The sequence below is a fragment of the Heterocephalus glaber genome, unplaced genomic scaffold, assembly GCF_053883595.1.
Source record: "Heterocephalus glaber isolate CG9 unplaced genomic scaffold, H.glaber_assembly_v1.0 deba00000738, whole genome shotgun sequence".
NCBI lineage: Eukaryota > Metazoa > Chordata > Mammalia > Rodentia > Bathyergidae > Heterocephalus > Heterocephalus glaber.
This window is the reverse complement of record NW_028258161.1, coordinates 6,221,182-6,293,270: the sequence shown is the minus strand read 5'-3', so window position 1 is coordinate 6,293,270 and position 72,089 is coordinate 6,221,182. Positions and strand designations below refer to the sequence as shown.

Genomic DNA, 72,089 nt, shown 5'->3' with positions numbered 1-72,089 from the left:
CTCCTCCTTTACATTTAATTTCTTGTCAGGCCAGATGGGTTCATTCTGCTTTGCTTCCTGGGGTTGTGGATCCTCAATGTCTGTTCCTAGGATATTGTGTAAAATTCTTTGGAGTGCTGGTTTGGTATTCACGAAGTTCCTAAGGTGCTCTTTGTCATGAAAGTATCTTATTTCTCCATCCATTTTGAAAGATAGTTTTGCAGGGTACATCAATCTGGGTTGGAGGCTGTTTTCTTTTAGGGCTTGGAATATGTCACTCCAAGATCTTCTTGCCTTGATGGTTTGTGTTGAGAAGTCTGCTGTGATTCTGATGCACTTTCCTTTGTAGGGGATTTGTTTCGTTTCTCTGACTGTGTGTAGAACTTTGTTCTTCTGTTGTGTTTCTGGAATCTTAACAATTATATGCCTATGTGTAGATTTTTTTCATCAAGGCTATTTGGAGTCCTATATGCCTCACTTATCTGTATGTCAAGCTCTTTTCCCCTGCTTGGGAAGTTTCCTGCCATTATTTCTGTGAAGAGATTTTTTTATGTCATCCCCACTCTCTCCTGTTTCTTCATTGAGCCCAATCAGTCTTATGTTATTCTTTTTTGCATCATCTAGCAGCTGCTGGATTGATTTCTCATGTTCCCTTATAATTTTGAAGCAATTTTTCTTTTCCTGGTCACTAATAGCAATCTTATCTTCTATATCTTTAATTCTGTCCTCACATTGGCTCATTCTGCTGTGTAGACTTTCAATGGAGTTTTTCATGTCCTGGAAATCTATTTCCATCTGTTTTATGGATTCCATTTGTTTTTTACGTTGGGATTCCATCATGTTCCTGAGCTCCTCTCTAGATTTATTAATCATGTCTTGCACTAGGGGCACAATTTCTCCTGTTATCTGAGAAATTATTTCTGATTTCATTTTTTCCAGATCCCCTTTTGTTGCCAGTTCAGTGGGTCCAGGTGGTTGAATATCAGAGTGTTCCATCTCATTTCCCTTTGGGGTTGCTGTAGGTGATCTGGAAGTCTGGTTTTGAGACTTATCTACGTGTTTTCTCATTTTGACTGGGGCAGGGGGCTGTTAGCGCCTGCACGGATTACCTCCTCTGAGCTGGGAGAGGTGGGACAGGGGCCAGGAGCAGCCGTAGGGATGGTGGCCCAAAAGCTCTTTTCTGTGGGTTGGGAGCAGCGGGAGGGATGGTGGCCAGGAAGCCCCTTCCTCCAGACCAGGAGCAGTGGGCCAGCGGCTCAGAAGCCCCTACCTCCGGGCCAGGAGCAGCGGGACTCAGTAGCTTGGTCTGGTGGTCTGGTGTCCTCCACGTTCCCGCAGTGTGGAACCAGGTGGTTGCCTGTCTGCAGCGGGCTGGTTCAGTGTGTTCTGTGCCACTCGGGACCTCGGTAGGGCATGGGCCGACCTGCCTGTCTGCAGCGGGGTTGGTTTCTTATGCTATTGATCTCCAGTTGTATTGCACTATAGTCTGATAATATGCAGGGGATAACTTCAATTCTTTTACATTTACTTAGACATGTCCTATGAGCTAGCATGTGATCTATTTTGGAGAATGACCCATGTGCAGCTGAAAAGAATGTATATTCTGATTTTGTGGGGTGGAACACTCTGTAAACATCTATTAAGTCCATTTGTTCAATAGCTTGGTTCAGTTCTAAAATTCACTGTTAATTTTTTTCCTAGTTGATCTATTTATGATAGAGGGGTGTTGAGGTCTCCCACTACAATTGTATTAGTGCTTATGTGGTTTTTCATGTCCATTAATATTTTTGTTTTGTATAGTTGGGGGCATTTGTATTTGGTGCATATATATTTAGGATTGACATCTCTTCCTCTTGGATTGTTCCCTTCCTAAGGAAGTAGTGACCATCTTTGTCTCTCTTAATTAGTTTTGGTTTCGAATCTACTTTGTCTGCAAATAAGATTGCTATGCCTGCCTTTTTCTGGGTTCCTGCTGTGTGGAGAACTGTTTTCCATCCTTTTACTTTCAGTCTATGGATTTACTTTTGAGTTAAGTGTGTTTCTAGTGTACAGCATATTGCTAGGTTTTGCTTCTTAATCCACTGTGTCAGTCTATTTCTTTGGATTGGTGAATTCAGGCCATTAACATTGATAGTTATAATTGAGAGATATTGACTCATCAAATCTTCAGTAGCACGGGAGGTAGCACAAAGAATCAACAACTGGGATCTCATTGTATTGAAAAGCTTCTGCACTGCAAGAGAAACCACCAACAAAGCTAAGAGACAACCTGCAATGTGGGAAGAAACATTTAGCAGCTGTACCTCAGACAAAGGTTTACTATCAAGAATATATAAAGAACTGAAAAAAATCAAACCCCCCAAATTCAAAGACTCAATTCAAAAATGGGCATCCAAAATGAAGAGACATTTCTCAGACAAAGAAGTAAAAACAGCAAGTAAATATATGAAAAAAATGTTCAACATCACTGGTCATTCGAGAGATGCAGATGAAAACAACACTGAGATTCCACCTCACCCCAGAAAGAATGGCTGCTATCAAGAAATCAACCAGTAACAAATGCTAGTGGGGGTGTGGAGAGAAAGGAACCCTTCTCTGTTGTTGGTGGGAGTGCAGACTGGTGCAACCACTGTGGAAATCAGTGTGGAGATACCTCAGATAAGTAGGACTGCAGGACCCATTTGACCCAGCTATTGCCCTACTGGGAATCTTCCCCAAAGTATTAAAAGAATCATACCACAACAATATATGTGCACCTATGTTTATAGCGGCACAGTTTGTAATAGCTAAAGCTTGGAAGCCCATCGACTGGAAACTGGATAAAGAAGATGTGTTTTTTTTTTTAAATAAAATGGAGTACTACTCAGCCATAAAGAATGAGAATGCCATACAGTCATTATAGCTAAATGGATGCATATTGAGACCATACTCTTAAGTGAAATAAAAAGACACACATGTGTATATACAGAATAGTTTCTCTAGTGTGAGAAATTGAAAGTGTAAATAAGGATGAAAATGATTAAAATGAATAACTGATAATTTGAAATAAGAAAAGGTCCAAGGGTTTGGGGATGGTGGAAGGGGAAGGGGAAAGGGAAGAAGGGAAAGGGAAAATTACGAGAAAGAAAAATAATGTAATCAAACTCTGTGTAAATAGGGAAGGGTGTAGGGGGTGAAGGGTGCACAGGTAATGGGAGAAAAAATGAGAACTAAGATACATCATGTTCTGGTACAAACACCCAATGATAAATGTAAATGCATTTTTTACCTAAAATCTACCAATAAATATATATTTTTTTTTTAAAAAGAGAGCATCTCCACAGCTGCCTCCATTTTTAGACATTTTCTCGTGCCAGTCAAAGCAGATGTGTACCTTACCATGATGACTCCTCCTTCTTCACCTGCTTATTGCAAACTACAAGAATCCAGTTCCACTAGAAAACCTATTCTATTTTAACCAGGAAAAAAATGCTAAATTTTATTTTCAAATAAAGCTGCATCAGGATAATACATTTTTATGTTTCTCAATTATAAAAATATAATTGAATACATTTTATATTCTTGGTGTACTGTTGGGAAACATGCTTTTTTCAGGAAGGTTAAAGTTATCTGCTCTGTTTCCCTATTTTTGTAATTTTAAGTGAATGGCAGTACTCTTTTGCTTGAATCTTGGATACAATTTTGTTCCTAAATGTGAGTCAGAAACATGTACAGTTTACTTGCTTCAATGCATTTTCCCTTATTTAACACTCTGTATTCACCCCAGATTTTTGTGTGAGAATGGGATGTTAACATTATGAAGCTCAAATCCACTGTGTTTCAGAAACTCATGATTCATCTGTGGTCTGCAAACAAAAAATGATATCCTAAGCCAGGTGCAGTGGTGCACACTTATAATTCCAGCTACTGAGGAGGCTGAGACAGGAGGATTGCAAATTTGAGGCCAGCCCAGGCAATTTACCAAGATCCTGTCTCAAAGTAAAATAAAAGTGCCCTGGGATATAACTCAGTGGTTGAGTGCTTATCCACCATGCATTGAGGCCCTGGGTTCAGTTCCCAATGCAAAATAAACCTTAGAAGAAACAAAACTTTAGAATAAATAATCATTGAAAATAATATCTTCAAAGATGTGATATCTAATATCAATCAAGTATATTTTTCATGTCTATGATATCCTAGCACAGTGCCAGCCTCTGGGAGACCATGAGAGCAAGTGAAAACAGCTTCTCTCCTTAGGTATTTAAAATCATTTTATGTTGAAGTTTAAGATATCAGGTTAAAATGTTCCTTAGGAGAAATCTATTTTTATGAATGGTCCATTCCTTAAAGGCAGGCAGGATTTATGAATGTACTTTGTGGGATCACTCTCTAACTAAGAAATCTGAGGGGGACCCTCCAGAATATAGGGCCCTAAGGTATAGAGCCTGGGAAGGATGTCCTTGCCTACCTGGATCTAATGGCAGTACTAAAGGTAGGCATTCCTCTTTCTCCTCCATTCTCCAGTGCCCTACCCTCTTACTTTGTCAGATACACTAAATACCTACAGCATCCAACATACTAAACATAATGAGTAATGCTTTGGAAATAGGAAATTCTTCCTCCCTATGTAGAGTCTGATATGCCATTGTTGAATTTCCAGACAGCTGTTATTAATGACAGAAGTCTGAGCACATACACATTTAAATTCACATTCTAAGACTCAAGACAAATAGAGGAAAAGACACAGAACTCTTGCTCCTGGATTTAAAACCAGGATACTCTAATAGTTTCCCTTGATCCCTTGATAGTGTAGGTCATGTTCTTGGGGCCACATGAATTTCTTCTTCTAAGCCATGAGCCTTCAGCCAAATCAGGATCACTGAGGTTTTCTGCAAGTGGTAAGAACCAAAGAAAGGAGTTAAAGCCAACTGTGTAGCTGGAGCCTCAGGACAAAAGTGGCCCAAGGAAAGAGTATGCAGTGTCATCCACCCCTTGTCCCAGACACAAACATGAGTTGAGTGCTTGGGAAGAGGCACCACCAACATCAGCTAAAGGGGCTCTTTCCCTGACACTCAGTGACATCTGGCAAGTCAGCACAGCTCTCAGTACCAGAGACAAAATGTGGTATGTATCACATTCAAAGGCCACCCTTTTCCTTAGAGTTTGGCCTTTTCCCAGAGTGGACACAGGGCCTGCTGTCTCCTCCAGACACTTAGCAGCTCTGGAGGCCCCAGGAGGTCCCCTCAGCACAGGAACCAGGGTTGTCCTGGCGATGGTGATACAGAGGATAACAGATGATCCTTTGAGGAGTTTTGAGAATGAAGAACACAGCAAGTTTGACATGGTTACCATAGCTAACAGACACAAGGCCTTTTCTTCACCCCTTGAGTTAATATGATATTCAATATAGATTGAATTCCTTACTTCACTTCCCAGAAAAAAAATATTTCTTAGAAAAATAGAAGTAACTTGAGATTTAGCCATAGACCTGAATTCAAAACCTATCATTCCAGTTATGAGTTTAAATGTCTTTGAACAAATCATTTGATGCTTTGGATACTTAGTTTCCTAATCCATGGTATGTGGAAAACATTGACTTCATAGAGGTAGTACAAAGATTAAATGTGTCCCAAAATCCTGCTACCAAGTCTTTCGAGTTACCAGTCACATGCTCACTATTTCCTAAGGGGCTTCAGTTAGCAACACATTCTTTGACAAGTACTTGTATGCTGGGTCTTCAAAAACATGGGCTTTCTTTCCTGTGTTGCCTGTTACAGTGGTGAATAATTAGGTGCAAATGCTTGTGCTCCACCAGATGTTGTTGGAGGCATAAAACTCATTTCTTCAGTACTTAAAAGCTACAAGACACTAATGCATGTCTGTGTGCTAGCAGTTTAGAAATGAAAGTTTCCACATTCCTTGTGCCTGGTTTCATTAGTTTGCCCCACCCCCTTGGTGTTAAGGTTTTACAAATAATCAAGACAGGATTGATTTGTTCCATTTCAGCAAAATGTAGAAGAAAACAGTTAAGAAATCACTTCTATCATCATTTCCTCCCAATCACATCACTCTTTAAGGTTGGGCATAAGCCTGTGTAGCTTTTCCCAATTAGCTGAGAGATGATTTCACTTCAGTAATCTTCAGGGAAGTTATTTCTGGTTTTGTGCAAACACGCCAAAATAATGCAGCAGTCTTCATCAAGAGTCCAGTTTGATTTCTCTCTGGCTAAAGGGAGACTCAGGATGCAGGAAGACCTGAGCTTCAGTGTATTAGGATGTGTGGTGATTAGTCAGCCCTACATGGACAAGACCTAAAGGAACAGAAGGAGCAACCAAGAAAGATTAAGAACACCCAGAGGCTTAAAGGTCACTGACACTGGGGCTGAAAAACCATTTCAGCAGAACCCTGGAGATTCCACTATCTGGGATACGAGTAAGGATAGGGGCAAGAACTGCAAACCAAGCAGATCTACTTTTGTAGGATCTACGTATTGGCTTTTCACATATGATCGGTCTCATCTGCCAATGTGGTCTAAAAGTCCTTCAGTTGATTCTCTCTTTAGTTTCACTAATCTATACCAACATATGAACGTAAGCAGAAAATACACTGGTGTGAAGACAAAGGTTGAAGGCCCTTGGACACTCTTCTAATGTAGTTCACCAATCCATACTATGCATGTAGTTAGTGTTCTGTTTATAGCTAATGCACACAAAAATAATTGCAATTTCATTTGAACTGTCTTTTAAACACATGAAACTACACCCCTTCCCTTTCCTTGACAGAGGGTGTTGCTTTTTCTCTTCAAGAGGGAAATCTTTCACATCAGGATTGATTTAATTTTTTCCTCTTTTAAATCATAAACAGTCTTGGTACAAGAAACAGTAGCTGTTATTGATTAAAAGTTCATTTGCTTTGCGTGGCCTGATGATTGGTACTTGGAGGGAAGGAGGGATGCAGGATTTTGACTGGGGGATTGGAAGAGGGGTGAATTTGTCACATTACCTGTTCTTTATAAGAGTGTTAGTGTTGGAGGAAATTTGAGGTTTTGGAGAGAGCTTATTTCTCTGTAAATTTTAGTAAAGGTTGGTCCAAATTTTGTTTTGTTTTGTGTTTTCTGTGCTGGGCTCACCAGCTGTAAGTACCTGTATAGAACATGAACTTGTGAGAGCTCCTCCAATTGGCTTTAGTGGTCTGCTGAATAAAGCAGCTACCAGTTCAGGAAATGCATTCATTTTATAGGTGTGTGTTTCCAAAGCTCCTGTTTGTGAGGGCCAGCTGACAGCCGCCTTTGTGTTTGTTATTTACAGACCCAGTAGAGCAACAAGGACTGCCTCTGCAAGCACCAAAAACCAAGAATGGATTTCCTGACCCATCTGAGCTTGTCATGTGAAGAATAACAATTTTAAAAAATGAATAACCATTTTTTTGTGTGTGATCAAAAAAACTTTTCCTTTAGGAAAGTTATTTGAGACATTAAAAAAAATTACAATTTCACCAGTGGGACAATCAGATTCATTAAATACTTTATTAGTAATATTTGTAATCTATTTTTAATCAAGGTAAAGGATCTTAATGAAGGCAAGTGGTTATAACAGGACTGGTTCTGTTTTCTCATTCTCTGTTGTTAATATTATCTCCCTATTAGTTTTAATGGCTGGAAACATATACCATGCCATAGAGATCCTTGAACTTGTCAGTTAGTAGAACATCTGGAAGTAATAGCAATCTCTGCACAACACCATTTAATATTGACATATTAAATTTAAAATAACAGAATCTATAATATGACACCAGGTTTTATTAGTTTCTAATAAAGGCAATGAGTAGCAGTACCAAATGTTTAAGAAAAATGTAGTAGAGAACCTTAGAATTGAAAGATATTCCATTAAATTTGTATTTCTGAAAAATTGGAAAGAGTGTATTATTCCTATTTAATAGCAAACACTCTGACTAAAGTTGTGGGGGGAAAATGGTGTTCCATAGAAGCCTAGTTTGATCACCAGGATCATATACGAGACACATGTGGAAATCCTGAATGAGTTTCTAGAGAGTGTAGACATCTTTCTTTCTCACCCAGCCCCCAGTACTGGGAATTGAATCCAGGGCCTTCACACTGAGCTACATCCTCAGTCCTTTTTATTTTGAGACAGGATCCCAACTAAGTTGCTAAGTTGTCCAGGTTGTCCAGGTTGGCCTTGAACTTGTGATCTTCTTGCCTTGGCTTCCCAGAGTGCTGGGATTACAAGTGTGCACTGTCACACCCAGCTTATGTTTGGCTTTTCAAAGTTGATTTAAAGTTCTCAGGATTTTCTAAGTTTAAAATAAAAGGGAAGAAACAAGGTAATGCTGCAAATTTTGAATAGACACATATAAAACTTCAATTAATTGCATAAAATATCATAAGTGAAATTAAAGAGGAAACAAAGATGAACTGGAAAAATATTTTCAACATGTAATGCACTATTGTATTTAAAATAAAAGTTTCTACAAATCAGTAAATGAAAGACTAAGAAGAATAGCAAAAGTTATTCAACATCATTGCTAATAAAAAATTAATATTAAGACAATGAAATGACATTTATTTCAACCAATCAGTGGGTTTAGGGAAATGTATACTCCCATGTACTGCTATTTACATTGACACGCATTTCAGAAAAATAATTGGGAAAAAGCTACTGAAGACTTTAAATATTTTTATATCTTTAATATAAAAACCAGTTTCATTTCCAGACATTTGTTGTTGCCTTTCAATTTTTCCCTTACACAAAGAATTTTGTTGACATTTGTTGTGTTGCTGTTCACAATTGACAAATTGGAAACAGCCTCATCTCATTGTCTAATCCTAAAGGACAAGTTGAGTAAGTTATGGCACAGGACACAGTATCATAGTACGAGATGCTTTGTTATTGTGTAATAGATGTTTCCTTATGGCTGTCAATTGATATGCATGATATTAAGTAAAAAGCAAGTTTCATACAAGTGATGCTATGATTCTATTTTATTAAATTATTTATGCGAAGAAAAATTGCTGGAAGTTCATGTATCAAGTTTTTATGTCTATTCTAGATGAGCAGACTTACATGTGATTATTTTACTTGTTTCTTTAGCCTATTTTCTGTAACAATTATATGTGTCAGATTGCAAAAAATAAAATGTATTTTTAAGTTTCATCCTCCAAAAACTATTTAAAGAGACAGATGACAACCCTATCCCAAAACAAATTATTTCCAACAATCTATATTTTTCTCTAAAAATGGTTTTTCTTATAAATTCTTCCTAGGTAGACTACTTTTCACCCATTTTGTTCATGGGCCACTTGAGCTGGTGATGACTTTCACATTCCCCCAAGGGTCCAAATGGTTTGTTTCTATACAATAAACTCTCCCAATCACTAGCAATAAAATCAACCAGTCTAAATGAAGGTCTTAAGAGAAGAAAGGTCAAGTCAATGAATAACTTTGTATTATTAGAATGAATCCCTGAAGAAATATCAGGCTCTTGGATTTCACCTTACTTCCAACCTCCAATTTGAGGCTTAAAAAAACAAAAATTAAAAAAAGAGAAAAAGAAAGGAAAGAACAAAACTTTAAAACCTTAGTGTTTGTAACAAGGATAAAGATACTCAATTCCATTTTTTTAAAGCATCTATCCAAACAAGGTCAGGATGGCCTAAATCTGTTTATAATTAATAACTGTGAAAGAAAAAGAGGAGAACCAATGTATGGCTTTTGGAATTGGTGAAAATTTGAGTGTTCATAGCTTAGACCACATCTGAAAGCTGCGAGCATATAGATAAGGCAGTTATCCCTCCTGAGGAGAAATAAAGCCAAATAAAGTTAAAATATTAAGTGAAACTAAATGCATCTTACAGTAGACAATAAACCAGTTTCCTTCATCCCCGGGAAGAGAGTATGAAGGCACAAAATGGAAAACAAGAAATGTTCCTCTCCTCCGATCCTATGTTCAGAATTTCAGACCTAGTTCCAGCAGCATGGTGGAAGAAAAATATATGTTTTTACAGAGAGGAAAGTGGATAAATATTTGGGAAGAGAGTGTATTTTCAAACAATTTTAACATCCATCTGAGAATTAAAGAAATCATGGCCGTAAAGTGCAATAGCAACTAAGATGCTGTGTTTTATTTGAAGTCAAAATAGCAAGGAAGCTTTTGGCCTGGAGTCCCTGGATAGTTATTCATGAGAACAGCAGGGCCTCCCCTGCCCTGCCTCCTGGATCATGTGCGCCACTGTAGGTCTGACTCTCAGTGGGGACCCCTTTGCCCAGTGAGAAAGCAATACACACCATTTTCTTCTAGTAGAACGTTACACCAACAAAATGCTATGATTTTTTAAACTCCTCTGAGCTCCACAGAAGGTAACCCTTGAATGCAAAATGTTGAAGTCATTTTGTGTGTAGGTAAACGTGTGTGTTTCATCTTGGAACTGCAAATCTGGATAAAATTCATCATGCTTCCAATTTAAGTAGTGAATGTTTGATATTTGACATTTTAGAAGCTCAGAAGTATAGTGAATGAGTAGGAAATTTGATTTTGAAAAAAAAAAAAACCAGTTTGTGATATCTGTGGTGGGGACGGGGAAATGGGGATGGATTTGGGGTGTGCACCTCATTCCGAATGACGTTTGAGAAAGTTGGTGTGAATTAGGAATGTCACAAATGTGAAATACACCCACCACAAAGGCCACTATTGTGGGTTTAAGTTTGAAATACTGGAGTGTTTGTCTAGGATCAAAGCTTTGGCAGGATTATGTAGGCACAGAAACAGGTTCCAGTCTGGTCAGCAGCAAAATCTCCAACTTCTGCTCGGGAGACATTCAGTCTGAGAAAATGCTCTGGGCTGCTGAAAGTTTCTGTGGTGGCATTTATTTTAGAGCACTGTTTGAAGCTTCTTAATTAAAAATGCTTTTTCTTCAGAAAAGTGAAATATCGCTAGCTGTTGATTTACTGTCCCTCCTACACACACACACACACACACACACACACACACACACACGAGCATACACGCAGGAAACCAGGATTTACTCTTGGATGCTTTTCTGCGCTGCTTGTTTTTCTTTCCCGTTTTGTGGTGCTGGGACGGAACCCAGGGTCTTGGACATGCTGGGCGAGAGCTCTCCGCGCAGCGGCGTCCCCAGGCTTTGTCACTGCTGTCTGACCCTTGGTGAACAGAGCGTCCCTCTGAGGCCCCTTGGCTCTTCCTGGCCTGAACCGTCCAGGGGAAAGTGGGGAAGTGATGGGAGCATCTGGCACCTTTCCTCTGCCCCAGAGTTGGCCAGTTCCATTTAAAGCCAAATGACAAACGAAGTGTGAGCGCTCCACGTGTTCAGAGAAGGAGAGTGGATATGGACAGACATTTTCCGCTTATGGGCCCTGTGCTTTTCTGTATCTTGGGGCAACGACAGCGCTGCCGCTTGACTGTGTCCCATCAGGATTGCTGAACTTGGAAGGCAGTAATGAGCATTCCGGCCAGGAGGTCACTGCGTCTTGTTCCTTCCCAGGGAATTAATTTTAGGATAAAAAATAAACAAATCATATAACTGGCAAGCCCCCTGTGAGAGAAATGGGATGATACCAGGGAACAAAAGACACAAAACAAGAGTTCCCTCTGGACACAGCTCTGGATTGAAACTTCCTCCACTATCTAGTGCAATAGAAGGCAAATCACTAGAGTCAAAGATTAGCTGTTATCTAACTTTGTATCCCCATTGCCCAGGGCAGACCCCTGTAGAGTGGGTGCCTAATAAATATTTCTTTATTAAATGTCTGAAGTGAGCAAACTGTGTGTATGTGCGTGTGTGTTTGTGTGTGTTACTAGGAATTGAATCAGGGCCTTTGCTCGAAGCTACAGCCCCAGCCCTTTTTTATTCTCAGTTTTGAGATAAGACCACACTAAATCCCTAAATTGCCAAGGCAGAATTCAAAGTTGAAATCCTACTGCCTTAGCCTCCCAGAGTTCTGGGATTACAAGTGTGAGCCATGCATTTTATATAAGCAACATCACTCATTCCTTTCATGAGTCTGGCAGGATGGGTCATCAGAACTTTTCAGAGAAAAGAGGCATGTAGAGCTTTACATCAAGTATGAACTATTGAGGGCTGGTATTGAACTGAACTCTGTCTACTCCAAAGCATGTGTTCTTCCACTCCATGATGATTGAGATTCTTGTGGATTACCCCCTCTCAGAGAGTGAGCCAGGTAGCTGGGCAGCTCTTTCTTGTTATTGCATTTTAGGAAAGGATCCCCCAAATTCAAATTGCTCCCACCTGTTGATTGATAGAGCAAATCCATTCTGATTTGATCTTTCTTTCCTGAAGGAGCCCCTGAGGTTCCAAGTTACAGGAGAGTAATATGAAAGTTTTTGAAGTGAAATATTCAGATGCACCCAAACATTATTTTACAAAACTTTATTGCCACATGAAGCTCTTTTTTTTCTGGATTAATTGCACTAGTTCAGATGCACCTCCTTTGGTGCATCTGAGCCTCAAAGAAGACACAGCATTGCCTGGAAGAGCAGCATCTTGACTCAAGGATCAGAGAAGGTGAATTTCATGAATGAATTTGAAATCTGCTACATTTTTAAGGGCAGAGAAACTGTCTTTTATGGTTATAAACCTACAGCCCCAGGGAAAGTGCTTGATAAAGTTGTGAAATGGAAGAACTAGTACACCTTCATGTTCAAACATAAGGTCTCCACTTGTCTGATTCTATTTCGATGACAGTAGTTGCTGTGAAAAATAACTCAGATAAAAACAAAAGAGCCAGTCAATTTTTAAAATCTATTTCTCTTTCTATTACATCAGGTGCCATAAACCTATTCTGAGAAGCAAAGAAGGATCTTTTCAGTTGTCCTCAGTGTTAGGACAAGATAGATCTGCTTTATTTCAGGTGCCTGGCCTACTTAAGACAAGTATACTAATCCTAGTTTTCATTTTTCCGTATTTTCCTAGAGTTAGTACAGGTGGGTTTTTCTCTTGGGGTCAATGCCATTCTAGATAAAGTCTTGGTTTTTTAGAAAGAAAAGTTTAAAAAAAAGTTGTTAGTATCAATCCACACAAATAGCCACCTCACAAAGTATGTTTAAAGAAGGTCTCAGGCCACTGGCATGTTCTTCAGACAGTAACTGGATTTTAGACCATCTGTGTTCATTATTTCTCAATAACTCAAGCTTTATCCTAAGTCTTTTCTTCAATATTTCTTATAATATAGTACAAGGATAATCATATAAGATGAAAATTGAAAGAAAAAATGAAGATAATAACTATCATGATGTCAGCAAAGCAGAATAAATTGATACAAAAATTTTACCAATTGTTGAAATTATAGTGAGTCAGTCAGTGTTTTTAGAGAAACAGATTTAACGCAAGATATACAAATATATAAGAATGTACAAGATTGGCTTACAGTGACCGCCCACAGAGTCAGGTGTGGAAGAGGGCAAAAGGTCTGTCTGTGCTCTGGAGATGTGAAGATCCAGTTGAAAGCCTGCAGCTCAGTGTAGTGTCCCATGTGTGTCCATATCAGGAGGTTGAAGAGTCTGTGCTGGAAGCCAGGAGATGACATCCAAGGTAAGAGGAAGACTGGAGCTCCTCAGAAGAAGCAGAAGCAAGCCTTCCTCCTTTGCTTCCCTTTTATACACTTCCGGTAACAATCCTCCTGAGGGTCTTCCACATGCAGAACTATGCTGGTCAATTTAGTTGGGCATTTCTCACTCAAGTTGACACAATCAGTTAACTATCACATATAGGTAAGCTAAGGTAGCTAAGAATCAGGGTTTTAGAATTTCAAAGAAGCAAGCTGAACTTGCCATGTGCTTAGCAGAAAATTACTTTGTTGGTTCTTGAGGGGAAGATAGTGTTTGGGAATCTTGGCTCATTGAGGGGCATAGTGGTCTTGCAAAGATAGGGAGTAAGCTCTGAAAGGAAGTGGAAGCATCCAGATAGAGGAGAGAGTTAAGGAAAGTCTTTCAGTCTATCAGTAAGGGAAAGGGAGACTGCAGGCATAGGAAGCTTGGAAAAGCAGCAGTCTGCCCTGCTCCCCTTCAGTGGCCTCTTCTTTTCCAGTGGTTTGGGGAAGTGGCAATGACTAAAAAGATTCTGGTTGCTTGGTATACTTAAAAAGAAATAGGTGGAGATGCCCTGCATGAGCAAAACCCTAGAACCCGTGGGAGATGTGGAAGTAGCAAGACTGCTCCCTCACTCACCAGTAGTGAATATGCCGGTGATGGTCAGTATTGGCCAAAGACAGAAGGATACTCTGAATGTTCTGAGCTGCCTCAGACTCTCATAGCTCTTGAATGATACCAAAGAGAAAGGAGATTTCCTTTCTTGCAACCCACATCAACATCTCTACCAATGTTACAGATGCCCGAGTTTTTATTTTCCAACACCCAAAATGGAACGAATTACATTTAGAGGAACAAACCTATTTCCCACTTGTTCCATGCTGGCACTATGAACAGAAGTTCATACTTGTTATACAAATAATAGATAGCTTTAAGTTAGGCCTAAGAATAGCATATGCAGTCCATGTGAAGAAATGCATGTCTGCCATTTGTCAACACATAGAAACTTCCTAATTAATGAATATGGCTGTATGAAGACCCTTGGGAAATTCTGGTAGAGGTCTTCTTTAGAAATCAGTTCCTTCTTTAATTCCTGCTTATATTCATATTATTGTTTACTGCCTCCCAAATGTTTATACACATTAACCAGCCTGAGCACACAGTAAACCTGTTAGATAAGTGATATTATTACTGTTTTACAGATCATGGAACATGAGTGACAAAGACAAGATAAGAATTCTGCATTTTTTATTCTCAGACCTTCATTCTTTAAAGATTGTCAAAAAAAAGCTGTGTGTGTTCCCATAGACTAGCAGTTATTGAATCTGGATGCAAAGTTCATGTGACAGGTGTCTTGGCCAACAGGAAGTGGATGACAGAGTCTCCCGGTAACTGTGTGATTTTAAGAGACAGATCAAGAAGACATGACTACTGGATGGAGAACAGATGGTTTTCCTCTCCCATTACCAGAGCACACAGTGAGGAGACTCTACATGGGTGTTGGAAAACAAAAATTCCCTTGTTGCCTGGCACTTAATCTTGCTTTTGAGAAAAAATGAGTACATCACAATAATTGAATATGTGAATTGAAGGTTCCAAAATCAGATTCTTCTAAAGAGGAGACAGAGAAAGAGGGGGAGGGAGGAGGAGGAGAAAAAAGGAAGGGAAAGAAAAAGGAGGAATTGAGGGGGAAAGAGAGGAAGGAAAGTGGAATGAAGGGAGGACGGAAGAAAGGAAGGAAGGAAAACTTCCAATAATATCATTTTACTCTTTGTTCCCATAGTCTCAGGATAGCTGAATCACCAAGCTGTACACAAATAATAGCTCTGAAAAGCATGGAAATATGAAAGCTAACCTTCATGATTCTGACAGTTGGTGACACACTGTAGTTGGGGTCCTGGTTCCACAGCCTGCCTTTGTGGGTATGTAGTCAAAATATTTTAATTGAAGAAAATAAGAAATTAACAACTGCCCCTCCATCCTTATCTAGTCTTACATATTTTCAAATAAAACGGAATAATAATACAGCCAAGTCATGTAATTTTCTGTCACTGGATCTCCCATATATTCTGTACACTTTTCTTTACTTGGCTGTTGCCAAAACCTCAGTACCGTCCTGGCCACTTTTATTCCTAAGGCACTCTGCAAAAGCAGCTTCCCTTAAATCAACTCCCACGGAGCCTAGGTATTTCAATACAATTGACCTCCCCAATCCTGTTTTCCTCTGAGGGACGCTTTGGTTTAATCCAAATCCTTTGCAGCTCTAGCCACTTGAAACACAGCCACTGATTCTGACATAGAGATCCATCTCAATTGGATGCAAACTCCTGTTCTGAGAATGATCAGCATGCCGGGCCCTGACAGACAGCCAGTCCAAACACACTGAAGATCAAATGGAGCTTGAGTGGAAGTGTGGTCAATTGTGTGCTGGCTCCCATGGACAGAGTTCATGTTTCCATATGTGATTCACAGAATATCCAAGAGGAATTATAGGAGATGCCAGATGAAAGCCTTGCTGTGACTGATAAATAGGGAAGGAGTTCTGGTGGAACTTGTCAGGTTATCTGTGGACATAAAAGCTGGACAATGTGGGCTCTTTCTTTGCTTGGATTTTTGAAACCCAATTTGCACAGGCTCAACATTAGCATCCAATTTCCCACAACAGAGCCTCACTGGATCAATTTAAGTTTCTATTTGTCTGTAGATATTTATTGAGCACCTTTCACATGCCAGGCACCAAATGCATGAAATAAGCGATTAAGACAAGCTAGAGTTTTGCTTTCAAAATGGGTTGTGTCCAGGTGAAAGAAACAGAAAACTGGCAATTGAAAATACTTTGGATCACAGTAAATGTTAGGAGGAAAAATGAAGAAATTAGATGAGGAAAGATGCTAGAGAATCACTGGAATGCTAGAAAATTACTTAAAATTGGATATTCAGGAGAGGTCTCTCATAATACAGGGAAATGGAGCTAAGGCTTTAAAGATGTGTTGGAACTTGGCACCAGATAGCTGGGTGTGAGGGGATCACAGAAAGAATTTGAATGGAGAAAGTGCAATGTGTGGGACACACTGAAAGCAGAAGCTTAACCCTTCAATGTCTAGTGTTCCATTTTTGTAATGCCCCTAAAAACAGAAAATAATAAAATTTTTCTCTTCAAATTCTTGTTCCTTGAAGTTTTCTAGGTAACATATAGGGATTTTATGTAAAAAATTTTTTAAAAATGAAATCTTTGGCATAAAGGTTAAGGATCTAAGTGTCCAAAACAAGGCCCTGTGGCTGGAATATCACAAAGACAGTAGAAAGCAGAAGTAGATGAGACTGTACAAGTCAGCCATAGCTACATCATGTAGATCTGTAGGCCATGATGAAGGGTAAGATTTTTATCTCAGCGCAATAAGACACTTTTAAATAGTGTGGCCAAAAAAGCCACAATCTGTTTCTTTAATGCAGTTCAGTAGTACTTGACAATTTGATAGCTACATCAGGGATATCAAGTCCTAATCATTGGGCAGTATTAAAATGTTCCTTTCTGCTTTGATAGGCACAGTTCTCACCATCACTTACTGCTCTTTCTCACTTTTATTCTCCTTGCATTCTGTGTGAGGTTCTCTTCACTTTGCCACTGGACATGTCACCTATGGGTAGAACCATATTTTGCCCATGCAGTCTACCTAGAATTATAATGAATGTTTATTGTGCAAAGTGGTAATGCAGTAATAAAAATCTATATGAATGCATCATAAACTCTAAGTATATAGGATTGCAAACCTTTCACACATAGCCCTTCTAGTCAAGCTCGATATGATAAATACAGATTTTTCTGTCATTTGGGATACTCAGTTGTATCTTCTCATAACTTAACATTGGAACTTACATTAATGCAAGAAAACAAACATTAACTTAAGTCAGTGGCTTCTGGAGATTGGTTTTACCTTTGACAGTTATCCATGATGGAAAGCCATAAAGAATATATTATTTAAAAGAGCATTTATCTCTTGTTCTATTCTAAATAGTTTGCTATGAAAAGAATAAATTTAGATTCCCACCTAAAACTTCCAGTGCTAATAAGAAAAAGTCGTGCAAAGTTAGGAAATGGACTTGTAGCTAAAATTGGAGACTGAAGCCTGGAGCTAGTTTTTCTAAGAATGAACAATGAACAGTTTACACTACACATTTCACAAGACTATTGCTAATCTGACATTTCCTAGGCATCTGGGTTCATGAATATTCAGAGAGAGAGAGAGAGAGTGTTGAATATTTTTTGAATGATGACATCTGACACTCCTAGATTAAATGATGCTTCAGCCTCTTAGAGAAATAAAATAGGTTGCTACTAAGAATACTATCTTTTATATCAGGCTTCCTTATTAATAAAAAAACCTTCCTTTATCAGTACAAGATTTTCCAAGGTACTAACTTTGTGTAAGATATTATGCTGAAGTCTAGTGAAATATTGTGAGGTTTCTTATTTACAAAGCTTGTATCCAAGATTCATTAGTTTTTTGTAAGCCTAAGAACCATAAGAACCATTCAAAAATGTGGAATCTACTTGTATCTCTGAGAAAGCTTATTATCTTATTTTAAAAGTTACAAAATATATTTCATAAAGGTTAGAATATGTGTGGCCAAACAGTAAATTTGTTCCTATGGAAATATGAGGAAATGTAGAGAGTCACAGTGAATTCATAGACCCCAGCTCAAGATTGTTTAGCCAGGGACCCTCAGGAGTTACTAATGTGTGTGAGAATCTCATATACATCTTGTCTTCTCATTACTGAGGCTCAACAGTACAGCTGTTGTTAGTAACATGGTGTTTACAGTTCCTAAATGCTTGTTCTCATTCCAAACTATGTGTTCATGCCATAAAGCATCCTTAGACGTTGACATTCCATGCTTTAAAATGTGAGCTTCTATATTTTCCCCAATATTTGCACCTTACTCTTCCTTTGGGAACATAAATTCTCTGCATTGATGCTTCATTTCTTCACCAATCACTCCCTGCTCCATCCTGAATCCATAAGCCCCATTAGTTCAGGTCTTAATGTTCATGGTACCTACTCTGCATGAGTCTTTTCTCTAAAAGCACCAATCATCCGGAACTGATATCCTCTCATGGCAAGTCCATTACTTTGTTACTTCTGGCAGCCCCTGTGTTTTTCTTTGGCTGGCCAGGATAGTGGTGTTTCCAGCAGCATGGATAACTGGTGACCTGTCACAGTTCCTTCTCTTAGTCCTGTCAAAGTCTTTGCTGACACAGGTAAACACACCAGACCTTTCAGTGCCACCTCAAAATTGTCACACCTGGCCAGAAAGTCTCCTTAACACGACAGCGACTGGTTAAAGCCTTCTGGACCCCAACACAGTGCTTCACTGCAACGTATTTCTACAAGCAAAATTTGTTTGCAAGGTTGAGGCTTTGTTTAAAGCTTAAGCCTCCAAAGGCTTCAGGTCAAATTCCATTGCCACTTGTTTCTCCTTGCTACTTAGGTTTGGACAGGCCCCCGGGGACCACTTCTGGAACCATGGGCCTATTACTTTCCAGTTGTGTTTCTGCTCCTTTCACTCTTAAGCTCTAAGCATGTTGAACTGATGCATATAGTGGCTTTCTCTTCCAGAACAATTTTAAATATATTTGGCAACAGGTATCCAAGTTCCTTTTGCATTTCCATTGCATGGTACCAGTAAAAGGCAGAGTGACTTGCAGAACCCTTTCCTGACCCCTGTATGGGACTGCTCCAAAGGAGTAGCCATCTGCTTTCCCATATTCTTTTCTGGCTCTTTGCCCAAGCCCAGGCAATTCAGAAATTTGGTCTGTGACTATAGCTGCAATTATGTGTGATGCTCTTTCTAATTTCTAACATGTCAAATAGCCCTGTTAAAATACACCTCTGTTTTCCTCCAGACTAAAACTCTCTTAAAGCAGCAATGACTCTAGTTTCCAGCAGTGCTGTGGTTCCTACACACAATAGGGTCTCAGTAAATATTTGTAAAATTGAATTTAAAATCAGCATCATAAACACAATAGCTCTAATTTAAGTTTTTTACATAGGTGAGGAAATTGATGATCTTTTGAAATTTCTATTTTAGGTCATCTTTTGTAAATTCCATGCCTAAAACTTTTAAAAACAGGAGATTGAAGAATTTATCCTTGGCTCAGGAGGTCGATGTGTTTTAATTCCAAGGTTAAAATGTACATTGCCTCACCTATTGCCTGAGTGTAGATGTGTGTTTGGCTCTTCAGGAAGAATTTATCTTCTAACAGATCTTCCTGGCTCCTGGAGGACAAGCTTCCATATGTCCTAAAATAAGGCCTCTAGGCTCAGTGGAACACAAGATGTCTCCCTTGCATGGCGTGTAATACAGCTGGGACGGAATTTGTTGTTGGGTTTTTGTTGAAAAATGCCCTAGTCTCTTTCTCATTCTCAGGAGCACTGGGTAGCTGCCAGGTCTTTCAGACTTTGTAGGCATCTGGTAAAGCTCTGGCTTGATTGCGTTGGTCAGGTTGGATAGAAGTAGACCCAGACATTGCTCTTCTTGGCATGATTTCTCTATTACTACCCTAAACTTTATCCACTCTGGAAGGTCAATCACCCTGAAATTTACCCTGTAGCTTTCCATCATGAACATTACCTTAACTAGTCACTTTTTAAGCTACTTGGACTTTTTGTGCAACTTTTATTAAAGTAAATTACACCAATGGACAGTGGGACCCACAAATTTATTGTAAATGCATTTATAGTTACTAAGCTGACTCAATTTTTTCCCAAAGAAAAAGAAATAAAAAAGGTAATCAAAGACTACCTCCTAGAAGTTCACAGACTGTGGAAATACAGATCTTGTCAGCATTTCACAATATTCAATTAACAGGGTTCTGTCTGGCTTTGACTGGAATGAAGAACTTCAGGGAGAAGTATTAGTCCCTGATTGCCAAAATGTCAAGTGTAGCATCACTATCTTCTATTATCAAGAGTAAGCATAAGCAGAGGTAATTTGAAAATTAGTCAGATTTCAAACTACTTAGCATTTACAAGTCATGGTATATACCATGACAATGTTTTGATGGAAGTTTTGACCATACTAAGTATTAGTGGAAGTTTCTTAGTCAATAAGTGGATTGACCCAATTGGACAAAAGACTTTCAGAACTAGTTTTTTTAATTCATATGAGAAAGGTTTAATATTTTCATGTTTTATCTGTGGGAAACTTTCTAACATGTAAAATGGACTGTGAATGTATCCAAAATAATAGCTTTCAACTCTCAAAAAACCTAAAAACCCATTGATTGTAACAAAGCCCACTAGGAGTTTTTAAATAAGTAAAGGGGCATAAAATTATAAATTGAATCAAAAGTTTACAAGCACAAGTATGAGCACTTAAAAACCACTCACTTGCATGCAGTTCTCCAATAAATTCCTTCAGGCTGTTGAAAAGGAAAGGACCTGTTTTATGTCCAATCTGCCTGGTACTGGATCCATTGGGTGGGTGTCCTAGCTTAGCAAGAGACATGGAAGATGTAGAAAAACATCAACTAGCAGCCTACAATATGCTGTCTTGTTCACATAGTGTCCTTGCTGTTATTCTTGTGTTGTTATGGTCTCACCAATCAGAATATGTATCTGTAGGCAAGGAGACTATATAAGGCAAAAACTAGAATACATTGTCTCATGTAACCAGACACTGGAGCCAGGGGTCCTCTCCTCTCATTGCTTTACAGATTGTCCCATTCCCATGGGCCAGCTGGCAACACTGCAGCCAGTGTCCAGACTTACATCTTAGCTTTGACACCAAATCAGGCTGCATTAATTGGGAAGCTTGTATTTGTGGTAAAAATGTACCATCCTGTTCTATTATCTTTCTAGTATTAATTGTATGTTGAAGGGTTTGATATAATAATATAATATAATAAATATTAAAAAATGATGACTATCTTAAGTGTTTTGAAATGTTTAAGAAAAACTTTTCAGTCAACATTTTCAAGTGAAATATAAATTTCAGTAAAAATATAGTAATAGGGCAAATGAAATTCTTATTTACTGGTAGTAAATAAGAACCACTTTGAATAGTAGATTTTCAGTGTTTCAATCATACAGTTTATCCTTTCCATTCCTATGTATTTTATCCAAGAGAAAATGAAAGCATAAATTAAGAGAAAACAAAAACACAAATATATGCCAACTTTATATGTGATTGCCTAAAATTAATGACAATCTCAATCAATAGGAGAATGGATAAATATGTTCTTAAACAATAAAAGGATTAGTTATTAATATCCACTATACCATGGATGAATCTCAAAATAATTTTACTTTACATAAAAAGAGTACTAAATTATCTCACTTGTATGAAAATAGAGAAAAGCAAGCTAAACTATAGTGAGAGAGAACAGTTCAATGATTTCCCAGAGGAATGGGGATATATAAAGGAAAGCAGGAGGGAGAGATTATAAAAGGGCATCAGGAAATGTTTGGCAATGAATATGTGTGTTCATTATATTGACTGAGATTGACTCCTGGAGATATATATATATATATATATATATATATTTACAAATTTATCAAATTATACAATTTAAACATATACTTTTTATTGTATGTCAATTAAACAAAAAACAGTTAAAAACTTTGTGGTATTCAAAGCAATGCTTAGGGAAAAGATTATATTACTGAATATTTACATTAAAAATGAGGAAAGATCTCAAATCAATAATCAGTACCTCCATTTTAAGAACCTAAAAACAAGATAATCAAATAAAATGCACAGCATGCAGAAGAAAGAAGATAATTAGGACAAGAACAACATTAATTCTTTTAAAGATAAAATGAATGATAAAAACATTAAAAGTCAATGAAGCCAAAATATTGCTCTTTGAACAGACCAGCAAAATTAACAAACTTTTAAAACAAAATTAACAAAAATTTTAATTATATTGATCAAGAAAAAATACAAATTACTCAAATCAGGAGTGAAAGTGGGACATTGCTAGATTTTGTAAAAATTGTAAAGATGCCAACAGCATAATATGAACAACTTTTTTTCTACATTTGTAGCATGGATAAATGGATAAATGTCTCATAAAACACAAACTATCAAAACTTTCTCAAGAATTAACACTTATAATATCTGTTTTCAAAACATATAGCCACACTAGTGAAGATAACGAGGTATTGCCAAAAGAATAGGCATAGATCAAAGAAACAGAATTGAAGGTCCAGAAATAGACAAATATGGACAAAATACACACATTGAAACCTTCCAAAACTGTGAAACTAGAAGGGACAGTGGTACAAAAGTGTGATAAGGTTTGTGAAAATGATCAAAATACATTACGTGCATGTACAAATCTGTCAAAATGAAACATGTTAATCTGTATAACCAATAAAGAGAAAGAGTGAAAAATGCACAACATGAAACAAATTCTCCAAAAGAAGTCTAAAATAAATGAATTCACGTTTTGCTGTTTTATTTTTTCACAAAAATGCCTAAGTGTTTCAATGGGGCATGGATCTTTTAATCAACAAATAGTGTTAGAACAACTCCATAGTTGACTGCAAAAATAAATGAACCTTATTTACACCATCTAGAAAAACTAACTCAATATGGATCATAGACCTAAAGATATGTGTAAGAACCCAAATCCTTTGGAAGAATGTATGAAAAAAAATTTGAAACCTTCTAAGGTTGAATATACACACAAACATGCACACACACACACACACACACACACACACACACACAATGTCGCATTGGAACTCACCGAGATGAAAAACATTTACTCATTTAAAAGCATCATTAAGAAAAAGAAAAAAACAGATAATAAGAAAAAAGAAAGAGAAAGAAAAAAATTATTGTAATCCAGCACAAACAATGTATCTAAAAGTGAACCTTGATTTAGTACAACTGTCTTACTGTTTTATATGGTATTTGGCCTATTAGTCTAGTTTTTAATCTGCATAAATGACAATAAACTTAGGGTTTACAAGATAAATAAATGAATCTGATACTAAAAAATAAAAGGGGATGGAGAAAAGGGGAAAAAAGAATTGAAACATGTTATGTACATGTACGCATCCCTTATAGTGAGGGTAATCATTATGTGCTGCAAGCATGCATTAATAAAAGTCACAAAAAAATAAAAGAGCAAGCTACAGACTGGTAGAAAATATTTTCAAAAGATATATCTAATACAACAGATCTTATATAAAATGCTTACATCTCAATGATAAGGACAACATTTTAAAAGTAAGCAAAACATACGAATAGACACTTCACCAAAGTAGATGTGCAAATAGCAAATAAACACATATAAAAATGTTCAAGATTACTCATCATTAGAGAAAGGCAAATACACTCCTGCTAGAACGGCAAACATTTTAAAAGCCTACCATTTCAAGTTCTAGCAAGGATATGGAGCAACTGGAGCCCATATACACTGCTGGTGGGAAGGCAAAATTGTAGTTACTTCTGCATATTTAACCAAATAAATAGCTTATATACTTAAACGTACACACACTTACCCTACAGAGTAGTAAGTCTACTGTTTTTATTTACTTCAGAGAAATAGAAACAGAAGCCCATTCAAAGACTTGATAAGAGTTTATTTATAATAGCCCCAAACTGGAAACAATCCAAATTTCCATCAACTGAAAATATTTTTAATCAGACTTAATTTTAAAGAAAAAAATTGTTTTGATTGAAAAAGCCTAAAATCACATGTTTCTCTCAGACTTTATAGCCATCGCTAAATGTCCTAATAGTCAATTTACAAGTTTTGAATTTAGAAGATACCCTTCTAGTGTTATTGGATCCACTCTTACGAAGGAAAGATCACCGAACTACCATGGCTTTTCCTCCTCCTCACCAATTATTTTACACATGGAACATTGCTAACAGTTTTAAGTTAACAACTCCCAAACAAATGCAACTTCCATTTAGTTTTTATAGCCAGCCTTCCTGTGCCTCTCACACATGTTTTGATAGGAAGGAATTTTTTTCAAATTGACACACAATCCCCAGGCTTTGAAAAGAAAGCCTGGCTTATTTAACAAGGTTGGTGTTACCAAGAACCCCATCAAAGCTGGTTTCTTTAGCACACCACAGTTCAGCAACATTTTCTGAATCATCTTGATGAGAAGCCACATAGAAGGAAACATAAGAACCAGTTAAGAAGTGGGATTTTTTTTTAGTGAGGTGAGGGGTGGTGGTGCATGCCTGTAATCCCAGCACTGCAGAAGCTGAGGCAGGAGGATCTCAAGTTTCAGGCCAGTCCAGTACACTTAGTGACTTAGGACCTCAAATTTAAAGAGAGTTGGAGACATAGCTCAGTGCAAAGGCCCTGAGTTCAATCCCGAATAACACAACAAGCAAGGTTTTCCTTTGATGTGGGCGAGTATGAACCTCCAGTATCTGGAGTGGGAAATCTCTGTCTCCTAACACACACACACACACACACACACACACACACACACACACACAGAGTGTTCTGAATACAAAGATGTCACATGAGGAAAAACTTTCATCTTTAGCTGATCCAATGACAGGAAGCTATTTGGCATAGACTTAATAAAATCTTCATATAAAAACAGCAGAGTAGCTGTCAGAGTTTTTATATAGAATATAACTGGAGTTATCCTCATCCTTGAGGAGCCAACCAGCTTTCCAGAAAGAGTAAAAAGTGAGGAGGGGTGGGGCTAAATTGGAACAGGGAAAGGGGAGCCAGGCTTGTAAATGCACCTTCAGATTTTATTTTCAGTTTTGTCCTGCACCCAAAGTTGAGCTAGTCAGTGTCATAATGAATTTTGAGATAACCAGAACACACATTTTCCTGAAGTAGATATATCAGGACTGATCACATGAGGATGAAAACCACAGATATATGAAAATATCGCTGGACATTTAACTTTATAATTTGCATCAAGCAAATCTAATAGAAGCATGGATAATTCAAACAACTGATGATGAATATTTTTCGGTATATTCAGTAAAAGTTCTATCATTTTTTATCTAGTTGTTTAGAGGAAAACAGTGTAAAGATTATCTCTTGTAGTAAAAGTGTCCAACAGAGGGAAGGAAGAAAATCAATTCCTTGGAAAATCTACACACTTTGAAGTTTTCTTTAGAACAGCTGAGAGTTGAATCCACTTTCATGTTTGTCTAAAACAGAACAAAAATAGGAACTAATGCATTATTTGGGTACTTAGGCCTAAATTTTTTCTAACTGGCATCATCCAATCCTGGCTATTTGTTTTGTGTCTTTCTCTCATCTGAAGAGAAACCAATATTGTCTGCTTGAAGAGTCCATATGATCTTTCTTCAAACATTTCTTTGAATAAGAAAAAGCACTATCAACTGAAGACACACTTAGTATAACTTCACCCCAAAGGATGAGTTCCCCTCAATAGTTTGCAGATGTCAGGCATCTGCATGTTCCAGCCAATACCTCAGCTATGCAGTGTCCTTGAGATATGAGAAGATACTCATATCTGAACTGAAATCCCCCTTGCACTTTTCTTGAAGCAGAAGTAAAACAAATATGACTTATTTTTCCTACTTCTACAAATGATTCCCAAATCTTATCAGGGCTCTGCAAAGTGTGTATATTTTCATGTCAAGCAAAAGTCTAATTTGTGCATTTTCCTTATCTCCTTAGATACACAAAACTTGCTAGTTTGACTCTGAGGTCTAAGAAAAAAATACCATTTATGAGTGTTGGTATCTATTCTTATTGTGATAAAATATTCATTAAAATTTACCTTCTTGATCATTTTAAGTATAGAATCTAGTGACATTAAATGAATTCATATTACTGTGCAACAGTCACCACCATACTCTCCAGAGCTCTTATCTTGCAAAGCTAGGACTATGCCCCTCCTTCCCTTGCTTGCTAGCAATTATTGTACTTTGGTTCTCTAGAATTTTAACTATTCCAAGTATCTTATGTAAATGGAATTGTACACTATTTGTCCTTTTGTGACTGACTTATTTCACTTAGCACGATGTCTTCAAGGTTAGTGTTATAGCATATGTAAGAATTTCCTTCTTTCCTAAAGCTGAATAATGTTTCATTGCAGGTATGAGTACATACTACATTTTTCTTACCTGTTCATTCATGCGCAGTGGGGTTGCTTCCACCTTTTAGCTGTTGTGAATGATACTGTTATGAACATGAGTGTACAAGTATCTCTTTGGAGACCTGTTTTCAATCATTTTGAATATACTTACAAGTGGAACAGCTGGGTTAAATAATTCTATTTTTAATTTTAGGAACTATTTATTGTTTTCCATAACAGTTGTACCATTTTACATTTTCACCAACCATGTATGAGGGTTATGATTTTTGCACATCCTCACCAAGATTCATTTTCTTTATTTTTACTAGTAGTCATCCTAGTGGGTTTGAGATGGTACCTAATTGTGGGTGCTGAGCATTTTTTCATGTGTTCATTAACCAATTGTACACCTTATTTGGAGAAATGTTTATTCAAGTGATTTGCTCATTTCTAAATCAGTTTATTTGTTTTCTTGTTGAATTTTAGAAGTTCTCTCTATATTTTGTATATTAACCACTTAGAGATATATGATATGAAATATTTTTTTTTCTTTTTTGGTACTGGGGATAGAACTTGGGACCTTGCGCTTTCAAGGAAGGTAGAGGAACCACTGAGTTAAATCCCCAGCCCATGATATGAAAATATTTTCTCCCATTTTATGGGTTGCCTTTTAACTCTGTTTAGTGCCTTTTGATCCACAAAGTTTTTAAATTTTCATGAGGTCTAATTTGTATATTTTCTTTGTTGCCCCTACTACTGGTGTTATAACTGAGAAGTCATTGCCAAATCCAGCGTCATGAAGTTTTTCTATGTTTTCATCTAAAACCTTCATATTATAAGCCTTCTGTTTAGATCTTAGTCTATTTTGAGTTAAATTTTGTATATAATGTTAAGCAAGAGACCAACTTCATTCTTTTTATGCAGATATCCATTTTGCTAGCACAATTTGTTGAAAAGATTGTCCTTTTTTCTTTGAATGGTTTTGACATCTTCACTGAAATCACTTAAGCATATATGGTGTGGTTTACTTTTTAGATTTCTGTTCTATTACACTGGTGCATATCACTGTGTTTATGCTAGCATTACACTGTTTTGACTATTAAGCTTTGTAATAAGTTTTGAAATCAAGAAGTATGAGACTTCCAGCTTTTTCTTTTTCATGATTGTTTTGACTATTCATGTACCCTTGAGACTGCATATTAATTTGAGAATGAGTTTTTCTATCTCTGGAAAAATATTTTGAAATTTTGATAGGTATCATTAAATTTATGTAGGACTTTAGGTATTAGTGATATTTTAACAATATAAAGTCCTCCAGTCTATGAATATGTGATGTCTTTTCATGTATTTGTCTTTAATTTCTTTAATTTTTTGTATTTGCCATTATACAAGTCTTTTATCTCCTTAAGTTAATTGCTGGGTATTTTATTCTTTTCTATGCTATTGCAAATGGAGTTGTTTTCTTAGTTTCTGCTTTGGATTCTTTACTGTTAGTAACTAAAAATATAGTTAATTTTTGTGTGTTGATTTTTAACATGCTGCTGCATTTGATTTGTAAACATTTTGTTGAGGATTTTTGCATCAATCATCATAAAAGATATTGGCCTGTAGCTTTATTTTCTTGAAGTGTCTTTGACTAGCCTTTGGTATGAGGGTAATACTGGATAGACGAGCTAAGATATACTCTTTTCTTAAAGTTTTTGGAAAAAAAGAGAAGCATTGGTGTTCTCTAAATGTGTGGTAAGATTTATCAGTGAAATCATCAAGTCAAGGGCTTTTCCTTGTCAAAAAAATGTTGATTAACGATATAGTCTCCTTATTAATTATAGCCTACTCAGATTTTTCTGTTCCTTACTGATTTAGTCTTGATAGGCATTATGTTTCTAGAAATTTCTCCATTTCCCTTATCAAATTTGTTGGTATATGACTTCTGGTAGTACTCTTTTATAATCTTCTATATTTCTATATAATTAATAGCAATGTCCCCACTTTCACTTCTGGCTTTAGTCATTTGAGTTCTCTCTGCTATCCTAGTCTAGCTATGTAAACATTAATTAACTTTTTGTTGATCTTTTGGAACAACCAAGTTTTGATTTCAGTGATTTCTTCCATTATTTTTCTGTTTTCTATTTTTTTTAATGTGCTCTAAGCTTTTAAATGTCCTTCTTTCTGCTAGCCTTGCATTTAGTTTGTAATTTTTGTTCTAGTTCTCTTAAAGATCTTCCTTCCTTTCTTTCTTTCCTTCTTTCCTTCCTTCCTTCCTTCCTTCCTTCCTTCCTTCCTTCCTTCCTTCCTTCTTTCTTTCTTTCTTTCTTTCTGTACTGGGGATCAAACTCGGGACCTTGCACTTGCAAGGCCGGCAGCAGCACCACTGAGCTAAATCCCAGGCCCTTAAAGATCTTTCTTTAATGCAACCATTTATACCTATAAATTTACCCTTCCTGTTTCCAATAGTTTTGGTAAGCTGTGTATTCATTTCCATCAGTCCCTTGGTATTTTCTACTTTCCTTGTGACACTGTACTACTTTGGTACATTGATAAAGATTATGTTACTTCAGAGAAGCTGAGCCGGTCCCAGTATCTGGAAGGAAGCTCCCTGCCTCCATCCCAGGCTCCTACAGAAGAGAAGCTCAGCCGGTCCCAGCACCTGGAAGAAAGCTCCCCACCTCCATCCCAAGCTCCTAAGGCAGAGAAGCTGAGCTGGTCCCAGAACCCAGAAGGAAGCTCCCCTGCTGCCATCCCAAGTTCCTAGGGCAGAAAAGGTGAGCTGCGTGGGAGCCAGAAGCACCCCCCCCCATGGAAATGAGAAGACACATAAACAAGCCTCAAAAACAGACTTCCAGATCACCTACAGCAACCACAAAGGGAAACAAGATGGAACAATCTGATACTCAACCACCTGGACTCTCTGAACTGGCAACAAAAGAGGATCTGGGAAAAATGAAATCAGAAATAATTACTCAGGTAACAGCAAAGATTGTGTTCATGGTGCAAGACATGATTAATAAATCTAGAGAGGACACATAAAAAAATAGAGGAGCTGAGGAACATGATGGAATCCCAACATAGGAAACAAATGGAATCCATAAAACAGATACAGATTTCCAGCAGATTAAAAACTCCATCGAAAGTCTGTGCAGCAGAATGCAGCAATGTGAGGATAGAATTTCACACACAGAAGATAAGATTGCAATTAGTGAGGAGGAAAAGAAAAATTGCTTTAAAATTGTAAGGAAACATGAGAATCAATTCAGCAGCTGTTAGATGATGCAAAGAAGAATAACATAAGACTGATTGGAGTCAATGAAGAAAGAGGAGAGAGTGCAGATGACATAAAAAAACTGCTCATAGAAGTGATGGCAGAAAACTTCCCAAGGAGGGGAAAAGAACTTGACATACAGGTAAGTGAGGCATATAGGACTCCAGCTAGCCTTGATCAAAAAAAATCTACACATAGGCATATAATAGTTAGGATTCCAGAAATCCAACAGAAGAACAAAATTCTACAAGCTGTGAAAGAAAAGAGACAAATCACATACAAAGGAAAGCCCATCAGAATTATAGCAGACTTCTCAATGCAAACTCTCAAGGCAAGAAGAGCTTGGAGTGATGTATTTCAAGCACTAAAGGAAAACAGCCTCCAACCCAGATTGATGTACCCTGCAAAACTATCTTTCAAAATTGATGGAGAACTAAGATACTTTCATGATAAAGAGCATCTCAGGAACTTCATGAATACCAAACCAACAGTCCAAAAAATTTTAGACAATACCCTAGGAAAAGACAATGAGGATCACAACCCCAGGAAACCCAGCAGAATGAATCCATCGGGCGTGACAAATTAAACGCAAAGGGGGAGAATCCAACAAAAAGAAAAAGTCATGACAAGGCTTTTAAAACTTTTGACTTCATCTCCCTAATGAGTGTATAATTCAATCTTATTATTATACTGATTAGTATTTTTCTGATTCTAGAGTTGCACACCATTTCTTGTGCTATACTGGCTATTTATCATCTTCTTATTTCTACATTTTAATTGGGTTGTCTATTAATGACCTCTAAGAATTCTTTATATATTCTGGTCATAGGTTGTATGTATTGTAAATATGGTCTGTTTAAGGACTACTTTTCATTTTAATGATGTCATTTAAAGTTCTAAATTTTGATGGAATCTCATTTATCAATTTTTTCTTCTCTACATCATGTTTTTTGTATCCTAGGTAGTTCTTGCCTACCCTGAATTCATAAATATTAGCCCTTCTAATTTCTTCTTAAAGTTTTATACTTTTAGGTGTTCTTATTTAGGTTCATAGATCCCTTCAAGTTATTTTCATGTATGGAAAAAAAAGGGCTGAGGTTAATTTTTCATGTACAGATACCAGGTGTTCTAGTGTCGTTTGCTGAAAACACTATCTCTTTCTCAGCTCTTGAATTGAGTTTATATTCTATAAAATGCTAATGTTAAATAATCTTTCAAAACTCAGTGGACCATATATGTGTGGTTCTATTTCTAGATTCTCTGTTTTATTCAAATGATCTATATGTCTTTCCTTACACCAACACTGCCTTGATTACTGTAGCTTTAGAAGTCTTAAAATTAGGTACTAAATGTCTTCCAACATTGTTTTTGCTTTTGTTTTTGTTTTTAACTTTTCTAGGTCCCTTGTACTCCTACACAACTTTTAAATTTCAATATCCAATTCTTCATTTATAGCAAGTATACACAGACCTAAATTTTTTTATATAACTTGTGTTTTCTAATCCTGCTAAATTCAAGTACAAGTTCTAGGGGCTCCCAGAAATTTCTTAGTATTTTCTCTGTAGATGATCATTTCATCTACATATAAAGATTTTGCTTCTGCCATGCCAATCCTATCCTAGTTGTGTCATTTTATTGCCAGACTATTTTGGTGGGGACTAGGTTTCAAAGTTTAATGGACAGATAAAGAGTAAGCATATCTGCCCTCTTCCCTACCTTAAGGAGAAAGCATTGTATCTTCTCCATTCATATAAGGCATTCTCGCTGGAAGTATGGAGTACATGTCTTTAATCTGTTGAGCAGTTTCTGTTCTACTTCTAGGCTCTGATAGTTTTTACCATGGACAGCTGTAGAATTTAGTCCAATACTTTTTCTCCAACTACTGACAGGGTCATATGGTTTTTTCTTTCCTCTGTTAAAATGATGACTTTTGGGGGTGGATCTTCCAATGCTGAACCAACACTGCCATCCCTATAACAAAACCACTTTGTACATCCTGCCACATCTGACTTCTAATAGTTTGTTTGTTAAACAAATTTCTATCTATGTTCACACTTTTTTCTTCTATTATCTTTATCCAGTTTTAGGATTAGCACAATGTTGAGTTCCTAAAATGAGGGGAGAAGTGTTCCTTCTTTTTTCTGCTTTGATTGTTTGATATAATTAATCAGTTAAAATGTTTATGAGCCTGCTGTTGTCATATAGGTAGGTTTTCAAGCTAGGAATATACTTTCTTTAATAGGTGCTATTCAAATTATATATTTCCTCCAGAGTTAGTTTCATTAATTTGTCTTCCAGCTTACTTCTTAGAAGTTGTCAAATTTATTTCAAAACAGATTTTTGTAATATGCTTTCTATATCCTTTTAAATTCTGTAAAATCTGTGGTAATGCCTCCTAGATCTTAATAGTGTAATTTAGAAATGTATAACTGATATTGTGTAACAGGAAGAAAAGGTCTAAAAGAGCAGTGCAATTGGGAGGGGTAGGGGAGGAGAAAGAGGGGAAGGGAAAAATTATGAGAAGAGGAAAAAAATGGAAACAAGGTCTTTGCAAATAGGGAAGGGTGGAGGGGGTGAAGGGAGGGCAAGGGAAGGGAAAAAAATAGGAACCAACTCATGTATTGGTGCAGGATCCCAATGATGAATGTAACTGTAACCAAAAATGTACCAATAAAGTTAATGGGGAAAAAAAAAAACTGTTCCAGGCCGGGAACGTAGCTCAGTGGCACCGTGCCTGCCTGGCGAGATTAAGGTCCTGAGTTTGAGCCCCAGTATCACACACAAAAAAAAACCCGTTTCAGTTTTCATGAGAAGTATAGGTGCAGGGTTTTGACAGCTGTTCTGCACATGTGTTCTGGGGTCTTTAATTAACAGGTCACACCTACTTTCCCCAGCCAGTTTTGCCACACCCTAATCTCCTATCTCATTTCCCCCTGAGAGACATAAAACCCCATAATTCTTTATAGGGTGCTGAGGGAATGGAGATCTGTCTTCCATAGCTTCTTCAAGCTGAAAGGGGCTGTAGACCCTCCCTACTAGGATCCGTGTGCTCTCCAACTACTTTGAGGTGCTATGGTCACTGGGTTGGTTGAAGAAAAAACTGTCAGAAAATGAGAAAAGAGTTAATGACCATTGACCTTCACTATTAGCCCAAATATGAGGAACAGGTCAGATTTCCACACTTCCTGTAGCAGCACAGAAGTCTTGCTCCCCCCTCAACCCCACCCTAATATTGGATATCAAGCTTGGGACCCTGTGCTTGCAAGGTGGGTGCAGCAGCACTGAACTAAATCCCTGGCCCTCCTTTTTTTTAATTAATTGTTTATTGGTACATTTTAGGTGTACCTAACGATCACATTCATCATAGGGAATATATATACGTGCTATATCTTGATTCTTATTGTTTCCCATTCCCCTACCCTTCCTTCAATCCCTCTTCCCCTCATTTACAAAAGCATTGCTACCATTTTTTGCCTTCTTTTCTCATTTTTTTCCTTTCCCTTCTTTCCTTTCCTCACCCTCTCCCTAGTTCCCCTACCCATTTGAACATTCTCTTCCTGTTTCACAATATCTAAATCAGACATACAATTGTAAATACTGCATTGTTTTTCTACTGTAAGAAAATGAAAGTGTAAATGAGGACCAAAATTTGTAATAGATATTGAAGTCTTGCTTTTAAAAAGAAAATAAAAAAAGATTATGTTACTTAATTTCCACAAACTTGTGGAAATTTGTTTGTTGATTGATTTCTAACTTCATCCCATTTTGTAAAGAGAAGTCTTTTGTATTATATCTTGCCTTTTAATTCTACTGAGGCTTACTTTCTGACCTAATATATGTTCTGTCCTGGAAAATGTTCATGTGCACCTGAGAAGAATGTGTATTCTGTTGGGATTATATAAAATGTTCTCTTATGCCTGTCAGATCTAAGTTGGTTTAGTGTGTTGCTCAAGTCCTCTATTTCCTTACTTATTTTTCATTAATTGCTCTCTTCATTATATAAAGTGATATATAAGTCTCAAACTATTATTGTAAAATTGTCTATTGCACTCAATTTTTCCAGCATATACTTTGATGGTTTGTCATTATATATGTAAATGCTTATGTTATCTTCTTACTATATTGAACCTTTTATGAATATATAATGTACTTCTCTGCCTTTTGTGAAATTTTTTGATATTTTCACAATATTTTCATCCTCTGATATTTGTACAGCTATCTGTGCTATCTTTGGGTTACCATTTATATGGAATATCTTTTTCCATACATTTACTTTCTCCATTTCTATCTTTTGAGCTAAAATGAGTCTCTGGTAGAAAGCCTATAGTTGGAGTATGTTTTCTAATTCATTTTGCAAATCTCTTTCTACTTAAGAGCCTAATCCATTCATATTTGATGTATTTACTTTTATAAGACAAGACTTTTGACATTTTGCTATTTGTTTCCTACTTGTGTTTTAGCTGTTTTGTCCTTTATTTCATTGTATTACTATTATTTTTTATGCTTAGTTGATATATATATATATATATATATATATATATATTTTTTTTTTTTTTTGGTGCTGGGGATCAAACTCGGTTCCTTGCGCTTGCACAGCAGGCAGAGAACCACTGAGCTAAATCCCTGGCCCCTACTTAGTTGATATTTTTGTAGTAAAACATTTAAATTTCCTTCTCATAGCCAGGCATAGTGGTGGACACCTGTAATCTCAGCACTCAGAGGATCAAAAGTTTGAAGCTACATAGCAAGTTAACCTGTGATACCGAACAAGACTCTGTCTCCAAAACCAATAAATGGCAGAGACCCCTATAGTCAGGTTCCAGTGCTCACCTGTCCAGTGTGTGACATGGGCCTGAGAAAAAAAATAAACTAAGAGACAGAACAAAGAAAGAGAAAGTGGGGTGCTAGGATGACCAATGCCGGTGCAACCAAAAAAGGCGCTGGCCAGTCGCAGGCACTGACTTTTATTGGCAATCAATTGCGGTAAAGGTGATGTGTGGCTTCTATGGAAATTAATGTAAACCAGGCTCATAAAGGATAAGACAAAGCATTCTCAAATTAGGAACAGAATAGACAAAATATATGATTGTAATTGGAACAGTGTCCTTCTAATCTGAAGGTTTTAGTTGTGGGAACCAATTTGGGTGCGAGTTACTCTGACCCCAGCAGGTAGGCTTTGACCAGACTCACCTCCATAAACAAGCCAACTGTGAGGTTAACTCTTCACAGCCTGCTTTGGCCATAATCAATATTACAGTCCTCTGCAAATAAACAAAAATTTTCTTTCGTGTATATTCTGCAGTTATTTTCTTTGTTATTATTATGGCTGTTACCTTTAACCCCATAAAGTTACAATATTCCAATTTGAATTTATATGAGTGTAACTTGAATAAATATAAAACCTCTGTTCCTTGATAGCTTCATCCCACACCTTTCAAGTAGCTGATGTCTCAAAATTACATCTTTTACATTGTGTGTCCAAAAATGTTGTTATATTTCTTTGTATTACATTAGTTTCTTAAAATACATAGAAAACAAATTGTGGATTTACAAAACATAGTTCCTATTTAATGAATGATAAATTATAAATCAAGATATATTAAATTTTCCTAAAGTAGCAACTATTCATGATCACATTCCATATACTTTTATTAAGTCTTGCATCTTGACTGTAATGAAGCCAGTACTTACCTTAAATATCTCCTTAGTAAAGCCTTCCATGGTCCCTGCATTCAAAAATTTATAACTTCATCTTCAAAACTCCTAATATCCCTTTCCAGTATTACTTTTTCCATAACATTTATCATTATCTAATATATAGATATATAGTTTACTTTTTAAAAAATGTAATCATTGCTTATCTTGCAAACTTAATCATTGCAGTACTTGACTATAAGCAGGGAGCAGGATCCTTTGCCTGCCCGCAGCTGTATCCCTGTTACCCAAAATAGTGGCAGGGATATGATATTTGTTCAAGACATAATTGAATAAATAAGAAAATAAGATATGTTTGAGCTATGGTGGCTTTTCATCTTATATACTTTTCATTTGAAGAATAAAAGCTGTAACTCATTGAATACTCACCGTATTTCATGATGTTGGGACACAGGATTAGAAGATGAACTGGCCAGATCCCTTCCTTCACTGAAGAGATGGCCTATTGGGTAAACAAAAATGGTGACCATTACACAAGAGGAGAAAGTACCTGCCTATGCCTAAAGGTAGCAGACAGTTAAGGAATATTTTCATGGAAAACTTAATATGAGTTAAATTCTGAAGGAGGAGTATTATATCATTCCAAGTAAGAGTAGATGCAAATTAAAACACATATAATTCAATTCTTTACATATTCTAGATAGTAGTCCTTTGTCTGAGGTAAAGCTGCTAAAATTTTTTTTCCCATATTGTAGGTTGTCTGTTAGCTCTGTTGGTGGTTTCTTTTACAGTGCGGAAGCTTTTTAATAAGATGAGATCCCACTTGTTGATTCTTTCTGCCAGTTCCCGTGCTGCTGAGGTTTTGTTCATGAAGTCTTTTGCTATGCCAATGTCTTCAAGAGTTCTACCTAACTTATCTTCCAGCAAGTTTAGTGTTTCTGTCTTAATATTTAGATCTTTAATCCATTTCAATCTTAGTTTAGTGTATGGTGATAGGTATGGGTCTAGTTTCAATCTTTGGCAGGTTGAAATCTAGTTTTTCTAACACCATTTGTTAAATAGGCTATCTTTCCTCCAATGATGGTGGTTGGCTCCTTTGTCAAAGATGAGGTGGCTGAGCATGTCTGGAGTTGTTTCTGCATCTTCTAATGTATTCCACTGATCCTCAGATCTGTTCCTTTGCCAGTACCATGCTGATTTTATTACAGTAGCTTTGTAGTATAGTTTCAAGTTGGGGATTGTGATACCCCCAGCCATGTCTCTGTTGCTTAGAATTGCTTTAGTTATTCTAGGTCTCTTATGGTTCCAAATGAATTTTTGGATTGTTTTCTCTAGTTCTGTGAAGTATATTGTTGGAATTTCAGTCAGGATTGCATTGAATCTATATAGTAGTTTTGGAAGTATGGCCATTTTCACTATATTCATTCTTCCTACCCAGGAGCAAGGGATGTCTTTCCATTTTCTTGTATCTAACCTCAAGCTTCTAGAAAAAGAAGAGCAGGACAACCCCAAAGCTCATACAAGGAAGGAAATTATAAAGATCAGAGGAAAAATCAAGGCAATGGAGACTAACAGAATGATACAAAGAATCAATGAAGCCAAGAGTTGGTTCTTTGAAAGAATCGACAAAATTGACAAACCCTTAGCCAACTTTATCAGAAAAAGGAAAGAAAAGGCCCAAATCCATGCAATTAGGAAAGAAAAGGGTGAAATTACAACAGACTCAGCAGAAATCCAGAGGATCATCAATATCTACTTCCAGACCCTATACACCAATAAGATGGAAAACACAGAAGAAATGGACAGATTCCTAGATACATATGAATTACCCAAGTTGAATGAAGAAGATCTAAAAATTCTAAACAACTCAATATCAACCAATGAAATTGAAAATGTAATGAAAACTTATCAACTAAGAAGAGCCTGGGCCCTGATGGCTTCACTGCTGAATTCTACAAGGCATTTAGAAAGGAACTACTGCCACTACAGTTTAAACTCAATGAAATTGAAAAGGAAGCAATACTCCCAAATTCATTCCTGGAAGCAAGCATCACCTTGATCCCCAAAGGAGAGGAAGACCCAACTGAAAAGGAGAACTATAGGCCAATCTCATTAATGAACATAGATGCAAAATCCTTAATAATATACTTGCAAATAGAATGCAGAAGATCATCAAGAAGATCATACACTCTGATCAAGTGGGATTCATTCCAGGGATGCAGGGATGGTTCAACATATGCAAATAAATTAATGTAATACACTGTATCAATAGAGCCAAGGACAAAAACCATATGATTATCTCCATAGACGCAGACAAAGCACTTGACAAAATCCAACATTCATTTACGATAAAAACCCCACAAAAAATTGGAATAGATGGTCTTTACCTCAAACTGATAAAATCCATCTATGAAAAATCAACAACCAATATCATACTAAATGGTCAAAAACTTGAAATCCTTCACACTAAAATCAGGAACAAGACAAGGATGTCCACTATCACCACTCTTGTTCAGTATAGTTTTGGAAACATTAGCCACAGCAATTAGACAAGAGAAAGAAATAAAAGGAATAAAGATAGGAAATTAAGAAGTCAAATTGTCGTTATTTGCAGATGACATGATACTCTATATAGAAGACCGCAAGAACTCCACCAAAAGTCTTCTAGACTTAATAACCAAATTCAGTCAAGTAGCTGGTTACAAGGTCAACACACAAAAATCAATAGCTTTCCTCTACACCAATGACAGACTCACTGAGAGAGAAATAGGGCAAACAATTCCTTTCACAATAGCATCCAGAAACTAAAATACATAGGAATCAACCTAACAAAAGAAATCAAAGACCTCTTCTCTGAAAACTATGGCACTCTGAAAAGAGAGATTGAAGATGTTATCAGAAAATGGACAGACATCCCCTGCTCCTGGGTAGCAAGGATTAATATAGTGAAAATGGCCATACTTCCAAAACTGCTATATAGATTTAATGCAATTCCAATTGAGATCCCAGCAGCATACTTCATAGACCTTGAGAAAACAATCAAAAAATTCATTTGGAACAAGAAGAGACCCAGAATAGCAAAAGCAATTCTAGGTAACAGAGACATGGCAGGGGGTATCACAATCCCCAACCTGCAACTCTACTACAAAGCTACTGTGATAAAAACAGCATGGTACTGGCAAAGAAACAGACCTGTGGACAAATGGAAGAGATAAGAAGATGCAGAAACAACTCCAGACACACTCATCCATCTTATCTTTGATAAAGGAGCCAAACACGCTCACTGGAGGAAAGATAACCTCTTTAATAAATGGTGGGGAAAAATTGGGTTTCAACTTGCCAAAGATTAAAAGTAGACCTATATCTCTCACCATGCACTAAACTAAAATCTAAATGGATTAAAGATCTAAATATTGAAATAGAAACACTGAACCAGTTGGAACAGAGGTCAGGTAGAACTCTTGAAGACATCAGTGCAGGAAAAGATTTTATGAACAAAACCTCAGTTGCCCATGAACTAGCACAAACAATCAACAAGTGGGATCTCTTCTTATTAAAAAGCTTCTGCACAGCAAGAGAAACCACCAGCAGTGTGAAGAGACAACCCACAATGTGGGAAAAAATTTTCACCAGCAGTCCCTCAGACAAAGGTCTACTATCTCAAATCTATAAAGAACTTAAAAAGATCAGACCTCCCAAATTTAAAGACCCAATTGAAAAATGGACATCTGAAATGAACAGATATTTCTCAGACAAGGAAGTAGAAATAGCAAATAAATACATGAAAAAATGTTCAACATCACTGGTCATTGGGGAAATGCAGATGAAAACAACACTGAGATTCTACTTCACTCCAGAAAGAATGGCTGCTATCATGAAATCAACCAATAACAAATGCTGGTGGGGCTGTGGGGAAAGAGGAACCCTGCTCCACTGCTGGTGGGGGTGTAGGCTGGTGCAAGCACTGTGGAAATCAGTATGGAGATTACCTCAAAGAACTAGGACTGGAAGTCTCATTTGACCCCACTATTCTACTACTGGGGATCTTCCCCAAAGAATTAAAAGAATCATACCACAGTGATATATGTGCACCCATGTTCATAGCAGCACAGTTTGTGATAGCTAAAACTTGGAAACAGCCCAAATGCCCATCAACTGGAGACTGGATAAAGAAAATGTGTTTTTTTATAAAATGGAGTACTACTCAGCCATAAAAAATGAGAAATTAGAGACATTTATAACTAAATGGATGCACATTGAGGCGATACTCTTAAGTGAAATAAATAGAACATGCATATATAAATACTGAATAGTTTCTCCGGTGTGAGAAACTGAAAGTGTAAATAAGGACTAAAATGTATAATAGGTAATGTGAAATAGGAAGAAAAGGGGCAAAGGGGAAGGAAGTGGGAGGGGTAGGGGAAAGGAAAGAAGGGTATGGAATTCATATGAGAAAATGGAAAAATAGGAACAAAATCTTTGTAAATAGGGAGGAATGGAGGGGTTGAAGGGAGGGCTGGGCAAGAGTGAAAAATAAGAACCAAGAGAGATTATGTAAAGGTGCAAATTTCCAATGATGAATGTCATTATATTGTATACCTACAATGTATCAATGATTAGAATGAATAATCGATAATGCAAAATAGGAAGAAAATGTCCAAAGAGGTAGGGGTAGTGGGAGGGGCAGGGGAAAGGAAAGAAGGGAAAGGAAAAATGATGAGAAATGGAAAAAATGGAAATAAAGTCTTTATGAATAGGGAAGGGTGGAGGAGGTGAAGGAAGGGCTAGGAATGGGGAAAAAATGAGAACCAAGATGCATCATGTAAAGGTACAAGCTCCCAATGAGAAATGTAATTGTGTTGTATAACTACAATGTACCAATAAAAGAATTTTTAAAAATGATTAAAATGAATAATTGATAATTTGAAATGAGAAAAAAGATCCAAAGATGAAGGAGTGAAGGGAAGGGAAGGGGAAAGGAAAAGAGGGAAGGGAAAAAGTATGAGAAAAGAAAAAAAAGTGGAAATGAAATCTATGTGAATGGGGAAGGGTGGAGGGGGTGAAGGGCACACAGATAATGGGGAAAAAATAAGAACCAAGATATATCATGTACAGGTACAAACACCCAATGATAAATGTAAATGAATTGTATACCTAAAGCGTACCAATAAAATGTACCAATAAAATTAATTTAAAAAAAATAAACACATATAACTCTCAGAGGAGACATACCAGGAATCACCCATGCTGTGTAGCTCTCAGACAGTTCTTTTTATTTTGTGCACTGAGTGCTGCCTAGTTCATGGATAGTTGATAAAAGACAATCAAATAGTTGAAAGTTTGTTTTTTGACAGTAGCTTTCAGTTATTATTCAATCAGCTGTCCCAACACAAGCATTAAAAACTACTCAATGGGCCAGGGATTTAGCTTAGTGGTTTTCGCACCTGCCTTGCAACCCCAAAGTTCCGAGTTCAATCCCTGGTACCTAAAAAATAAAAAAATAAAAACTACCCAATGCCAACCTTGATCTTATCTTATAATCTGGTCAAAGGCAGCCCTAAGTCTATAAACTCACATTCACCTACTAATGTACACCTACACACATGCACAAACAAGGATTTTGTTAAAATATAAACTCTCTTCTTTGAAAAATTTGACAAATAAAAATGTAGCCAATAGATCTCCCTCCACAAATCTGGAAAACCTGATTTTAAAAGGACTTCATGAAGATGATACCCTTCATCAGCAACGGAAGTTGGCTGAGACCATGACCAGTGAGGTTCTGTTTGGAAGAGGCAGAGACTGACAATGAACACTCAGAAGGACGTTCAACCTCCAAAGCAGCAGCCAATGATATATATCTGTGGAGAATGTCACACAGAAAATGAAATTAAATCCAGGGATACAATCAGATGTAGAGAATGTGGATACAGAATAATATACAAGAAAAGAACTAAAAGAATGGTGGTTTTTGATGCTCGATGAAACATGGGAATTCAGAGAAGTGTCTTCATTGTTACTTAGATTTGCCCCTTAATGTTTCTCATTGTTGCATAACTTTTGATTTAACACACTTATGAATACAACTACATACATATTTCATTTTCATTTCATTTTCAAACTAGATTGTACTTAGCTATCTATACATATTTTGTATAAAGAATTTTTATTCAATTATATGACTTGTTATTTAATTTTATTGTATATTTAATCTGACACACAATAAAAGTTAAAATTGTTTCAAAAAAAAAAGATGATAGCCTTATCACCCTCTTAACTTTCCAATGTGATAAAATTTTGCTGGAATAAAAAGTTATTATACTGCTTTAAACCTCTAAAAGGGAAAGAAAGAATGTGTGATTTCAATATCCAAATCAGATTTCACTAGCTCAGACCCATTCTGCAGATATCTAGAGGTGGATATAAGCTTTATGGGGAAATAGAATGATTCTAATTTTGTCTTTTTTTATCATGGAGGCCTTCAAAGTTCTCCGCCATCGGTCATTCAAGGTGGAAATAGAGAGAAAAATTAAAGTTCATAGATTTTTGCAAGAATTAAAATATCTTCCAATGTTACCTAGATGGTAAAGCTGATTATAAGATGTTAACCTTGTTCTACACCAGGGGAGAAAAACAAACTTGTGATGCTAGAAGTTTAAGCCAGTCATCTAGGGCTTTTACAAATGTGTACGTGAGTTGAACTAAAACAACAGCAACTATCCACTCCGATTGCAGTAATGGAGCAATTAATACTGGCTGAAAATAACTAACTCCAAATTAAACCATTTCTGGCAAATTTTTGTTCTAAGAGATTCTACAAAGTCATGGAAGCTTCCCGAGAACATGCTATGTGTATTCTAGAGGAGTTGTGGGAGCAGCTAACCAAGGTCAATTCAACTCCCTGAGCTGTCCCAATAAAAGGAAGCAGGGCATGGTCCAAAGTCATCTTTGTGGAGCTGAATATGTACGAACCTAAATGAGCATAATGCTCATGGATCCAGGACATCTCAACAATGTGAGTTGTTCTGGGTTTTAGTTTGGTTGTTCATTTTGCTTTGCTTTTTATCTTTGTGTGTGTACATACACACATATACAACATGCCAAAGACCTTTTCATTGTCTCCTTGTCATTTTCACTTCATGTTAGGCTAAAGTGTCTGATAACCTACATAAAGGAGGTATTCGGAAAGCTGGTGCTACAGGTGTCTGCTTCTTCAGAGCCCACGGCTTGCCTAACACACAGTGAGAACTGTTTAGCATATGATGAGGCAGTTGGAGAAGGGCACAGAGTTTGGCTTATTTCCAAATGCTCGAACAGATGTAAAAGTGTGAGGGCCAAGGGTAACCCAATTTAAATAATAGTCTCACTTTTCCCCGAAGCCTCTTGAAGAAGTCAACCAAACATCTTGCCTTTGCACCCAGCATCCATTCAATATTCTTTTTCCACAGTATTCTAACAGTAAATGAGTCTTTTGCTAAGACTTGACATAGGGAGAGAAAAAGAGAAAAATATATTCTTTTCTCTACTGAATGTAAGCCTGAAGCTGCATGGGCCTTGGCCTCCAAGTAACCACATTATCATCGCATAGAATCTAAGAATGAAGCAACTACTAAGGAGAGAGAACTGAAAGACAGTAATAATTAGGTTCTAGTAGCATCTGTTGAGTCTCTGGATAGAGTTACATCTGAAACCATTTCTACACCAATACTTCTATTAGGAGAGCCAATAAATCTAACCCTGCAATCTCCCACACTGGTTAGTTGTTATTGTTGTTTGGGGTGTTTTCTCTTTAAGCCACAATTAATTAGGTTTTCCTTCATTCCACAAGAAGAAGATGATACAGATGGTGAATAACTAAATCTATAAGATCCATTCTGAAATTACCATTTCTAATATTCTGGGTTAATTACATTATTAAATGGGTGTAGTGTGTTTCACAAATAAAACTGAAATCTGAAATAAAGATAATATAAAAATCATCTAAGTTTGAAGATAAATTTCTATGAGCTACAATTTCCACCATTGAGACTACTTTGTCAGATGAGTGGATGGATGGATAGAAAGACAGACAGACAGGAAGAAAAAGAGGCTTACTTGGAGGTCTTGGGTGATGCTGATGGTTATACAAACTGTGAACTTTTCTTCTCTTGCACAATTTTTATGGAATATTGTCTTGAAGCCATTGGAATTAGGCATATTGTAAATGCCCTCAGGCCCATGCTTTCTAAATCACATTTTTCCACTTTAAGATTAACGTAAAATGCTGTAACATTGTAACATCTTAATAAGAGGTACTAAGAAGCCCCTTTGGCTGATACATTGCTTTTAATGCAATGAAATTTAAAACTACACAAGAGAAATCTTTGGTGGGTGTGACCTTTCAGAGATGGTGTTGAAATCTGATTCATGATTAAAACAGGGTGTGGTTAAAAGGAGCAAAAAATGGATAATTCATTTTTGGCAACTTTTAGAGATGTGGGTGGGGTTAAACTGCTGAAACAGCCACAAACATCTGTTGCCAGAAGAGAAAAATAAAAAATTTAAGAGCAACTTTACACCGCGCCAAGCACTGTGTTAAGTGCTTTAGGCCTGATCTCATTCAATTCTAAAAGTGATGTCGATTTCACATTGTTATGAACATGCTACAGATGAGAAATTTTGAGTCATGAGGTTAAATTTTTCCTCAGTTCCACAGAAAACCAGGTGAAGGCTAGTTTTGAACTGTCAAATTCTTAGCCTTATATGCTTATTAACTAAATATCAATTGATGCCACCTCTAATCTAGAGCAAATTTTATCAACATTTCTCTGTTTCCTTTCAGGAAATTTTTCCATCTAATGATTCTCATATCAAAATCCCTTTTGTTGAAAATCAACATGCATTAAATATTGGTTCACAAAAATGATAGTGTTTAATTTATCCTGAAAGTTTCCTTCTTTTGTGTCTCAGCTTTGATGATTACAAAAAAAATATTTTTTCTCGCCTGTTTTTGAATTAAAGAAAAAAAATACACCATTTTCAGCACAAGGGGTTGCACCCAGACCCTTCACAGTGAGCTACATCTCCAGACTCTTTTTATTTTTTTTAAAATGGCATCTCCCTGAGTTGCTAAATTGCCCGGTCTGGACTCAAAGTTTTGATCCTCTTGCCTCAGCCTCCTGGCAGGCTGAGATTGCAGATGTATGATACCATACCAGGCTTGCCATTTAACTTTTTAAAGCATAAAATCTAAATGTCTTTCCTAACTTTGTTAAGGATGTTGTTTTTTATTTATTTATTTTTCTTGAGGTAAATATTTTTAAACCACTAAAATATAAAGAAGCTAGAAACCTGGGAAGGTCAAATCTTCCCTGGGTTAGTATGGATCTTTAGATATGTTTGAAAAATCACTGGTTTTTTTTTTCCGGTCAAAGTCATCTAAAACTAGCACTGGTAGGCAAGGGGACTTCATTTATCACTTAACTGTGGACACATTAGGTAGAGCAGTAACTGCTCAGATAGCCAGCACATGCCCTGCCCTCAAGGCAATGGGAAATCTAATCTGGTTGCCATAGAAGCCACGGATCAGAACAATTGGGATCCTATAGTTATTATTAATAGAGCATCCTCAGTGGTTATTCTCATATTTCATTTAAAGGCTACATTAAAATTTTTCAAAAGCACATTAGATTTAATAAGGGAAATAAGTAATAAGCACATACTTAGTATGAGATTCAAAACTTTGACACATTCAATACAAATGCAAGTCTTCAGGAGAAAATATAACTGGAAGTATATGGCATTGAGGGCAAAATACTGAAATGTTTTAAGTATAGATGAAACAAAGGCAGAGTTTCAGGCTCATCCCTTCTATTTATCTTGGAAAATCAAAAGGAGAAAAAGACACAGGGAAATGTGATGTACACAAAGGTAGTCTCACATGTGCCAAGAATTATTCTCTTCTAGGCAGCCTTCTGTGATACTGAGAACAATGATGCCCAAACCATGGTAGGCACTAAAGTGACTGACTGTCTGCCTAAAGTGAATAGTCCAGCATTTTCTCAGTAAGTAGTTACATCAATATTGTCTACTGGTGAGTCATTAATTACACTCAAAAAGGATTTTCAGATGAAAATTCAGTATAAGTCATTAATTGAGGCTCCCTTAGGGAAAGGAATGATAAAAAAAATAAGAGAATTTAGAAGTTCCATTAGATGACAATAAACATATCTATACCCATGCCAATTGTTGCATTTAACAAGAGAAAATCTGTTCTAGATTGTATTCTTTGCATTCTAGAACTTTTCAGGAGCTGCAGCAGAAGCTTCATCTTACCCAGACCTGGTGCAAATCCGCATTGAATCCATGGGCTGAATTGCTCCACTTTAGTGTGGATACCTTGAAAGCTTGAGAAAGGAGACTGAGCCCCAGTTTCCAATATGCCAAGAACAGTTAGCTGAGCTGAATCCTTTGCATATATATACTTTGCTAGGCAGAATTTCTGCTATGGACACAGAACTACCTGGACTAAGAAGAAGTAGATGGAGTCTCTTCTTCAAACTCAAAGCAAGACCTCTTTTAAGCTCTAAAAATATTTGGCTAAACATGTGTCTAATGCTCTAGATTTTGAAATTTGGGCCTGCCCAGCTCAACAAAAGTGATCAATTGCCCACAGGGTACAGGGTCCAAGTGAGTACCAAGTTCTAGGGGGAGTTACAAAGAAGGGAGATGATCGGCCCCCTTCCCCTCAGAGATTAAGACTTAATGGAAAAAGGACTACCACAAGACATGCTGGGCTGAAGCAGGCTTTTAGCCAAGCTGCTAAAAAAAAAAATTCCAAAGCTGTTTGATCAGCATGCTTGCTGGCAGTCTTTCCTTGCAAGGATCCCTCCCTGCCTGCTTCATGTCTCACACAGAGCCGCTGTGGTGCACTCTGGAGCATGTGCTCCAGGACACCACCCACAGGACACATCCAGGCACCTGCAGCCAAGAGCTGGTGGGCTCCCACTTTACATTTACAATCTCGCAGGCTGGGAGAAGTCATCTTTGTATCCACATTACAAGCATTTTCTAGCTGAAGAAAATTAAATCAAGATATTGCTAACTTCTTCCGGAGCCTAGAAGCAAAGACAATATTGCTGACGGTTGTGCTTTCTGATTATTTACAAATGCCTTCAGCTGTGTCAATGTGCAGATGGAATGGCAGATTTTCAGCACTAGTCTTTACTCAAGTTAATTAAGACCAAATAAAAGAAGGACAGTAGTAATAAAACAAAAACTGTGACTCATAATATATCTCTTAGAACCCTCTTAAATTTGGGTGGGCCCCAGTAATCATTTGAACAATAATCTTACCTTCAGCTATGGCCATTCTTAAATCATTGAATCTTTTCTCTTTACTATATATGTATACATTGTTGCATATATCATGTGTATCTAGGTATACACATCTGAATCGATGCGTATCACACTGGTATTCACATAAGATTGTGAAAATTTCTAGCACCAGCTAAGATCAGAAAACTTTATGCAATCACTTTAGTTCACAGTGAGAGTGCCTATGAGCATATTAAATATTCTGATAAATCCCATAGTAAACTACTGTAGTAAGTTTAGTTCAGCATTGCTAAAACCTTTGGCATAATATCTTTTAATTTATAACACCTCTTAATATCTCAGGGGACATGAACGATGTGTGGAACATGACTTAATAAATGTCATTGTCTTTTAATCTCTGTTGAATTGTATTTACTTGAATTCACAAGCTTTCTCTCTCTAGAATAGAAATGCCCTTAAAGATGGGACCTTGTTCAATTTGATGTCTCCATGAAATTATGCTTCCTTCCCAAGGGCTGTTAGAAACAAATCAGGTACAGACAAAGCTTTCAGCCTCTAGTCCTGCACACATGGAGATATTACAATTCGGAATCTTAGAGACTTCATTGTAATTCAGTAAGAATTACTGCTTTAAGTTCACAGAAAATAAAAAGTTTAACTACTGTATCAAAACTGAAAACAAGGGAAATAGCCAAACATAGAATTAAGCTTTGCCAAGGTGATTTAAGGAAAGAAAACATGAAATAGTAGTTACATGACTAGGTATATAATCTGTGGTTATTAACAATGCATCCAGATCTGTATATCATAGAAAATGGCCTGTTAATCGAAATCCCTTGGAGGAACTGGTTAAAATAAAGAATCTGGGACTTTATCATCAGACCCATTGAGTTATTTGGAACTTGGATCACATGATATCTACAAATTAGTATTTTTTAAAAAATTTCTAAATGATTTTCTACACATTGAAGTTTGAGAATAATTGTTCTATATGTACAAGGTTTAACATATTTAAAGAAAATAACACCTCCATTTACATTTTAAGAAAGTAGTTGCTTCTTCCTTTCCCCTATGCCTCCCACTTCCCCTTTGGACCTTTTCTATTTTACATTATTCATTATCCATTTTGATCCTTATTTACACTTTAGAAAAAAATGGAAACAAAGTCTTTGTAAATAGGGAGGGTCAGAGGGGTTGACGGGAGGGCAAGGGAATGGGAAAAAAAAAGAACCAAGATATATCATGTAAAGATACAAATCCCCAGTGATGAATGTCAATATACTGTATATCTAAAATGTACCAATAAACTTATGAATAAAAACAAAAAAGAAAGTTGTTGCCCTAGGAGACAACATATTTATTTCAATGATGTCGTTGTTTCTCATTCCAAAAAAATTTTTGGAGTACTCCTTTTGTGCTGCCTTAAGGGTCTCTCAAACATTCTTTGGTATTTACTGAGTTGTGAAAGTCTGCTCTTATAGAGTGGATTTGTATGTTAGCAACTGTCACATACATTTAAAAGCACATCTAGTGAATGATGTAAATGGCTAGGCAGAATAAAATGGTTTGGAGCCCTAAATAGGGTGTGATTTTGAAGCAAATTAAACTAGTTTTCTTGAGTGGCTCTCAAAAAAAGACTAAAATGCATCAATTTACCAAAACATATGCACATTTTCACAAGCACTATATTTATTCATAATAAAATAATACATTTGGCTGGTGGGAACAAGTATTTAAAATGTTCTATTTCTAACATTTCTGAAAATATATTTATTCATTGCTCTTGTACTGGAAACATATACACATGGATATTAATTCAACATGATGTCTCACATTTCATCCACATTGATGTCTTCTCAGCAAAGATGTTTGAGGATCAATTTTAAGCCTGTGAAATCAAGACAGCTAGAAGAAGCCAGACTAGAAGGGGCCCATGAGGACTGCATTCTCAAATGGTGAATAACACTTTCACTTGGCTCTGTTGGCTTGATCAGATGTAAATCCCCAGTTTTAAACATCTACTTTGGAGGGGGCTACTAATTTCTGTTTTGACCCTAGGTTCTGTGCTGGGTTGTTGATTTCCAGTGTCTTCTGGTGTTGCAGTCCTGATGCCACCAGCAAGCTCAGTTATTTGAGCAACTTACTTCAGATTCACATTCCCCTGCCCCAAGGGTAGCGTTGCAATAGAGGTTATCAACAAATCACACAAGATCCATCGGATTTATGGACTAAATGCCACTGCATCTTCCAAGGCCTTTTGCTTTCTGATCAAGTTTACAAAAATAATCTCAACAATACAAAAAAGAAAAAAACTCAAAGCAGATTCCCCCCCTTATACTTGGTTTTAAGAATTTTACTGAGAGTCACTCAAGTTTTCTAAACTTTAGTTCCATCATCCTTAAAATGGGTATAACAGTGAGATTGACTTCAAGGGATTTTTTTGGAAAGAATTAAAATAATGTAAGTAGAAAACTTAGCTATTGTTGCCTAATCATATAAAGCAACTAGCACAGTACTGATGTGTTTGAATAATGATAGCTATTAGTATTATTATTTTTAAAAATTACTGATGAAATAGGAAAAGCATTGAATCAATAAGTTGAATGATGAGTCATAAACCTCAGAATAGACAAAATGCCAAAGTCTTGATTTGTGGAAACTCCCTAATGTATTTTCATTCTAAATAAATATTATTAAAATAATAAATTACTACATTAAGCCTGACTTTTTTCCTTCACAGCTTTGCTCATTTCAGGCAAATACTCTACCACAGAGCTACATACTGGGGTCTCTCTAAGTTGCCCAATCTGGCCTTAAATTTGCTACTGTCCTGCCTCAGCCTCTCAAGTAGCTTAGATTATAGGTACACAGCACCACACTTGGCTGTGCCTAACTTTAAGATTGGGAGTTTTTCATATATAAAATATCACTAAATTCTAAGCTTGGCTAAGACTTCAGTCAGGTGCTTTCCCACAAGGGAAAATGACAATCAAGAAATTAAACTGGAGTCCTATGCATTTAAACTAATGTTTGCAAGAGCTAAGGAATGCTCACTTTATTCACAACTAGTAAAAAGAATCTAGGGTACAGAAAGATATCACAGGCTACTCATATTCTGGGCCAGACTCACTTTTTTGAAATTCATATTTAAATTTCAAAAGTTAAAAGTTCTCATTTCTATTTTGTCTTTTTTTCTTTCTTAGTCCGTCTCCTCCCCTCTCCTTCTCTTCTGTCCTTTCTCTTTCCCTATTTCTTCCCCTCTTCCTCCCTCTTCCCCTTTTTCTCTCTCTTCTCCCTTTGTCTTTTCCTCCCTTTCTTTTTCCCTCCTTTCCTTTCTTCTTTTCACCCTGTGCCCTTCTGCACTTTTTGGATATTAATGGGGGAATACTGCCAAAAAATTATGAGCTAGGTGGCTCTCAGGGGTACTTTTGTCAAGCAGGAAGTGCCAGAGATCTTGTAAAATGTCCAATACAAATTTTATTTTGCAAACTCTAGGGGTTTGCATCTGGATACACATCTGTATTTTCTGGGTGCTGGGCCAAACCGAAACATTCAGTTTATCCATTGCTAATAAACATGTCAGCAGTTTCTTTGCTCTCACATCTGTTGTAAAAAATGTTATCTTTCCTGAAGTGTATTTATTTTGCCTTTAATACCAGTTTTCATGGATTTCAAAATAAAGATATGCCTTTACTTAACAAATTCAATAGCATATGCTAGAAAGTGCTTCACAAGAGTGATGAGATAAATTAAAACATACATTGTACCTTGGGTCCTAAAAAAGGAAATCAATATAACCTATGTTGGTGACTCTCAGGAAGACGATGTCAACTGAAACGACTTGCCTCTTAATCAAGTTCATCTCAAAATCTATTCAAGACACTGTATGCATCACAGGAATTCAACAAAAAGTTTTAAAAATCTATTATCAGTTTTCCCGTTGTTATGGCTGTCTTCAGTCAGGTTGATAGCTTCCTTTCCAAAGGAAACAACCTCCGAGCACTTGTTTCTCATTCCATATTCTCCAGAATACTTGCCCCACCCCATTTGCTGAATTTGGGGCTATCAGAAGTTCAAATACGTTTTGGTCCTTATGATGCTTTAAAAAGAAACCTGGAATCAGATGTGGTAGTTTATGCCTGTAGTTCCAGCACTTGGAAAGCTGAGGTATGAGGATTGTGAGTTTGAAGGCTGCCTGGGCTACACAGCAAGTTCAAGTCCAACCTGGGCTATGTGGTGAGACTCTACCTCATAACAGAAAACAAAACAAAAACTGTAAAAGACCACAAGTACTTCTTCCCTTTCTATTCTTCCAATTTCTTTCATAATATTTTTTTCAAGGATCCACTTCCTCTTCACCAGTGCTATCTCTTTATTGTCCCTCATTAATATTCTACTCTCTCAAAATATTTAATCAGTGGGAAATGCTGTTTCTTTCATTCAGGTGAAGAAATACATATTTGGAAATTTACCACTACATAGTAGTTTAAAGAAGCAAGCAGGAAAATCCTGATAGCAAATATGTGGTGAATCTGATCAAGCCTATCAAAGATGTATCCAATGGCACAAGAAACAGTATCAAGAATCAACTGATATGATCATATCAAATTTAAAAATCTACATAACAAAGGAAATAACCAACAGAGTGAAGAGACAACCTACAGAATGTGAAAAAAAAATTACCAGCTGTTCCTCAGACATAGGACTAACATATAGAATATATAAAAAACTTTAAAAAAAATTAGCCCCCCCAAATAAAAGACCCAATCAAAAACTGAGCAACTGAAGCAAATAGACAATTCTCAGAAGAAAAAGTACAGATGTCCAATAAATACATGAAAAAATGTTCCATGTGGCTGACCTCTAGAAAAAATGCAAATTAAAACAGCACTGAGATTCCATCTTATTCCAGAAAGAATGGCTGTTATCAAGAAATCAAACAATAACAGATACTGGTGAGGCTGCAGGGAAAAAGAAACCCTTCTATATTGAAGTGGGAATGTAAACCAGAACAACCACTCTGGAAATCAGTGTGGAAAGTCATCAAAAAGCTAGCAACAATAATTCTATTTGACCCAGCTATTCCTCTTCTAGATACCTTTCTGAGTTAAAGACATCATACTGTAGTGATATATCCTTGTTTATAGCCGCACAATTCACAATAGTTAAATATTAGAAATGGCCTATATGTCCATCAACAGATGAATGGATAAAGAAAAAGTGGTATTTATTTACAATATAGTACTACTCTGCCTTGAAAAAGATAAACTTGAGCCACTACTGGGTAAATGGATGCACCTTGAAAACATAATATTAAGTGAAATAAATCAGAAACAGAAGCTTAAATTTCACAGGATTTCTCTCATATAAGAAACCCAAAATATAAATAAAGAGCAAAATAAAAGATATAAGGAAGTAGGGAGAGTTTTTGCAAATGAGAAGGGCAACAAGAGTTGGAGGAAGGGTGAAGGAGAGGATGGGAAATGATAAAAAAAGAACTGAAAAAGTCGAGATAGGGTTTTTGAAAATCTGACGGGGACCAAGGGATTGAAGAAGCAGGGAGGGAGAAGAGGGACAGGGTAAAAAGAAGAACTAAGACTGTTATGTACATGTACCAACTCCCCACAATAAATATAATTATTTTGTATGGCAAACATGTACTAGTAAAAATTATAAAACACAGGAAAATATTATTTAAAGCTAAGGTGGTGCCTTGGTTCGTGAACTTAATTCTTCCCACAATTCTGGAACTAGGTGACCATATTCATGATCATGTGGGAAAGATGGCTGCTGTTGTGTTTGTCACCAATGCAGAGTTTGCAAACAAACAAAATTTTCCCAAACACTTCTGTTTGTGAACCAAACTGTTTACAAGCAAAATTGTTCACTCCTAGATACCACTGCATATGGTAGTAATTTGAGGAGTTATGTAAAATGTATACATTATTAGAAAAATGTAACAACAAAACTGGCTTGGAAATATAAATCCTTAATAATCTTTTATTAGTAAAGAAATTAGTCAAAATCTTCCACAAATAAAGCATTAGGTAAAGACACTTTACAAATAAATTCTATCAAACATTTAAAAAGCAAATAACTTCAATCTTACACAAAATCTTTTCAAGAAAGATAAAAAAGAATGCCCAATTCATTTTATGAGGCTAGTGCAGCCAAGATATTCTTAAAGAACTATGTTGAAAAGGTTCATCTTGCCAGACAGCTTCCCTTAATATAAAAGCTCTAACAGTTAAAGGTAGGGACTACTGGAGAAGGGCAGAAAGTAGAGAGGCCCCAAAAAACTTATCTAAATATGGAAACCTGTTGAGTAACAGAACTTTCATTACAGACTTGTGAGGAAAGATTAAACTTTTAATAAATGGTACTAGTTCACTTGGTTATTCATAAGGAAAAAATGAAATAAGATTATAATTCATGCAGTTCCAGAAAATCTGTATAGATTAAGAGGAAAATGATTTTACAAAACCAGACTATACTTATGATCTCAGGAAAAAGAAGGGTTTCTTAACATCAAAAAATGCAAATCATAGAGCAAAATAAATAACTTTGACTTCATTAAAATTAGGAACTTCTGATAAAATAGTGGATGTGGTGGTGCACACCTGTAATCCCTGATCTTGGGAAGCTGAGGAACGAAGATCACTGAGTTCTAGGCCATCCTAGGCTGCATGCTACGTTCAAGGCCAGCCCGAACTACGTAGTGACACTCTCAATAATAATAATAATAATTTAAAAAATAAATTCAAAAATAATAATTTTAAAAATAAATTCTGAATATCAAAAGACAACATCTAAAAATAGAAAGACAAGTCACACACTGGCAGAAGATATTTGAAAAACATTATGAGCAAAAAGCCTGGGATCTAGAATAAGTAAAGAATCAGAAATAAATAAGAAGAGAGACAATTTAATTTTTTAAATATGCAAAAAGGCATTGTGTTAGTCACTTTTTAGTCACTGGGACAAAATACCTGACACTGCAACTTAAAGGAGGAGAGGTTTATGTTTTTGCACATGGTTCCAGAGGGTTCAGTCCATGATCAGTTGCCCCAGTGGAGAAGCAGCATAGTGGAAGGGTATGGTGGATGAAAGCTGCTCAACTCATAGCAACCAGGAAGCAGAGAGAGAAAGAAGAAGCCAGAGAAAAGAATACACCCTTCTAGGTCACAGCCCCCAGTGACCCACTCATCTGACCAGACCCCACATCCCAACAGCACATTCAGCTATGAGCTGTGTTTGGATAAATCCAGTAATGAGTACAGCACCCTCTATGATCCAATTGCCTTCAAAAGCCTTACCTCTGAGCAATTGAATTTGGTGGCACATTTTAAATCTAAACCATAATATGGATGAATAGGCATTTTGGTACATCAAAGGAGGAAATAGGAACAGCCTGAACACACATAAAGTGTTCACATGAGAGAGGCTGAATCAGATGGATTGTGAAGTTAATCCCAGCTTGGGCAACTTAGTGCATTAGCAAGATCCTTTCTCAAAATATAGAAGTACTGGGGGTAAAGCTCAGTGCTAAGGCCCAGGGTTCAATCCCCATTACAGAGGTTACAAAGAAGCTCATGTGTTGGCACAAACCTATGATCCCACAACTGTGGAAGTCTGAGATAAGAGGATTGCAAGTTCAAACCCAGCCTGGGCAATTTAGTGACTGTCTCAAATTTAAAAACAAACTAGTAACCACAGAAATGCATAGTGACACTACAAATCTCACATACACAAATTAGCAAATAAAAATTGAACAAATACAGGCTCCAATGAGAATATAGAGCAGTAAGAGTCTAAACTGGTACAACCATTTCAGGAAGTAATTTGATATTATAATGTAATGTTGAAAATATTCATACCCCACAAGAAAAAGGAACTCTTCTACATTATTGGTGGGAATGTAAACTAGTACAACCACTATGGAAATCAAAAAACTAAAAAACAGAAATTCCATTTGACCCAGCTACTGTCTTTGTTGGTACCTCCCTGAAAATATCATATTACAGTGATAAATACGTACCCATGTTTTAGCAGCAAAACTCTCAATAGTTAAATCTTGGAAGCAGCCTATATGTCTATCAATAGATGAGTGAATAAATAAAAATGTGGTATTTCTGTACAATGCAGCCCTACTCCACCGTAAAGAAGGATGAATTTGAGTCATTTGTAGGAAAATGGATGCAGCTTGAGACCATGCTGTTAAGTGACACAGATCAGACACACAAGCTTAAATATCACATGGTTTCCTTATATTTAAAAAAGAAAAATATAGATAAAAAGCAAAATAAAAGATAATAGGAAAATCTTTTGGGAAGGCGAAGGGGACCAAGAGATGGAGGAGGGGAGAGGTTGGAAAGGGACGTAAAAAGGATTAAGATGTGTTCTGTACACGTACCAGCTTCCCATAAAGCACGTAATCATTACACACTGCAAACATGCACCAATAGGAATAAAAAGATTCATTCCAAAAAGAAGAAAGGCTATACACAAACGATGCCATGTTAATAAACCTCAATAAAAGCAAAAATAGGTCCGGGAGTTTAGCTCAGTGACACCGCGCCTGCCTTGCAAGTGCAAGGTCCCAAATTCGGTTGCAGGTACAAAAAAACCCCCCAAAATACACAACTTTTAGGGGTTATATTAGTTATCCTTCTATTGCCAGAATGAAATATTGGATGTGATTAACTTACAACAGAAAATGTTTATTGAGCTCATGGTTCTTGAGCTTCAGGACACGATCCGGTGAACCCATTGCTTTGGAACTTTGTTGAGGGTGCCAGACAGCAATGGCTAGGAGAGCATGGTGGAGCAGAGTTGCCTTTATGAGCCAGGAAACAAGGAGAGAAAGAGGATACTAGATTCCACAATTCCCTTTAAGTTCATGCTGTCCAGCCACGGAAGGGCCCCCTGCTGGGCCCAACCTTCCAGAATTTCCAGCACTTCTCAGAAACACCACCCTGTGGACAAATCCTTTAACATAGAGACTTTCAGGGGACATTCATCTAAACCATAGTAGGATAAATTCTAAAGAAAAACAATGGAATAATAAATACTTGGAAGGATTAGGGAGATGGAAAGAATTAGAAGAGATAACAGTAGCTTCAACTGCATAGACAATATTCTATTTCTTAAATTTTACGGTATATGCAAATTATTATTCTTTAAAACTGCATACATGCATATATTTAAGAGTTATAGGAATAAAGTTGATTGACATACAATTTTGCATTTCTTTCTCTCAATTGTAGTAAGTATAGAAAGTAAGAGAAAAGAAAATATTGTCAAGAATTTAGGATGTATTAATAGAAAGCAAGTGTAAAGATTAGGAGAACCTTTCAGAGTAGGACTTGAATAAACAAAAACATGAAAATCAGAGATCAAAGACAGTGACAGAGTGTTAAGGTTATTTAGGCTTCCTGAAGAGCAATGTTGATTGGAAGCCAAAGGGATGGTGGATACGGAGCTAAGGCAAAAATATCCAAAAAGAAAGGTGGACTTGATGGGAGGTTAGGTAAATGCACAAAAAAGGATGGTTAAGGGTGATGTAAACAAAGCCTAATTCCAGTAAAATGAGCATCAAGAGGAGTTTGGAACTCTTTCCTGTGGGAAAACTGCATCAGAATTCTTCTGCTCTTTCAGAATCCACTATAAACATTCCTACTCCCAAAGGGTCAAATTTTGGGTTTATGCAGATTCAGGCAGGGAGTATAAAACATGTTCTCAAGATAGTCTTTTATAGAAATGAAGTAAATGGACTAAAGAGTGATACATGAGCTTTCCTCTCCAGAGGTAGTAAAACAATCCTGTAAGGTTTTAAAGGCCAGCAGAAGGACACTTGTTAGATGGCCACGGATGAAAAAAGATTAAATCACAATTAGCATATCTACATTCAATGCTCATTTTGCAGCTACTGTACAAGTTTGTTGAAGTGTGGCTCAGAACACAGGCGTGTGACCTCAGGAAAGTTACAGCATCTCTCTCTAAATCTTTGTCTAGAAGATAGAGGTGAACCTTTCCTTTCTTCAGTATTTTATGGTCCTAATATGACACAATGCTAAGATTCATACATTTAATGATTCCAATCCAATTGTGGTTTCCCTACTCAGACAGAGAAGCTAAAGGAGAAAAATGTCTTCAAGGACTCTTACTTCCCCCTATTTTCTATCTCCTGTTGTGGTTAAAGGGAGTTCCTGTCCTCAGAAGAGCCATGTGAGGAGTCCAAAGAACAATCATCTTCCAGCTTTGAAATCCTGCCTCCTTCCACACCACTATTGGCCACAGGATGTTTCATTCCTAATGTGTATCTATGGGATGCCTCACCCTGGCTGGATGGTCCTCCTTCTAGAAAATGCCTTTCAAGGTTAAAAGCAGGTGAGGCCTCTTTGGTTTCAGTAAAGATTGCTTAAAGGTAAGCGTGAGTCTAAATTTTTTTCTTTTACCACATGGATTTTTGTTTTTATGGCCTTCAAAAATGAAACAATTTTTAACTTAAAAGCAACTATTTCCACTGCTGTTGAAACGTTAGAATTTTTAAAACCAATATATTGCACACTGGCAAATAATTTGGGAAATAGACATGCAGAACATTTAATAATGATTGAATACGCAAAGCTTTTTCCGTTTGTTTTTATGTGACAGCTGGTTGAGTTTCAACTATCTGCTCACGGCACAGGCTCTCAGCTTCCAATTCTAGAATTTTTTTCCTTTTCTTCTCCCTGCCTTCCTTTATCCTTCTTCTTTGAGAAAACGCAAATGGTTTTGATTACAAAATAGTGGCAAACTTTATATCTTCCTCTTAACTGTTGCACACCATAAACAGAGCAGTGAACTTCAGACTCCATTAAGACAAAGGTGGGTTTGGATCATTGGGAGCCCTTGTATATTGATAGGATGAATTTTTTTCTCTTGCAAAAGGGAATGAATTGCTCCTGCCTGGAGATCATATTCCAGCTACCAACCTCGCCACCAGGCAGCCTAAAGAGTGACAAGACCTCAGTTCTAGTTGAGGCAAAGCAAAGCCTGTGATCCTGAACCAGCACAGCTGTCTCAGGACCCCTGGAACCCCGTGTAAGCTTTAATATGTGAGGGCTGATAAACACCGACATGTTAAGCCGGGAGAGACAGTATGTATAAAAACACCTTGCAAATGCTGCTGATTTGATTCTCTCTTCTCTAATCTGCAATTTTCTTCTACATTTTCTTTTTTTAAAAAAATCTTATTACTGTCATAATGCTGGTAAACAATTTGGAAACAGCAAGGGCAAGACAACTCTTTTCATTTAGCCATGACAAGTATTTATCAAGAACCTATACTATGTGCCAGGCACTGTTCTAGATTCTTGAGAGTCTCAATGAATAAATCTGACAGATGTCCCTATTGCAAGGAAGAAAGGCATTTTTTATAAAAGCAGTAGCAATAAGTGTATAATAATCTTTTAAAAGGCAAGATGTGTTCTGGAATAATAGAATAAGGAAAAAGTATATGGGAATACCAGCTAAGGTGGGAGTTGCATTTTTAATTAGGTTGTCAGTAGTGGCTATGTTTTAAAAAAGAGATGTTTGATCAGAGTATTTTGAATTGTGGGAAAAGTGAGGCTAGTGATGATTCAATATGTGAGAGTAAAAAACCTGTGCTGGTTGATTTTGCCTGTTTTGTTGGTAAATGTTTTATGCAATCTAGTAATGTGACTCCACGACTATCTTTATACCTTCTGAGTACATTAAATGCAATAAAATACAAAGATTTGTACTGAGCCTCTCCTACATAACAGGCACTGCTGGGAGAGAATCATTGAGAAGGAAGGCAGGGCTTCATGCTCTTGGCGCCTTCATTCCAATAGGAAAAGCAAACATATAAAAGAACAAAATGATTTTAGATCATGATAAGGGGTATACAGAAATAAATAGGCTAAGAGCAGATAGGGTGGTTGGGCTAGACTCTTTGACTTGAATCTCAAATCAAAATAAGAAATTTAAAGTAGACAGGAAAGAACTTTCCAAGCGTAAGGAGTATGAAGTATGAGGTCTCCAAAGACAGGATGGTGTTGACCTGAACAGAAACAGAATAAAAGCCAGGACAGCTAGAATAAGGATAATGAGAAGAGGTGATACCAAAAAAATAGACACTGTTATGAACTGAATTTTTGTCCTCCAAAAAGATGTTGAAGTCCCAACCCTCAGTGCCTAGGAATGTGACTTTATTTGGAAATAAAGTTTTTGCAGATGATTAAGTTAACATGAAGTCCTTAGAATGGGCCCCAATCCAATGTGACGGACAACCTTACACAAAGGGAAAACTTGGGCACACACACACACACAGGGAGAATGTCATATGAAGATGAAGGCAGACAGAATGATGTATCCACCAGCCAAGGAGTGCCAGTGGTCACCAACAATCTAGCCAGAAGGCAGGGGAGGAATGGAACAGATGTTCCATCACAACCCTCAGAAGGAACCAGCTCTCCTACCACCATGAGTAGGACTGTTAGTCTCCAGAAGTGTTAGACAATAATTTTTGTTGTTTAAATCACTGACTTTGTAGAACTTTGTTATGGCAGCTCTAGGGAACAAATACAGGCAAAGAAAGATTTTCTATACATTTATATTTTAGTCTAAGTGCAATGAGAATATACTGAGAGACTTTAAATGTGATCTAATGAACATCTTTAAAAATATCATATTGGTACTGACATGTGGTCATGGCAGCGCAGTACAACCAAGGAGAGCTTGATGATTTTCACAGAAAAGATCAGTAGAACTTTACTCTTCATAGCCATTAGAGAGCAACCATTATATATAGATCAGTGGTCTTGAGTTTGGAACATTAACATTTAGCATTCTTGATGTATAAAGACAACATTTTGGATAGAGGTTCTAAAAAAATTGCAAATTTTTATAGGCTCAGGACAATGATGTTTTATGTAAATTAACCCTTTTCATGACACCTAAATACCCATTTTGGTTCACAAAATATTTATTGTTTTGCGTGTGAGGGATGTAGGAGGCATTGGAATTATAAAAATGAACAAGGTTGTGCTCTTAACAAATTTACAGTTTGATGGAAAAGACAGAAAAATTAAAGACATATGACAACCTTTCACAGTGAGTCATAAGAAGGAATATGGATAAGAAGATAAATGAAGAGTTCAGTGGTTTTTATTTGTTTGTTTGATTGGTGATGAAGACAATGCCTGAGTCAAATATTGAAAGTGAGTAGTAACTGGCCAAATGAGGAAAGAAAGATGATATATGCCAGGAAGAAGGAGAGGCTGGCAAATCCCTGTGGCATACAGGTAGCTATCAGCAGACTGGCAACCACAGAAATATGAGTGGTGGCAGAGAATGAGGCTGAGCATAGGAACCTAGTCTTGGGGCTCCTTGTATGGCTGTCCAAGACCCTTGACTGCTTGGTAGACAGTGGGACCTACCAGAGATGGAAGCAAGAGATGAGCTGCACAGGTCTGCTTATATACGTGTCAGAATTTATTTGGCTATGAACAACTGAACTGACTCGAAGAGGAAACCTTTTGCAAATACTTTGAAAGTTTACAGAATTGAAAGGAAAACTGAGGAAACAGGCCTTGGGAAAGATAATCTGAAAAGTAGCCATAAGACAGAGGTGGCAGATTGGTAGTAGATATTTCCTTCAGGAATAAATCAGCACTAATTGTGTTCCTTGAAAAAATAGGTTCCTTGCAAAAAATATAGTGTAAAGTACATGTGTACGAAATGTCAAATAGAGTTGCAACAACAGTGTATTATGAAGGAAAAAAGTCTTTATTCTGATCTCTATTTTGAAGGACTACTTTTAACTGATTTGGTTGTTTTGCCTTCCAAAATGTATCTATGTCTAAAATGATGCTTGTACTGGAAACCCAAACTAAACCTAAAAATACCATATTGCCTGAATGTGGAGAAAGTAGTGAAAATGGAAGCGGGGAGATTGGTTGGGAGCTATAATATTAGTACAGAAATGATTGTTTCTTGTTTCTATAGATTGGAATAGCTTAAATGTGTATTGTCAATAATGAACACTATTTATTCTGAATATAACTAGAATATGGTTATGATGAGATAAAATGTTTACTTATAATAAATCTTAGAAATTATGCTTGTATCCACACATAGCTGTAATGCAGGCAAAGCATGAATACAAGCTTTATGGTTGAAAGAAATCACTTTTATAGGAAAAAATATTTGGAATATATGAGTTTGCTTATGTTTCTATCTTCTTTACCAGCAGAAATGTAGATTCAGTCAAAGCTTTCATTTATCGGCTGAGTAAACTTCATAAGAAAAATGAAAACAGAACTTTAATTCATATTTCAAACATGTTTATGAACACATCTCTATATATACAAAACACAAATATATATATATATATATATATATATATGATATGCCTCTACATGTACACATCCATACATGACACACATATATATTATCTTTATACTCTACTTCCTGTCTGGATACATTCCTAACCATTTAGGCTTGCAAGTCAGCACCAGTTTTGATGAATTGAGGGGGTGCGGTGGGCTTTATACGTGATGAACCAGAGCTCCCTGGGCCCCTTTCCTACTCCAAGAGGTCTTGGATAGAAACCTGGAGATTCTCAGAGTGCTAGGAGAATGAGTGGCATCAGGAATTCCCCAGCAGTGGAGGGCTTCTCTCCCTCTCATGGTCTTGCTGGGACAGTGATCCAGAGAACCTTATTCCTTGGAGGCCATGCAGAGCACAAAGTCTACCACCTTGTTGCTGTAGCCAAATTCATGATGAGACCAGGAAATGAGCTTCACAAAGTGGTCACTGAAGGAGGTGCCAGCCCCAGCATTGAGTGTGGAAGAATAAGTGTCACTGTTGAAGTCACAGGAGACAACCTGGTCCTCAGCCTCAGATACCTTTGCCTTTTAGCAGGCCCTCTGATGCCAGCTTCACCACCTTCTTGATGTTATATTTGACAGCTTTCTCCAGGCAGCAGGTCCACAACCTACATGCCAGTGAACTTTCCATTCAGCTTAGCGATGACCCTGCCCACAGCCTTGGCAGCCTCAGTGAATGTGGGATGATGTCTTGGGCATCCCCACAGCCACCAGGTCACAGTTTCCAAGAGGGGCCATTTACAGTGTTCTAAGTGGTAGAGATGGCATGGATTGTGGTCATGAGTCCCTCTACAAAGTTGTTATCGATGACCTTGGCCAGGGGCACTAAGCAGTTTGTGGTGCAGGAAGCATTGCTGGCAACCTTTCAGAAGTTGTACTTCTCATGGTTCACACCCATCACAAACATTAGGGCATCTGTAGAAGGGGCAGAGATGATGACTCTTTGGCCTCCACCCTTCAAGTAAGCCCCAGTTGTCCCTATAGTGGTGAAGACACCAGTGGACTCCATAACAAGTTCAGTGCCAAGGTCGTGCCATTGATGCTGGCAGGATCTCAGTCCTAGGAGATGGAGATGGTCTTTTCATTGATGACAAGCTTCCTGTTCTCAGTCTCAATTGTACCATGGAACTTGCCATGGGTGAAATCTTATTGGACCATGCAGACCATGTAGTTGAGGTCAATGAAGGGGTCATCGATGGTGATGAGATCCACTTCGCAAGAGTTGAAAACAACCCTAGTGAGCAAGTGCCCAATATGCCCAAATCCATTCACTCCATTCTTCACCATCGTGTCTCAGGGATGCCACAGGCACTGCATGGGAGGAGGCAGTGTCAGTCAGTTGGGGTGGAGTAGAGAGCCTTGAGGATCATTGAAATGAATAAACCCTCTGTTACAAAAAGGGCTATCCTTGATAACAAAGGTTGGAGAGGGAATCAGTCATCTTAAACTATTTCTTAATCTCCTCTGCTAGACATTTTCTTCTGAAGACTTGATGATTTAAAACTCTACAAAGTTTTCGAAAAAATCAAGGAAATGGAATATTCTACAAAACAAAATACCAGGTTTCTTCAATGAATGGCAAGAAAATAAGAAAGAACCCAAAGTTTAAGAGAGATATGAAGCAGGATTACCAAACTCAATACATTAATCTTTGTCTCCTGGTTCAAGAAAACCAACTATAAAAGAAAAAGATATTTTGTGATAATTGGGAAAATGTAATCATTGACAAGAGGTTTGATTATATTAAGAATTTTTTGAAATGTTTCCTGGGTGTGAAAGTGACACTTCTCTTACAAATTGTTTTAGAAGTCCTTATCTTTTGGAGATCCTACCTTTTTGCATGAGTTAATATTATGCCTGAAGTTTGCTTTGCAATAATTGAATGACAGGAAGCAGAGATATAAGTGAAACAAAAGTGATTTAAATTGAAGATGATTAAAGCTGGATATATGGGAAGCAAGGAAAGAGGGGCTTATTGTATTAGCTTGTTCACTCTTGTGCAAGTTAAAATTTTCCACACTAAAGGGTTAAATTTTTTTTCACATACAGTATATCTGAATATGCTTTCAAAGTTTTTAGGAAATATTTAAAATATTAGATTTATAACCTTAGTTTCTGTAGGGCACTTTTATAAATATATTTCCAGCTAAAATATTTTATTCAAATGCTAAGATTATATTACTCTTTTTTGAGACAGTCTCACTATGTAATCCAAGCCAACACTGAACTTACTGTATAGCCCAGGATAGCCTCAAACTCATGATTCTGCTGCTTCAGCACCCTAAGCCCTGGAATTCCAGTTGGGCACCATCACACCAGTGGTATTGTTCTTTATTTAATACTTTATGTCCAGTTAATTCCAACACAAATAATTTTTCAATATCCAACTCTGTGATGAATGTATGTTGTAATTAAATTCCATTGAAATTATACCCTATATCAGATACCTATTGCTTTCTACCTAGTTTCCTTATAGATACAGTCCTTTGAGACATTCCTGTCCAGAATTGGGAGGTTTCACCCATTTTGAAGATCTGGTCTGGCAAGTAATTTTCCTCCACAAGCATCAATCTAGAGTTTTCAAACATCCTTCTGCTGTGTTCACATCAGCACTCACAGACTCACTATTCACTTTCACATGATGCAGTGAATGAAAATGCTAGACTGTGCCATAGAACTTGTCATGGAATAGAATCCATTTAAAGCACCCAGACCTAGCAGCAAATTCAGCATCATAGTTGTGTCCAACCTTTCCTTTCAATATCAAAAAACAACTGCTTTGGCCATGACTGTCACAGTGCTGAGAGGGACATGCTTCTGTGTCTGGTTTTCAGTCCTGGTCATTAAAAGTTTCTACGCATCTGATGTAGACCTTCTCAATTTTTTACTTACCCTATTGTCGTTAATGAAAGCGATTGTTTAGCAGCTCCCACCACTGCATTCTTGTCCTCCAAGATCAGAGCTATAGGGCAATGGGACATGTCTCACCAGTGAGCAAATACGGTCACTGGTTTTTCCATCTTTGTCAGCCTTAATCATGTTTCCTTTCATTTCCAGGTCAGCCACTCAACATAGCATCTGAATGGCAGCATCAGCAACAGATTTTGTATGTGTAAGGCTCATTATGAACAAACATGAAATTAAACCAGCCACAAGAGGAATTGATGCAATCAAGACACAAGGGAAATGTGAAATGTGTGAGCTCCCGCCACCTGTGGTTATATGGACAGTCTGTCATTGGTGGAAATAGGTTATGTGGCAGAAGAGTGCACTTGAATCCATTTTGTTTGAATGGGGGGGGTCACTAAAATTTACACTTACATATATTATGCACTATATATATACCAGCCACTTTTCTAAATACTGGAGAGAAAGCAAGAAATAAAACCATAAGAAACATAAAAATTCCTGTCCTTGAGGCAATTGTATTCTAGTAAAGGTAGCTGAAATTAATGAGCAAATTAGATGATAAGTTATACAATGGTAAGGAGAAAAAATGGGGGATAAAAATTGTTAGGGTGGTAGAGGGGTTGCAATTTTTGTCTTTTGCTGTGTTTTCTAAAGACTTTGCTTGAGAAGTTCATTTATGTCAAGCCTAAAGGGAGTGAGAAAGTGAGCCCAACAAATGTTGGAAAAGAATTCTGACAGATAAAAAGCAAGAAAAAAAGGGCCCAAGTGGTGGGCACATATTACAGATATGAGGAAAATGGGAGATTCCTGTGCTGGAGCAAGTGGAAAGGAAAGAATGGTATGGGATATTTAAAAAGTAATAAAGAGCCATGTTTCTCAGAAGTTTTTGTAAGGATTTGAATTTACATTCTAAATGACATGGGGTTTCTGTAGGATTCTGAGTAGAAGAATGATAGCAAAGTTGATTGTTGTGTCAGTGATAGACTGAAGAAAGACGAGGATGTATACAGGGAAACAGGTTAGGTAGTCTATGGGAAACTCCAGATGGGGAACTGATACAGCTTGAAAAGGGCAAAGGCAGTGCCAGTGGTGAGAAGGTGTCATGTGTATGTGGAAAATGAAAGCAAAAGAATTTGCTGATAGTTCAGAGTTGGGTTTGGGGCCTGAGTAGGTTGAAAAATAAAATTACTGAAGTAGACAAGACTACTGGAAGAGGAAGGATAGATACCAAGAGCTCATCATTTGAGATATGTAAGAGATGTCCAAGAGAAGATACAAATAGTTGAGAGTATTGAGAAAGTCTGGTTAAATACATGAATTTGTGAGTCATTAACATATGAAGAATTTAAAAACCTTTGCTGGATTACAAGATCTAAAGTCTGAGAAGAGCTAGAAAAAAGAAAAGATATGAGTATCCTTTTGGGAACTTCAATATTTAAAGAATGAAAAGATAAGCTAAGACTAATAAACAGCAGCCAGAAAAAAAGTTTCTTCAAATAATTTGAGAGCAGGATGAATTTATAACATGATTGCCAGCACTATAAGAAGGCAAAATTGCCAGACTCTGGAGCTTTACCTCAGATGGTGCCTATTTCCTCAGTGAAACAAGAATATAAATATGAATCAAAGTCAGTATGCATGGTTGTGCATTTTTCTCTGCCCATATTCAGGTGTGTTTAACGTCCTAAATTAGATCTAGATGTGTGTGACAAAGTGACTGATTGACAAGGTAGTTAGAACATTGGCCAGGTGTGATACTGAACAGATTATGTCAACTTGAGTAAGAGACATCCAGCCAAAGTGGATGAGCACAGCTCTGGGTGTGGCTGAGGGGATTTGTTGAAGACAGGAGACCCACCCTGGGTGTGGGTGGCACTGAACAATAGGCCTGTCACCTGAATGAGGTAAAAGGGAAAGGAAGAAGGAAGGCTCACTTGTGTTTCTTCAGAGGAGCCCCACTCTTCCCCTTCAGCCTGGACATACATCTCTGGGCTTCCAGCACAGACCCCTCACCCTCCCACAGCAGACCTTTCAGCCTTCCAGCTCAGAGCCTTTGGCCTCCTCATACAGACTCACATGGGACATACACTGAGTTCCAGGCCTTCAGTTGGATCCTTCGTCTCTGCAGAGCACAGACAGACCTTTTGCATTCTTCCATACCTGACGCTGCAGGTGGCCATTGTAAGCCAACTTTGTAAATCCTTATATATTTGTGTATCTTGCATTAAATCTGTTTCTCTAGTAAGAAATGACTCATACACCAAGGAAGCAATAAAGAAAAATTGACCAAGGAACTGAAGCTGGTTAAAAAGGGAAATAAAGACAAGAGGGGAAGGAGTAACACTGAAAAAGTACTAGAATTAATAAGTATTAAACCATTGTCCTCAAAGACAGAAATGTCTCTAGGGAATATTGAATTAAGAGAGGTCTCTCAATATTTTTGAAGTAGGTGAGGTATTACTTATTTTTTAAAAAACCCATTAAGACATATGGAATTCTTCACCTTACATTGCATGGCACCATATTCTATATTTAGTTGCATTTTTCCAAAGTTTTCTGCTTCACTTACTGTTATACTTTTTGATATTCCCTTTCACCACTGTATCACCTTGTCTGCCCCTTTCACTATGCTTTTGATAGAGAAAATTTAAACTATAGTTTAGTTATTAAGGTAGCTGAAGTAGAATAAGTAATACATTCCTTTAAGATTTACCTTCCCGTAACTCTTATTGTTTAAGGTGATGGCTAACTGAACCTTTAACCTGTAACCTAACTGTAGATAACATTTAACCCAGAGAAAAGCAAAGTAGAAATGTTTGGGTAATTTACAATGTATGTGTTTTAGGCACCATCTGTTTGTTATATGTCTGTGACTATGACCATTAATAGGAACTAGTTGTAAAAGAGAAACAGAAATTTTACTGACTAAGACCACCAAAATGAGGTAATGGCTAAAAGAAGATATAAAAGGAAATGTTAAAACAAAGGACAGGGCGGACATCAATCAGACGAGTTTCTGGCGGTCCCTCTCACTAACGAGTAAAGGCTTTGGTTTTTTACCCAATTTCTGTGTCTCCGTTCGATTCTTTCCATGATTCTGGAATACTTTCACCCTCCCGAAATTCTCACACACCTCTAGTCTCACTGGCTTTTTCCAGTATGCCAAGAAATAAGAAACTGAGTTACTAGAATTGTGTGTAAGAATAGATAGAACTATCAGACATTGAAATCAAACTCACAAAGTCCTCCTACAAATACTCAAAATGCTGATCAGAAAACTAGCCTCCAAAGCTTGACTCCATAGCTGAGATACTTGATAGCTTTTATTGAGCTATTCTGAATAATCACATTTACTAAATGAGTGGTTTCTCTGAAATCAAATATGAAGTTAGATCCAGATTGTGCTATTATCTTGATCTTAAGTGTTAGGTAAGCCACTTACCTCCTCTCGAAGTCTTCCTTTTCTCATATATACATGAACTATCTATGACATTTCTCTAGACTCTCAGCCTCTTCAAGGCAAGCACCATGTATTGTATTTTGTTTTATACTTACTACCTAATATAATACTCAGAGCATAAAGAAGATGCTTAATACTTTTAAAAGAAATAAATAAGGATTCATGGGGAAAAATGCATTTTTAATAATCAGCAAAACCACATGGAAATAAAATAGTAAATAAGGACAAACAACAATTTGTTCTATGAACTCTACTTTTAGAAAAAGATTGGAGTTGATTCTATGAGATACTTAGGAAGAAACCAAAAGATACAATCATGTGAGAAAAAGCTGAAGTTATACATAAAAATACGTATGGAGCCAGCATACCCCTGAATATATCTCTCATTTTTCCCAAAATACCATGTGTGGTAGGCTAAACATTGGCCATTAAAGATAGCTACATCCCAATCTCTAAAGCCTGAAGCTATCTTGTGTGAGAAGAGAAATGTTAAAAGTGTGATTAAATTAAATGTCTTAAAATGGAGAAATTATTCTAGATTATTCAAGTGGGCCCAATGTAATCATAGGGATCTTTGTAGAAAGGAAGCAGAAGATTGGGGAGACATAAGGTGATGTCAAAACAGATGAAAAGGAGTGTAGAGAGAGATGTGAAAATACTATACTGCTGTCTTTGATGGCATAGGAAGGTGGCTACAAACCTAAGGACATAGATAGCCTCCAGAAGATGGGAAAGTCAAGGAAACAGATTCATTCATCTCTACAGTCTCTGGAAAGAACCCATCCTATTGGCATCTTGACTTTAGTCCAATTAAAACTGATTTCAAACTGCTGGCTTCTAGAACTGTGAAACAATAAGTCTGTATGATGTTTGTGGTAATCATTAAAATGGTAAACTAATATATCATGTTCAAGCAGGCTTTGAACTTACTATGTACCCCAGGCTAGGCTCAAACTTGTGGTGAACTTTCTGCCTCAGCCTCCTGAATGCTGGGATGACAGTTGTGTGCCATTATGTCAGGCTTTAAAAAAAAGAACTTATGTTCTTTTTGTACTTAAAAAAAAAACTTGTACTTAAAAAAAGAACTAATGAAAATTCAACCTAAAATAAATATATGGAACTGTTTTAGCTATGTAATAATTTGGCTGAGGATACTTAAAAACAAAATGGAATAGGTCTGGGGATATAGCTCAGTGGTGCTGCACCTGCCTGGCAAGTGCAAGGTTCTGAGTTTGATTCCTGGTACCGAAAATAAATAAATAAATAAAACTTAATTTAAAGAAAAGATGGAATAAAAATTGATCTTTGTATTTTGGGATATAGTAATCATGATTTAGTAATTAATAAACTTGCCAAGAAACCCCCAAATAGGAGATTTCTTGTCTTTTTCCACTACCTCCTCATGGGTTCAGGTAATTCCCTTTCACAGTGCACTTCGAACCAACAATGCTTTCCCTTTACCCCTACTCAATCTCTTATTTCCTGATTGGCCCTCACAAAACCATTTAGGTGGGAAGGACAGTAAGGTCATTTTTTAAATATCTTTGTGAGTAGATAGTAGAAGTTTTATGACTTAGTGCCCTATTCCCCTTGAACTTGGTTCCCATCAGCTGAACTCTGGTGTTCTCATGCTGTCCCTCTGCACTTGACCCCAGGGAAACCTTTGGGTTGGTGGCAGAGGAATGGAAGAAAACATGGTGAACCAATCCAAGCTGACCAAAGGAAGGAGTAGATGTTCCAGGCCTAAGGGAGCAAGGCCTCTTCTGCAGCCCCAAGTCAAAGGGTGAGGTCCAAAATGTATAATAGATAATGTGAAAAAGGAAGAAAATGTCCAAAGGAGAAGGGGAAGGGGAAGAAGGAGGGGTAAAGGAAAGGAAAGAAGGGGAAGGAAAAAATGGAAACAGTCTTGGTAAATAGGGAGGGGTAAAAGGGTTGAAGGGAGGGCAGGGTAATGGGGAAAAAGATAAGAACCAAGATATATCATGTAAAGGTGCAAATTCCCAATGATGAATGCCATCGTATTGTATACCTAAAATGTACCAATAAACAATGAATAAAATAAAAATTTAAAAGAATTTTAAAAATTATTATTATTTAAAATGACCAAGCTAATCTCAAAGGCTTTGTTAACATAATGACTTTGCTAGCTTGTAAAGCAGAGTACTGTAAATATGTACCTATATTTCAAGTTATATATGTATATAGATGTGGGTGTACATATGTATTGTGTGTATATACATACATATGTATTTATTACAAGATTACAAGTAATATCAAATGTAAATGAAAAGTTTTGGCTATAGAAAACACATTGGAACACTTTGTCCTCAGGAATAGCTTACCTACAGGCCAATTAATATAGTGAGATTCCTTAGGTAGCCATCCTAAAAATGAGGACCTTCACACCTACGGTCAGTGACTAAGCATGTTGGACTTTTCACTGGGGCTTTTCCACAAGGGACCATGGTCACTTAGCAACCCACTGAGCAATGGAAATCATGCAGTCCAGGAGCTTCCTTTTAGAGCTCCACTGGGAGGAGAAGTGGGCTGGTGGACACTTTCAGACCCCTGCTCACTGTAGGAAACATTTAGGTTGGCCACAGCATGGTCAGGACCACTCAGGAACATAATATTTAAATACATTGAGAACCCCCAGGGTAGGAAGGAATAAAGACAACATGTAGATTTTTTTATTTTTTATGTCCAGAAATGATAGAGCTTTTGCCTTTTTCTTTTTAAAGACAGGAGCCTACCTATCAGCTCTCTACTCTCATATACAAATATCAAAAGAAGCCTGTCTAGATAGAAGCCAAAAAGCAATTCACTGGCAAAATGTGATGGGAAACTGCTTCATTAATGAGCAAGGAAAGATGGTCAAATAGTCAGAGAAGGAAGCCAACAGACAAGGTATGAAGTAAATTGCCCATCCTCTGGAGGTCTTAGCCCCGGTGCAGTGGCCTGGAAAATGGACACCGGTTGGACAGTGGTGTGCATTTCTGTAATCCCAGCACTCTGGTAGGACAAGGCAGGAGGATCACAAGTTCCAGGCAAGCCTAAGCAACATAACAACTTAGTGAGGCCTTATCACAAATAAAAAATCTCCAGAGAGAGACAGACAGAAAGGTAGAAAGAGAGGGAGGGGAGAATATGCTATGTTTAGGAAAGACTCAAAGGCAGAAAATCAGAAAAATTGTAAGAGTCATCTCTAAAATGGAGATTTCTTTCGATACAGGTGACAAATTGGGGAAATAAAATTGTTTTCTGAAATAGAGGCTAGAAATATGTTGAACAGGGAGATAGATGACAGATAAATAGATAGATAGATGATTTTTTTTTTTTGCAAATGGAAGAAGACCAAAGAATAAGGGAAGGGAGAGGAAGGGGATGTAGAAAGAATTAAGATGTGCATGTGTGCATGCAATCATTACGTACTGCAAACACGTAGTAATAGAAACAAAAATTTTAGATTTTAAATTAAACAAAAATTGTTAAAAAACCCAAATATGTTTATAATTCAGGTTCAGGCTGACTGATTTTGAAGAGTTTTTGTTCTTGTATTTGTGGAAGTTGCTTTCCAGGATATCCAACTCTAGACAAATATTCCAGGTGCTGGGCTAGGGACCACTCACCTCCCACTCTTCTAGAGGACACCTGAAAGGGAAAGGCTTCATTTCTATGTGGGTTCACATATGTGGTGGGAGAGAAGGTAGCCATCAGAAAGCCCGCCAACCCTTCCAAGTACAACTTAGCCATGGTGTTTCTGAGTCTGAGGCTCCATCATGTGGGTCCTCAAGTTCTGTAAAGGAGAAAAGAAGTGAAAGGTGTTTTGTTTGTTTCATCACACTGGGGTCCTGGAAGGGTAGACTGAAACTTGAAGACTTGGAAAGAAAAGAGATAAGTTTCTATCAAGAGAAGTAGGTGGTTGAGGCACATAATGAAACAGACCCTAGAAGTTATAGGTACTTCTGTTGTAATAATTTAAATCCAAGTCAACTCCATATCAGGTTATGAATATTCTGTAGAAACCATAAACACTAAAGTAATGGTGGCCCAGCTCTATCGTGGGGAGGAGACTTTAATTCTCCCCAGCACCTCTTTAACCAATTTCCCTTCTCTATTTCATGTTGGGGGATGCAGGGTAGTAAATAAGAATCCCTTGCTCCCTTGCTCCAGTGAACTTCTAGGTTTAAGGGATGATCTTGAATCTGCTTTGTCAAGATGATGATGATGTCCAGAATAGAAAGAAGTTTAGAGTCATTTTGGACTGTTTAAATGCTCTCAGCATCAGCTGTAGTGCTTCTAAGCATAACCTGTCTCAAGATGCACTTCTTACATATCTGGAATAATGTAGACCATGTTTAGCTCCCCTATGGAACAACCAAAGCAACCTGGGCAGTACATGAAATGATTTTTTAAAAGATCCTCGTTATTATGGAACAGAGGACATTGATCTCTGAGAAGAGAAAATTAACAAGAGGAGTTCTACACTCACCTCAGATTTCAGACTA

At 37.1% G+C, this 72,089-nt stretch overlaps 1 long non-coding RNA gene and 2 pseudogenes across 1 annotated transcript; 1 reads left to right on the top strand and 2 right to left on the bottom strand.

Annotated features, from left to right (window-relative positions):
- Window positions 1-25,095: 25,095 nt before the first annotated feature.
- Window positions 25,096-36,002, bottom strand: LOC147829131 (uncharacterized). Its single transcript, XR_015449466.1, has 3 exons — window positions 35,929-36,002; window positions 35,035-35,105; window positions 25,096-25,689 (listed from the first exon to the last, which is right to left on the bottom strand). It is a non-coding gene; the product is annotated as an uncharacterized LOC147829131 (long non-coding RNA).
- A 5,281-nt stretch (window positions 36,003-41,283) lies between these two features.
- Window positions 41,284-41,517, top strand: LOC106007807 (DNA-directed RNA polymerases I, II, and III subunit RPABC4 pseudogene; annotated as a pseudogene).
- A 19,824-nt stretch (window positions 41,518-61,341) lies between these two features.
- On the bottom strand, window positions 61,342-62,498 carry LOC101709247 (glyceraldehyde-3-phosphate dehydrogenase pseudogene; annotated as a pseudogene).
- Window positions 62,499-72,089: the final 9,591 nt, after the last annotated feature.